General features: G+C 44.6%; 3 protein-coding genes across 3 annotated transcripts; 2 read left to right on the top strand and 1 right to left on the bottom strand.

Annotated features, from left to right (window-relative positions):
* The first annotated feature begins 20,985 nt into the window (after positions 1-20,985).
* On the top strand, positions 20,986-37,688 carry LOC123077750 (probable pre-mRNA-splicing factor ATP-dependent RNA helicase DEAH9). The gene is made up of 25 exons (XM_044500071.1): positions 20,986-21,170; positions 21,287-21,431; positions 22,966-23,040; positions 23,661-23,750; positions 23,868-23,947; positions 24,156-24,225; positions 24,323-24,408; positions 24,969-25,038; positions 25,121-25,216; positions 26,086-26,191; positions 26,330-26,376; positions 26,465-26,548; positions 26,613-26,666; positions 27,068-27,168; positions 27,782-27,872; positions 29,159-29,323; positions 33,564-33,653; positions 33,735-33,806; positions 34,815-34,913; positions 35,033-35,119; positions 36,239-36,292; positions 36,539-36,618; positions 36,753-36,910; positions 37,053-37,180; positions 37,284-37,688. Exons 1-23 carry the CDS (start codon positions 21,055-21,057, stop codon positions 36,898-36,900), a joined length of 2,106 nt encoding a protein of 701 aa, XP_044356006.1. The 5' UTR covers positions 20,986-21,054; the 3' UTR covers positions 36,901-36,910; positions 37,053-37,180; positions 37,284-37,688.
* Positions 37,689-52,145: 14,457 nt separating this feature from the next.
* LOC123077748 (sodium/calcium exchanger NCL1) lies at positions 52,146-56,686 on the top strand. The gene is made up of 7 exons (XM_044500068.1): positions 52,146-52,593; positions 54,462-54,650; positions 54,825-55,006; positions 55,101-55,246; positions 55,339-55,606; positions 55,774-56,076; positions 56,171-56,686. The coding sequence occupies exons 1-7, from the start codon at positions 52,188-52,190 to the stop codon at positions 56,417-56,419; spliced, it is 1,743 nt and encodes a 580-aa protein (XP_044356003.1). The 5' UTR covers positions 52,146-52,187; the 3' UTR covers positions 56,420-56,686.
* A 328-nt stretch (positions 56,687-57,014) lies between these two features.
* LOC123077749 (formin-like protein 20) lies at positions 57,015-59,415 on the bottom strand. The gene is made up of 5 exons (XM_044500070.1): positions 58,469-59,415; positions 58,238-58,369; positions 57,966-58,153; positions 57,401-57,599; positions 57,015-57,316 (listed from the first exon to the last, which is right to left on the bottom strand). Exons 1-5 carry the CDS (start codon positions 58,913-58,915, stop codon positions 57,161-57,163), a joined length of 1,122 nt encoding a protein of 373 aa, XP_044356005.1. The 5' UTR covers positions 58,916-59,415; the 3' UTR covers positions 57,015-57,160.
* Between the last annotated feature and the right edge of the window lie 12,372 nt (positions 59,416-71,787).

The raw sequence follows: 71,787 nt of genomic DNA, 5'->3' as shown, positions 1-71,787 counted from the left end.
TGGATGTGGTCCTGCAGCCCTCCCTCCACCCCTCTATTTATAGGGAGAAGGGGGAAGGGGGCGGCCCCTCTAGATGAGATCTAGAGGGGGGTGGCGGCCAAGGGGAGGGGGCTTGCCCCCCAAGCAAGGGGCGCCCCCTTTAGGGTTCCCCCCAACCCTAGGCGCATGGGCCCTAGGGGGGATGGCGCCCAACCCACTTAGGGGCTGGTTCCCTTCCACCTACAGCCCATAAGGCCCTCCGGGGCAGGTGGACCCTCCCGGTGGACCCCCGGAACCCCTCCGGTGGTCCCGGTACAATACCGGTATACCCCTGAATATTTCCGGTGACCGTATGATGACTTCCCATATATAAATCTTCACCTCCGGACCATTCCGGAACTCCTCGTGACATCCAGGATCTCATCCGGGACTCCGAACAACATTCGATAATCACATACAAATCTTCCTTATAACCCTAGCGTCATCGAACCTTAAGTGTGTAGACCCTACGGGTTCGGGAATCATGCAGACATGACCGAGACAGCTCTCTAGCCAATAACCAACAGCGGGATCTGGATACCCATGTTGGATCCCACATGTTCCACGATGATCTCATCGGATGAACCACGATGTCGAGGATTCAAGAAATCCCGTATACAAATCCCTTTGTCAATCGGTACGTTACTTGCCCGAGATTCGATCGTCGATATCCCAATACCTCGTTCAATCTCGTTACCGGCAAGTCACTTTACTCGTTCCGTAATGCATGATCCCGTGACTAACTACTTAGTCACATATTGAGCTCATTATGATGATGCATTACCGATTGGGCCCAGAGATACCTCTCCGTCATACGGAGTGACAAATCCCAGTCTCGATCCGTGCCAACTCAACAGACACTTTCGGAGATACCTGTAGTGCACCTTTATAGCCACCCAGTTACGTTGTGACGTTTGGTACACCCAAAGCATTCCTACGGTATCCGGGGGTTGCACGATCTCATGGTCTAAGGAAATGATACTTGACATTAGAAAAGCTTTAGCAAACGAACTACACGATCTAGTGCTATGCTTAGGATTGGGTCTTGTCCATCACATAATTCTCCTAATGATGTGATCCCGTTATTAATGACATCCAATGTCCATGGTCAGGAAAATGTAACCATCTATTGATCAACGAGCTAGTCAACTAGAGGCTCACTAGGGACATGTTATGGTCTATGTGTTCACACATGTATTACGATTTCCGGATAACACAATTATAGCATGAACAATAGACAATTATCATGAACAAGGAAATATAATAATAACCATTTTATTATTACCTCTAGGGCATATCTCCAACAGTCTCCCACTTGCACTAGAGTCAATAATCTAGTTACATTGTGATGAATCGTACACCCATAGAGTTCTGGGGTTGATCATGTTTCGCCCGTGGAAGAGGTTTAGTCAACGGATCTGCGACATTCAAATCCGTGTGCACTTTACAAATATCTATGTCTCCATTTTGAACATTTTCACGAATGGAGTTGAAGCGACGCTTGATGTGCCTGGTCTTCTTGTGAAACCTGGGCTCCTTGGCAAGGGCAATAGCTCCAGTGTTGTCACAGAAGAGAGTCATCGGCCCCGATGCATTGGGAATAACTCCTAGGTCGGCAATGAACTCCTTCATCTAGATTGCTTCATGTGCTGCCTCCGAGGCTGCCATGTACTCCGCTTCACATGTAGATCCCGCCATGACGCTTTGCTTGCAACTGCACCAGCTGACTGCCCCACCATTCAAAATATACACGTATCCGGTTTGTGACTTAGAGTCATCTAGATCTGTGTCGAAGCTAGCATCGACGTAACCCTTTACGACGAGCTCTTCGTCACCTCCATAAACGAGAAACATATCCTTAGTCCTTTTCAGGTACTTCAGGATGTTCTTGACCGCTGTCCAGTGTTCCATGCCGGGATTACTTTGGTACCTTCCTACCAAACTTACGGCAAGGTTTACATCAGGTCTGGTACACAGCATGGCATACATAATAGACCCTATGGCCGAGGCATAGGGGATGACACTCATCTTTTCTCTATCTTCTGCCGTGGTCGGGCATTGAGCCGTGCTCAATCTCACACCTTGCAATACAGGCAAGAACCCCTTCTTGGACTGATCCATATTAAACTTCTTCAATATCTTGTCAAGGTATGTGCTTTGTGAAAGACCTATGAGGCGTCTCGATCTATCTCTATAGATCTTGATGCCTAATATGTAAGCAGCTTCTCCAAGGTCCTTCATTGAAAAACACTTATTCAAGTAGGCCTTTATGCTTTCCAAGAATTCTATATCATTTCCCATCAATAGTATGTCATCAACATATAATATGAGAAATGCTACGGAGCTCCCACTCACTTTCTTGTAAACACAGGCTTCTCCATAAGTCTGTGTAAACCCAAACGCTTTGATCATCTCATCAAAGCGAATGTTCCAACTCCGAGATGCCTGCACCAGCCCATAGATTGAGCGCTGGAGCTTGCATACCTTGTCAGCATTCTTAGGATCGACAAAACCTTTCGGCTGCATCATATACAATTCTTCCTTAAGGAAGCCATTAAGGAATGCTGTTTTGACGTCCATTTGCCAAATTTCATAATCGTAGAATGCGGCAATTGCTAACATGATTCGGACGGACTTCAGCTTTGCTACGGGTGAGAAGGTCTCATCGTAGTCAACTCCTTGAACTTGTCGATAACCCTTAGCGACAAGTCGAGCTTTATAGATGGTAACATTTCCATCCGCGTCCATCTTCTTCTTAAAGATCCATTTATTTTCTATCGCTCGCCGATCATCGGGCAAGTCTGTCAAAGTCCATACTTTGTTTTCATACATGGATCCTATCTCGGATTGCATGAAGCCATTTGTTGGAATCTGGGCCCACCATTGCTTCTTCATAGTTCGAAGGTTCACCGTTGTCCAACAACATGATTTCCAGGACAGGGTTATCATACCACTCTGGTGCGGAACGTGTCCTCGTGGACCTACGAAGTTCAGTGGTAACTTGATCATGATTGTCATCATTAACTTCCTCTCTAGTCGGTGCAGGCACCACAGAAACATTTTCTTGTGCTGCGCTATTTTCTGGTTCGAGAGGGGTCATCTCATCAAGTTCCACTTTCCTCCCACTTACTTCTTTCGAGAGAAACTCTTTCTCCAGAAAGGACCCATTCTTGGCAACGAAGATCTTGCCTTCGGATCTGAGGTAGAAGGTATACCCAATGGTTTCCTTAGGGTATCCTATGAAGACACATTTTTCCGACTTGGGTTCGAGCTTTTCAGGTTGAAGTTTCTTGACATAAGCATCGCATCCCCAAACTTTAAGAAACGACAGCTTAGGATTCTTTCCAAACCATAATTCATACGGTGTCGTCTCAACGGATTTTGACGGAGCCCTATTTAAAGTGAATGCGGCAGTCTCTAAAGCATAACCCCAAAACGATAGCGGTAGATCGGTAAGAGACATCATAGATCGCACCATATCCAATAGAGTGCGATTACGATGTTCGGACACACCATTACGCTGAGGTGTTCCAGGCGGCATGAGTTGTGAAACAATTCCACATTTCCTTAAGTGTGTGCCAAATTCGTGACTCAAATATTCCCCTCCACGATCTGATCGTAAGAACTTTATTTTCCTGTCACGTTGATTCTCAACCTCACTCTGAAATTCCTTGAACTTTTCAAAGGTCTCAGACTTGTGTTTCATTAAGTAGACATACCCATATCTACTCAAGTCATCAGTGAGGGTGAGAACATAACGATAGCCACCGCGAGCCTCAACGCTCATTGGACCGCACACATCAGTATGTATGATTTCCAATAAGTTGGTTGCTCGCTCCATTGTTCCGGAGAACGGAGTCTTGGTCATTTTGCCGATGAGGCATGGTTCACACGTGTCAAATGATTCATAATCAAGAGACTCCAAAAGTCCATCTACATGGAGTTTCTTCATGCGTTTGACACCAATCTGACCAAGGCGGCAGTGCCACAAGTATGTGGGACTATCATTATCAACCTTACATTTCTTGGCATTCACACTATGAATATGTGTAACATCACGTTCGAGATTCATTAAGAATAAACCATTGACCAGCGGGGCATGGCCATAAAACATATCTCTGATATAAATAGAACAACCATTATTCTCGGATTTAAATGAGTAGCCATCTCGCATCAAACGAGATCCAGATACAATGTTCATGCTCAAAGCTGGCACTAATTAATAATTATTGAGGTTTAAAACTAATCCCGTAGGTAAATGTAGAGGTAGCGTGCCGACGGCGATCACATCGACCTTGGAACCATTCCCGACGCACATCGTCACCTCGTCCTTCGCCAGTCTCCGCTTATTCCGCAGCTCCTGCTTTGAGTTACAAATATGAGCAACCTCACCGGTATCAAATACCCAAGAGCTACTACGAGCGCTGGATAGGTACACATCAATAACATGTATATCACATATACCTTTGGTATTGCCGGCCTTCTTATCCGCTAAGTACTTGGGGCAGTTCCGCTTCCAGTGACCGTTTCCCTTGCAATAAAAGCACTCAGTCTCAGGCTTGGGTCCATTCTTTGTCTTCTTCCCGGCAGCTTGCTTACCGGGCGCGGCAACTCCCTTGCCGTCTTCCTTGAAGTTCTTCTTACCCTTGCCTTTCTTGAACTTAGTGGTTTTATTCACCATCAACACTTTGATGTTCCTTTTTGATCTCCACCTCCGCTGATTTCAGCATTGAATATACCTCAGGAATGGTCTTTTCCATCCCCTGCATATTGAAGTTCATCACAAAGCTCTTGTAGCTAGGTGGGAGCGACTGAAGGATTCTGTCAACGACCGCATCATCCGGGAGATTAACTCCCAGCTGAGATAAGCGGTTGTGCAACCCAGACATTTTGAGTATGTGCTCGCTAACAGAACTATTCTCCTCCATCTTACAACTGTAGAACTTGTCGGAGACTTCATATCTCTCGACCTGGGCATGAGCTTGGAAAACCATTTTCAGCTCTTGGAACATTTCGTATGCTCCATGCTGCTCGAAACGCTTTTGGAGCCCTGGTTCTAAGCTGTAAAGCATGCCGCACTGAACCAGGGAGTAATCATCAACATGTGTTTGCCAAGCGTTCATAACGTCTTGGTTTGCTGGGATGGGTGCTTCACCTAGCGGTGCTTCAAGGACATATGCTTTCTTGGCAGCTATGAGGATGATCCTCAAGTTCCGGACCCAGTCTGTATAGTTGCTACCATCGTTTTTCAGCTTGCTCTAGGAACGCGTTGAAGTTGAGTGTGACGCCCCCGATTCAATCGTACACTAATCATGCACGCAAACGTGTATGATCAAGATCAGGGACTCACGGGAAGATATCACAACACAACTCTAAAACATAAATAAGTCATACAAGCATCATAATACAAGCCAGGGGCCTCGAGGGCTCGAATACAAGTGCTCGATCATAGACGAGTCAGCGGAAGCAATAATATCTGAGTACAGACATAAGTTAAACATGTTTGCCATAAGATGGCTAGCACAAACTGGGATACAGATCGAAAGAGGCGCAGGCCTCCTGCCTGGGATCCTCCTAAACTACTCCTGGTCGTCGTCAGCGGCCTGCACGTAGTAGTAGGCACCTCTGGTGTAGTAGGAGTCATCGTCGACGGTGGCGTCTGGCTCCTGGGCTCCAGCATCTGGTTGCGACAACCAGGTAGAATGGAAAGGGGGAAAAGAGGGAGAAAAGCAACCGTGAGTACTCATCCAAAGTACTCGCAAGCAAGGATCTACACTACATATGCATGGGTATCTGTGTAAAGGGGCAATATCGATGGACTGAACTGCAGAATGCCAGAATAAGAGGGGGATAGCTAATCCTGTCGAAGACTACGCTTCTGGCAGCCTCCATCTTGCAGCATGTAGAAGAGAGTAGATGGTAAATTCACCAAGTAGCATCGCATAGCATAATCCTACCCGGCGATCCTCTCCTCGTTGCCCTGTTAGAGAGCGACCACCGGGTTATATCTGGCACTTGGAAGGGTGTGTTTTATTAAGTATCCAATTCTATTTGTCATAAGGTCAAGGTACAACTCCGGGTCATCCTTTTACCGAGGGACACGGCTATTCGAATAGATACACTTCCCTGCAGGGGTGCACCACATAACCCAACACACGATCCCATTTGGCCGGACACACTTTTCTGGGTCATGCCCGGCCGCGGAAGATCAACACGTCGCAGCCCTACCTAGGCACAACAGAGAGGTCAGCACGCCGGTCTAAATCCTATGCGCGCAGGGGTCTGGGCCCATCGCCCATTGCACACCTGCACGTTGCGTACGTGGCCGGAGAGCAGACCTAGCAACCTCCATTTCAAAGGAAGTCACGTTACGCGGTCCAACCCGACGCGCGCCGCTCAGTCACTGACGTCACGAAGGCTTCGGCTGATACCACGACGTCGAGTGCCCATAACTGTTCCCGCGTAGTTGGTTAGTGCGTATAGACCAAATGGCCAAACTCAGATCAAATACCAAGATCTTCTTAAGCGTGTTAATTGATGTAACCACGGACACCGACCAGGGCCAGGCCCACCTCTCACCTAGGTAGTCTCAACCTGCCCTGTCGCTCCGCCACAAAGATCCACCAAGAGGGCTGTCGGGACAAAGGTCCTTTCAGCCCCCAATCCGTGAATCACTCGCGGGTACTCCTCGAGCCGACCCGACTTTAGTCACCACATGTATCATGTATAAAGTATATAGCATATACCCGTGATCACCTCCCGAGTGATCACGGCCCGATAGTATAGCACAGCAGACGGACAAGAATGTAGGGCCACTGATGGAAAACTAGCATCCTATACTAAGCATGTAGGATTGCAGGTAAAGGTAACAACAGTAGTGGCAAAGACAGGCTATGCAGCAGAATAGGATTAACGGAAAGCAGTAACATGCTACACTACTCTAATGCAAGAGTATAGAGAAGAACAGGCGATATCTGGTGATCAAGGGGGGGGGGCTTGCCTGGTTGCTCTGGCAAGAAAGAGGGGTCGTCAACTCCGTAGTCGAACTGGGCAGCAGCAGCGTCGGTCTCGTAGTCTACCGGAGAGAAGAGGGGGAAGAAACAGTAAATACAATGCAAACATAAGCATGACGATGCATGACATGACAATGCGCGGTGTCAGGTGTGCCCTAACGCGGTAGTAGGTGATACCGGCGAAAGGGGGAAACATCCGGGAAAGTATCCTCGGTGTTTCTCGTTTTCCGACAAATGTACCGGAGGGGGAAAGTTGCGAGTTCGATAGCTTAGGGATGTGTGGCGGACGAACGGGCTGCGTATCCGGATTCGTCTCGTCGTTCTGAGCAACTTTCATGTAGAAAGTATTTTCATGTGAGCTACGGTTTATTTTATATGATTTTCTAAAGTTTTAAATCATTTTTAGAATTTATTTAATTAATTTAATTCAACATTATCCAGAACAGTGCATGCTGACGTCAGCATGACGTCAGTAGTCAACAGGGGTGTTGACTGGTCAAACTGGCGTGTGGGTGTAACACCCCGCATGTAACTTGCCATATTTGTAACTCCGACTCTTGCCATTTCCGGCTATGTGTTATGTTTTTCCCTCCGTTGTCGGGTTTTTGTCTTTCGTTTTGTATTTTGTCATGTCATGCATTTTCATATCATGTCATCATGTGCATTGCATTCGCATACGTGTTCGTCTCATACATCCGAGCATTTTCCCCGTTGTCCGTTTTCCAATCCGGCGCTCCTATCTCATCCGGTGCACCCCTCTAGTTTTCTTTCGTGTGCGTGTGTCAAACTTTCTCGGAAGGGACCGAGGCTTGTCAAGTGGTCTTAATATACCACCCGGAGACTACCGGTCAAGTTTCGTTCCATTCGGAGGTCGTTTGGTACTCCAACGGTTAACCGGGCATCCGCAAAGTCCATTTGTTTGTCCAGCAAAACCCCCCTCTAAAACCAGCCCAAAACCCACCAAACTCTCTTCCATGCTCTAGGTCATTCGATCACGATCGTGTGGGCGAAAACCGCACCTCATTTGGAGTCTCCTAACTCCCTCTACCTATTTATAAGTGGGCATCCCGAAAAACGAAATCTCATACGAACCCTAGCTCCTCCCTCCGCGCCGCGCCGGACGCGTCCGCCCGCGCCGGACAACGTCCGCCGCCGCGCCCCGACCAATCGGAGCGCGACACGTGTCCCGCCGGCCTCTCCACCGCGCCGCCGGCCCGCAGGCCCATCGCCGGCCCTCCGGCCCGTCTCCTCCGCCGCCGCCGGGCGCCGCTGCCGCCATCACCGCCGGCCGCCGCCGCCGACACCGGCCCCGCGCCGCCCGCCGAATCCCGGCCCCGCCGCCGCGCCTACGCCGGTCCCCGCCGCCCCGCCGGCGACCGCCGCCCCCGCCGGCGACCGCCGCCTCCGGCGCCCTTCCTCCCCATGGCCGCCGCCCGCCTCCTTCCCTCCTCCCGCCGGCAAGCGCCCGAGCGCCTCGAGCTCGCCCGACCTCGATCGGATCTGGTAGCCACTGTAGCTCCCGTTGACTTTCGTCCTTCCTTTTTTTTTGCTAAGTCCTGTTACTTTTCTCAGCATGTGCCTCTGTTCCCGATGCGATAACTTCGTGCATGTAGCTCTGATTCGCGCGTACAATATGTCAAATTGTTCGTCTCGTGATGCTCTTCGTTTTGTTAAATTGCACCATTTTCATTAGAGGTCATCTTGATGCCCAAATCTTTGTTGGAAGAGGGCTAGTTGCTGTTAATCTCTGGTTCTTATCAGAACTTGGAGATTTGTCATTTTTGTATCATTTATTCTGTGCATCTTTTGAGCATAAGCTCTACATGTGTTTTGAAGTATGCCATGCCATCTTTCCAGTGGTGCAGTCCATGTATTTTTGTGATCTCTGTGGTGACTAGCACAAGCATGCAAAGTAGGCCCCGTAATAATTCTGATTTCAGGGACTTAGTGATTTCTCTAAGTCCTTGTCTGCTGTAATTTTGTTGCCATGTAAACTTGATGCTACAGAGAGATCCATGCATATTTTGAAGATGTTAAGTAAGGATGTTTTGTAGCTATAGTTGTAATTGATCCATTACTGCAATTGTTTTCAATTTTAGAGTACCATAGCATGCCTCAATCTTGCTCTACTTTTGCTATAAAATATTTCTAGCAGATTCTTAACATGACATGCATTTTTGCCAAGCTTATTGTAGTTGATCCATACATGCTATGCAATTGTTCTTGCCATGTATAACTTCATAAACATTCCATATTGCTGTAGGTATAATTGGTTTATCATGCATTTCTCTGTAGTGAGTGCATCAAGCTCACAAAGAGGCCTACATATTAATATTTCTGCCATGCTCTGTTTTCTGCTAAGTCTGAAACCTGATAACGAAACTTGCTATGTTTACATGCTTGCCATCATATCTTCTGGTCCTTTTTGGCTTATGGTCAGTAAGGGACTTTTGTCACGTGCATTTAGTAGAACACTACTATGCCTTGTTTTGCTATGTTAAGTTCCTGTAGCATGTTGATTCCGTGCTCTGAACATTGCTACCTGATGCTAATTTCTGCCATGTCCAGTTTTTCACTAAGTCTGTGAACCTGTAATCTTTTGCACTTTTGCCATGCTTGTTTGAGCTTGATATGTTGTGAACTAGCCGTAGCTCAGTGTTCATCTTTTGTCAAGCATCTCCTGTAAATTACTGTCATATGCTTTGTTGCTATGTTGGGGTGCTGTAGCATTGTTACTTGTTGCATTTTAAGTGCTATCTTGCTGTTTATCACAGATTAGTGTCATTCTTGTTTTGCTTGCCATTTGCAAACCGTGCATCCGATTCCGGTGATCTTTATATCGATTTCGACCAAAATCATCTCATCTTTCCAGTGGCATGCTTGGTTTGCCAAGTTACTGCCATGTTCATTTATGGGACCCCATTGACAGTTCGCCTTGAATAAAACTCCTCCAGCAAGGCCCAACCTTGGTTTTACCATTTGCGACCTATACCTTTTTTCCCCGGGTTTTCTAGAGCCCGAGGGTCATCTTTATTTTAAACCCCCGGGCCAGTGTTCCTCTGAGTGCTGGTCCAAACTAGAGCCACTTGCAGCGCCACCTTGGGGAAACTCGAGGATTGGTTTTAGCTGTACGTAGTGTTCATCCGGTGTGCCCTGAGAACGAGATATGTGCAGCTCCTATCGGGATTTGTTGGCACATTCGGGCGGCTTTGCTGGTCTTGTTTTACCATTGTCGAGATGTCTTGTAAACCGGGATTCCGAGACTGATCGTGTCTTTCCGGGAGAAGGTTTATCCTTCATTGACCGTGAGAGCTTATGATGGGCTAAGTTGGGACACCCCTGCAGGGTATTATCTTTCGAAAGCCGTGCCCGCGGTTATGAGGCAGATGGGAATTTGTTAATGTCCGGTTGTAGATAACTTGTCACTTGACCCAATTAAAATACACCAAGTGCGTGTGTAACCGTGATGGTCTCTTCTCGGCGGAGTCCGGGAAGTGAACACGGTCTGTGTTATGTATGACGTAAGTAGGTGTTCAGGATCACTTCTTGATCATTGCTAGATGACGTCCGTTCCATTGCTTCTCTTCTCGCTCTCATTTGCGCAAGTTAGCCACCATATATGCTTTGCCGCTGCAGCTCCACCCCCTTGCACCTCCTTGTCCTATAAGCTTAAATAGTCTTGATCTCGCGGGTGTGAGATTGCTGAGTCCCCGTGACTCACAGATACTTCCAAAACAGTTGCAGGTGCCGACGATGCTAGTGCAGACGATGGCGTCGATCTCAAGTGGGAGTTCGACGAGGAACGTGGTCGTTACTACGTGTCTTTTCCTGATGATCAATAGTGGAGCCCAGTTGGGACGATCGGGGATCTAGCATTTGGGGTTGTCTTATTTTCATCTGGATTTTGACCGTAGTCGGTCTATATGATTGTATTTTGGATGATGTATGATGATATTTATGTATTGTGTGAAGTGGCGATTGTAAGCCAACTCTTTATCCCATTCTTGTTCATTACATGGGATTGTGTGAAGATGACCCTTCTTGCGACAAAACCACTATGCGGTTATGCCTCTAAGTCGTGCCTCGACACGTGGGAGATATAGCCGCATCGTGGGCGTTACAGTGGGTCCCGTTCGTATTTGACTAGACTAACTAATCATGATTGATTAGTTTAATTAGTTGTTTAGTTTAATTAATCAAAATTAATTAAGTTAATTAATTAATTAATATTTTAATCATTATATTTTTAATTCCTTTTCTTTCTCTTTTTTTAACGTCTGGGGGCTAGGCCCCACGCGTCATTCGACCAGGGGGCCGATGCGGGTTACGGGCGCTAGGTGCTAACGGGCACAGCCGAACGGGCGCTGGCCCGCAGGGGCGCACCCGACTGGGCGCCGTGGGGCGACTGGTGGGCGCGGGCGCCAGCACACCAGCGTGGAGCTCCGGTGGCTGCGACCGAGCTGAGCATGGGGAGGGCCGCGACTGCCGACACACAGCAGGGCGACCGGAGGCGGACGACGGGCACGCGAGGCCGCGGCGAGAGGGGCGGAGGCTCCTCGGCGTGAGACAGGGCGAGCGGGAAGGAGCAGCGCGTGCGGGTGCGGCGAGCGGGCGGTAGAGGCGACGGGACCGTCGAGCTGCAGCAGCGCCGGTGAGGCGGGGCAGCGAGGGGCGCGGGCTCGGGGCGCGAGCGCACCGCGAGCAGGGGCGCAGCACGGGCGGGCGGCTGGATGGCGCGAGGACGCGGTCGCGCGAGCGGGGGCCGATGGCCAGAGCGGAAGGGAATGGCCCGGGGCGGGCCTCGGCCCCGAACGGCATGCAGAGAGCGAGCGGGAGGCACTGGAGGTGCGGGTGCGGTGAGCTCTACGGGGTAAACGAGAGGGGGAAGACGAAGGATGGGAGGCCTCACCGGGCCCTGTAGGCGTGCAACAGCGAGCTCGGGGAGGGCTCGATGGCGGCATGCTCCGGCGATGGGGACGGCGTCCTCGGGCGCGAGCAGATCCGTCGAGGGAGATGGAGATGGGAGCGCGAGGTGGCGAGCGACGGAGCCGGCGAGGACGAGGGCGGCGACGTGCACATCGGGCGCGACGAGTTCATGCCCCGATCCAGAACGAGCGGAGAGGGAGAGGGGATCGGGGCGAGGGGATCGTGGGGAGGGAAAGTGGGGACGAGTGGGGAGGGAACCGCTAGGGTTCCGGTCGCCCAGGGGGATAAGGGAGCGATGGGGGCGGCTGGGCCTGTGGGCTGGTGGGTTGGATGCCCAGTTGGGCTAAACGGCAGAAGGGGAGGGGGGAAGGCCCGGGGTTTTCTTTCTTTCCTTTTTCTTTGTTTCCTTTTTATTTCAACTTCTGTTTCTATTTAGTTTCTAAGCCATTTTAGTCTTAGTAAGAACAAAAGTTGCTCCACAATTAGTATAGTAATATAGGCTATTGTCACAAAAAGGTTCGGGGCAAATAAAATAGTTTGGAGATTTCTACCATTTTGAAAATGCATTTTAATAAATAATTGACCCATGTTTTAATTATTTTAGGCCACTTAATTACTTTACAAAAAGTTGATTTCACCCCCATAATTGCCTATAGATTATTTACCACCTTTTGAACATTTTAGTTTGACATTTGAAAACTTTTTATAGCTTGACTTTATTTTAAATTTGAATCCGAAGCAATTTTGAATCTAAGCGAGATTATCAACAGTAATCATGGTGACTTGGCATCATTAGCAGGGGGTTACTGTAGCTTGATTCCGGGTGTCACAATTCTCCTCCACTACAAGAAATTTTGTCCCGAGATTTAAGAGGTAGTGAAAGGGGGGAAGGTTTGGTCACGAATCTAGCGGGTCTTCTCATCCCGGCTTGCTCTTCTCGAAGAGGCCGGTCCAATACATTGATGCCTTCATTTCTCTGCTTCAGGTCATCATGATGAAGTCGGCGTCCTTTCTTCAGAAACTCCATCGTACTTACGAAAGAATAAAGGGTGGGCATTCCGGGAGAATAGACCTCTGCAAGGTCGACTATCTGGGCGATAACATCGAGGAAGGTGGCGAAAGTAACTCTCGAATTGAAACTTACGAAAATATCGAGAGCAAGGTAAGGAGGTATCATGGGAAGTTTCAAGCGGGCAGGCAATCGTTCGATGCCTGAAACAGGGCGTGAAAAGGGATTCAAAGCAATGGGAATAAGTATTGTGTCTGATACCAGAATTGATGATCTCCCGGGAGGTGGCTCGTGAATCACATACGAGGCCAAGTGCGAGGAATTAACTTTGGAAACCGGGGGTGTATAGGAGAGTCAGGTTTCGATCCTGTGGAACTGTGGGTTATGGGCCCACCATGTGGGTTAAAAATAAGTAGGGTGTTGTCATCTTGCATGGTCATGATAGCAAGGCATGTCAGAAAATAGTCTGTCAGTTATGTCGCCAACAACGTTGGTACCAAGGGCGAGGGATGAAGAGAACCATATTCCTGCTCGTTGAACGAGGCGGACCAATAGGAAATGTTCTCGTCCATTGGTGGTTACCGGAATGTTATCAACATAGTAACAGGGTCTTGCTGACAAAATTGTACACCGAGATGTTTGTACAAGCAGGGAATTATTACTGCTTATAACATATAGATCATAGAAAGGGTTTAAACAAACCAATGGAAAGGGGAAAATGTCTATCAGATTTAATCAGAACAATGGAAAGAATAATGTGTTTTAACACATATTTCAGGGGTATATCCTTCCCAAGGGCAAGCAGAGCATGATATCCATGACAGGATATAATGTAGAAAACCCTTTAGGAAAGGGGAGAGAAACTTCATGACATTGCCCATACAACGGTGTTTGGATAATTGATAAAGAAAATTTAGCATTGTGCTTCAAATGTTCTTATTGAAATTCGGAGTACCATAACATGCTTCGAGATAGCATTGACATGGTCTTCAGGCAAAGGTCAGACTTTGGATACACAAAGGCTCCATCGGGAACAACTCATAGAATAAGTCCTACAATTTTCTCATGGAAGAATGATTAACCTTGCTGAAAAAGAAACTATAATAATAGTCCTCCAATAAGGTGTGCTAGGCATGACATCACCTTACCGGGTCATATAAGACCAACGTTATAACTCTTGGAAATATGTTCCAACCATCATATCTGACCGAGATTCAGATCTGATTGGTGTCAGGATACCTCAGACTCAGGATGCCCGAGAAGAAAAGGTGCGACACAACTTGACGAGATGACATTGTCAGATTATCAGGATATGAACTATGGAAGCGAGTTCCGAAACAAGAGTTCATCATTAAACCAAGGAGAGGATGAGGGGGTGGCTGATGGACTCGGTGATAATTCATCGAGATTTCCATAAAAATAGATTTCCACAGGTAGGTGAACAAGGAGATAACATTTGTCAGATCAAATGATATAATGATTGAAAGATCGTGGATGTCGCCTAGAGGGGGGTGAATAGGCGCTTTAAAATAATTACGGTTGAGGCTTGAACAAATGCGGAATAAACCTAGCGGTTAATTTGTCAAGCACAAAACCTACAACAACTAGGTTCACCTATGTGCACCAACAACTTATGCTAAGCAAGAAAAACTACTTAGGTGATAGCAAGATATATGACAAGAAACAATATGGCTATCACAAAGTAAAGTGCATAAGTAAAGGGCTCGGGTAAGAGATAACTGAGGCACGCGGAGACGACGATGTATCCCGAAGTTCACACCCTTGCGGATGCTAATCTCCGTTTGGAGCAGTGTGGAGGCACAATGCTCCCCAAGAAGCCACTAGGGCCACCGTAATCTCCTCTCGCCCTCGCACAATGCAAGATGCCGTGATTCCACTAAGGGACCCTTGAGGGCGGTCACCGAACCCGTACAAATGGCAACCCTTGGGGGCGGTCACGGAACCCGTACACTTTGGCAACCCTTGGGGGCGGTCACCGGAACCCGTCAAATTGCTCGGGGCGATCTCCACAACCTAATTGGAGACCCCGACGCTTGCCCGGAGCTTTACACCAAAATGATTGAGCTCCGAACACCACCAACCGTCTAGGGCGCCCAAGCACCCAAGAGGAACAAGCTCAAGGGTACCAAGCACCCAAGAGTAATAAGCTTCTCAACTTGTAACTTCCAGGAATCACCGTGGAGAACTCAAACCGATGCACCAAATGCAATGGCAAGGGCACACGGAGTGCCCAAGTCCTTCTCTCTCAAATCCCACCGAAGCAACTAATGCTAGGGAGGAAAATGAGAGGAAGAACAAGAAGGAGAACACCAAGAACTCCAAGATCTAGATCCAAGGGGTTCCCCTCACATAGCGGAGAAAGTGATTGGTGGAAATGTGGATCTAGATCTCCTCTATCTTTTCCCTCAAAAACTAGCAAGAATCCATGGAGGGATTGAGAGTTAGTAAGCTCGAAGAAGGTCAACAATGGGGGAAGAACACGAGCTCAAAGGATAAGGTTGAATGGGGAAGAAGACCCCCTTATATAGGGGCTCCCGAATCCAACCGTTAAGTGCTCAGTCCGCGCACGAGCGGTACTACCGCTCAGGGGATGGGGAAGAAGACCCCCTTATATAGGGGCTCCCGAATCCAACCGTTAAGTGCTCAGTCCGCGCACGAGGGGTACTACCGCTTAGGGGAGCGGTACTACCGTCCGGGCGGTAGAACACAGAGAGCGGAGCAAAACAGAGGGCGAGGCAGAGCCGTATGAGCGGCACTACAGCTGGAACCAGCGGTACTGCCGCTTGGCCCAGCGGTACTACCGCTGGGACCGCGCACAACGCCTACCACGAGCACAGGGAGAAGGAACAGGGAGGAGGGCCATTGAGCGGCATTAGGGCGGTGGTAGCCGCGGTACTACCGCACACGAGCAGTACTACCGCTCCTACTACCGCTACTACTGCCGCTGAACCCGACACGAGAAAACCACGTCTCGAGTCGAGGCGGTACCAGCGCGGAACCGGAGCCGTACTACCGCTTATGGCCATGGGCGGTACTACCGTTGTGGGGCAGCGGTACTACCGCTTGTGGCGATACGCGGTACTGCCGCTCCGGCCCAGCGGTACTACCGCTGGCACCATCCTTATGCCACTTCCACGAAAACAAGTATACTCCAAGGAAAACCAGAACTGCCAAAACTTCTGCAAATGAGCTCTGAATTGAGCAAACTCAAGCTTGGTGGATACAAGACAACGAATAGCATCAAAACAACGCCTTGAAACCAACACATGGACTTCAAGAAATGCCTATGGACAAATCCTTCAAATATAACTCAAGGCAACCATTAATCCATAGAGATTGTCATCAATTACCAAAACCAAACATGGGGCACCGCATGTTCTTTCAACAGTGGTAGGGAATTTGCAAAGGCGATGGGCACAAAGTCTCGAAAGAGTAGCAGAGAGTAACTTCGAAATCTTCTGGTGCAGCCGGTGATCATCTGGACTGAAGGGGCTCTTCGGGTGGATGTGATCACGAGACCCTAAAGTTAGATTTTAGCGCGAGGTGGCGGGCGACGGAGCCGGCGAGGACGACGACGGAGCCGACGAGGGCGGCGACGTGCACGTCGGGCGCGGCGAGTTCGTGCCCCGATCCAGAATGAGCGGAGAGGGAGAGGGGATCGGGGCGAGGGGATCGTGGGGAGGGAAAGTGGGGACGAGTGGGGAGGGAACCGCTAGGGTTCCGGTCGCCCAGGGGGATAAGGGAGCGATGGGGGCGGCTGGGCCTGTGGGCTGGTGGGTTGGATGCCCGGTTGGGCCAAACGGCAGAAGGGGAGGGGGGAAGGCCCGGGGTTTTCTTTCTTTCCTTTTTCTTTGTTTCCTTTTTATTTCAACTTCTGTTTCTATTTAGTTTCTAAGCCATTTTAGTCTTAATAAGAACAAAAGTTGCTCCACAATTAGTATAGTAATATAGGCTACTGTCACAAAAAGGTTCGGGGCAAATAAAATAGTTTGGAGATTTCTACCATTTTGAAAATGCATTTTAATAAAGAATTGACCCATGTTTTAATTATTTTAGGCCACTTAGTTACTTTACAAAAAGTTGATTTCACCACCATAATTGCCTACGGATTATTTACCACCTTTTGAACATTTTAGTTTGACATTTGAAAACTTTTTATAGCTTGACTTTATTTAAATTTGAATCCGAAGCAATTTTGAATCTAAGCGAGATTATCAACAGTAATCGTGGTGACTTGGCATCATTAGTAAGGGGTTACTGTAGCTTGATTATCCGGGCGTCACATTGAGGTTGACATTAGCGTGGGCCATTTGATCTACAAGACATATTGTAAAGATTTTAGACTACATGATAATTAAGTTCATCTAATCAAATTATTAATGAACTCCCACTCAGACAGACATCCCTCTAGTCATTTAAGTGATACATGATCCGAGTCAACTAGGCCGTATCCGATCATCACGTGAGACGGACTAATCATCATCGGTGAACATCTTCATGTTGATCGTATCTGCTATACGACTCATGTTCGACCTTTCGGTCTCTTGTGTTCCGAGGCCATGTTTGTACATGCTAGGCTCGTCAAGTCAACCTAAGTGTATTGCGTGTGTAAATCTGGCTTACACCCGTTGTATGCGAACGTTAGAACCTATCACACCCGATCATCACGTGGTGCTTCGGAACAACGAACCTTCGCAACGGTGCACAGTTAGGGGAAACACTTTCTTGAAATTTTAGCGAGGGATCATCTTATTTATGCTACCGTCGTTCTAAGCAAATAAGATGTAAAACATGATAAACATCACATGCAATCAAACAGTGACATGATATGGCCAATATCATTTTGCTCCTTTTGATCTCCATCTTCGGGGCGCCATGATCATCATCGTCACCGGCATGACACCATGATCTCCATCATCGTGTCTTCATGAAGTTGTCTCGCCAACTATTACTTCTACTACTGTGGCTAACGGTTAGCAATAAAGTAAAGTAATTACATGACGTTTCAGTTGACACGCAGGTCATAAATAAATTAAGACAACTCCTATGGCTCCTGCCGGTTGTCATACTCATCGGCATGCAAGTCGTGATTCCTATTACAAGAACATGATCAATCTCATACATCACATATATCATTCATCACATTCTTCTGGCCATATCACATCACATGACACATGCTGAAAAAACAAGTTAGATGTCCTCTAATTGTTGTTGCAATTTTTTTTACGTGGCTGCTATAGGTTTCTAGCAAGAACGTTTCTTACCTACGCCAAAACCACAACATGATATGCCAATTTCTATTTACCCTTCATAAGGACCCTTTTCATCAAATCCGATCCGACTAAAGTGGGAAAGACAGACACCCGCTAGCCACCTTATGCAACTAGTGCATGTCAGTCGGTGGAACCTGTCTCACGTAAGCATACGTGTAAGGTCGGTCCGGGCCGCTTCATCCCACAATGCCGCCGAATCAAGATAAGACTAGTAACGGCAAGTAAATTGACAAAATCAACGCCCACAACAACTTGTGTTCTACTCGTGCATAGAAACTACGCATAGACCTAGCTCATGATGCCACTGTTGGGGATCGTTGCAGAAATTAAAAAATTTCTACGCATCACCAAGATCAATCTATGGAGTTTACTAGCAACGAGAGGGGAGTGCGTCTTCATACCTTTGAAGATCGCGAGCCGGAAGCGTTGCAAGAACGCGGATGAGGGAGTCGTACTCGTAGCGATTCAAATCGCGGTGGATTCCGATCCTAGCGCTGAACAACGGCACCTCCACGTTCAACACACGTGCAGCCCGGTGACGTATCCCGCACCTTGATCCAGCAAGGAGGAGGGAGAGGTTGAGGAAGAGGGCTCCAACAGCAGCACGACGGCGTGGTGGTGATGGAGTGGCAGTTCTCCGGCAGGGCTTCGCCAAGCTCACGCGGAGGAGGAGATGTGTTGGGGAGGGGAGGGGCTGCGCCTTGGATGTGGTCCTGCAGCCCTCCCTCCACCCCTCTATTTATAGGGAGAAGTGGGAAGGGGCCGGACCCTCTAGATGAGATCTAGATGGGGGGCGGCGGCCAAGGGGGAGGGGGCTTGCCCCCCAAGCAAGGGGGCGCCCCCTTTAGGGTTCCCCCCCCCAACCCTAGGCGCATGGGCCCTAGGGGGATGGCGCCCAGCCCACTTAGGGGCCGGTTCCCTTCCACCTACAGCCCATAAGGCCCTCCGGGGCAGGTGGACCCTCTCGATGGACCCCCGGAACCCCTCCGGTGGTCCCGGTACAATACCGGTATACCCCCGAATATTTCCGGTGACCGTATGATGACTTCCCATATATAAATCTTCACCTCCGGACCATTCCAGAACTCCTCGTGACGTCCGGGATCTCATCCAGGACTCCGAACAACATTTGGTAATCACATACAAATCTTCCTTATAACCCTAGCGTCATCAAACCTTAAGTGTGTAGACCCTACGGGTTCGGGAATCATGCAGACATGACCGAGACAGCTCTCTAGCCAATAACCAACAGCGGGATCTGGATACCCATGTTGGCTCCCACATGTTCCACGATGATCTCATCGGATGAACCACGATGTCGAGGATTCAAGAAATCCCGTATACAAATCCCTTTGTCAATCGGTACGTTACTTGCCCGAGATTCGATCGTCGATATCCCAATACCTCGTTCAATCTCGTTACCGGCAAGTCACTTTACTCGTTCCGTAATGCATGATCCCGTGACTAACTACTTAGTCACATATTGAGCTCATTATGATGATGCATTACCGATTGGGCCCAGAGATACCTCTCCGTCATACGGAGTGACAAATCCCAGTCTCGATCCGTGCCAACTCAACAGACACTTTCGGAGATACCTGTAGTGCACCTTTATAGCCACCCAGTTACGTTGTGACGTTTGGTACACCCAAAGCATTCCTACGGTATCCGGGGGTTGCACGATCTCATGGTCTAAGGAAATGATACTTGACATTAGAAAAGCTTTAGCAAACGAACTACACGATCTAGTGCTATGCTTAGGATTGGGTCTTGTCCATCACATCATTCTCCTAATGATGTGATCCCGTTATTAATGACATCCAATGTCCATGGTCAGGAAAAGGTAACAATCTATTGATCAACGAGCTAGTCAACTAGAGGCTCCCTAGGGACATGTTATGGTCTATGTGTTCACACATGTATTACGATTTCCGGATAACACAATTATAGCATGAACAATAGACAATTATCATGAACAAGGAAATATAATAATAACCATTTTATTATTGCCTTTAGGGCATATTTCCAACAACAGCTGCAGGCCATGCACGCCCGCACCTCACGCGGAGTCCACGGCTCTTCCAACTGCTTGGCTGCTTCACTCGCCACGCTCTGCCTCACGACCCGGCCACGAGCAGACGGCTTGCTGCTTTAATTGCCGGCTCAACGCGACGACTCGCCTGATTCTTGACGCTCGCCGGCACGAACCGCCGCCGCCATCAAGATTATGGCTGACATTCCTGCAGATATAATGGGGGATATGCGGTGGTCGAGTGACTCGAGGGTGGTATATTTTGGTTTGTACTCCCTCCATTTACAAATATATATGACTTTTTTCTGAATCAAATGTATATAGACACTATTAGTGTGTGTTTATTCATTTCAGTCCGTATGTAGTCTATATTAAAATGACCAAAACATCTTATATTTGTGAACTGAGGGAGCATTTATGTTGTCTGTCTTGTCCTTGTACTTACGCGAAACTTTTGAAATTTGAAAATAAACAATGGCCAATTTTTTACATAGGGAGAAAAAGGGCTGTGTTTTTTAGGGGTAATTGTTTTTATAGTCCAAGAAAAGAAAAGGTTGTTGCAAATGAGCAAATCAAAATTCGTACAAAAAAAAGAGGAAATCAAAGTGTCCAGCAACGGCTCTCCAGCCCATCAGCGACGGCCTCTAAAGCCCACTAGAGCAACCACCAGTTAATGGACCCAGAGAGCTTTCTCTCTGTCCCGCTTCCTCTCCAATCCCACCGGCCACCCCCGCCATCTCCAAGCCACCCGAACCGGCGGCCATGTCGAGGTTCTGGAGACCTGGGTCGGAGAAGCCGAGCGCCTCGCTCGTCGACGACGAGGAGGGCGGCGTACTCTTCCTCCCGACCAACACCAGCGCTTCCTCCTCCTCCTCCGGGTGCGCCCCCCAAACCCTAAACCCTCTGTCTCCTTCCCCTTCTCCTTCGTGCTCCCCTACCTGAGGTTCCTAAACTTGTCTCCGGGTGCTGCTTCCTCCGTTTTGCTCGGTGGTAGGTTTGGGTACGCGTCCTTGGAGAGGCTGAGGCAGCGGCTGCCGGTGTACAAGTACCGCAAGGCCATCCTCTACCTGGTGGAGCGGCATGCCACGACCATCATCGTCGGCGAGACCGGTAGCGGCAAGTCGACCCAGATCCCGCAGGTACGTTCCTCAATGCAATTTCCTCTCGTGTGGCCAGTGGGGGTCCCTAGATCATTTGAAAATTGTTTCTGTGCTGCGCTCTGTCGGGGGGACATTCGACCGAACAACTGGTGCGCGTGTACGCGTGAAGTGCTTAAGCGATAGTGTGTATCATTGGTGTTGTATTTGGTGGCTGTTCTGCTTTGATTCGAACAAGGACCTCTTGTTTACTATGCTCTATGCTCTGGATTATTGATTGACTGGGGGAGATCAGGGGCTTTGGCTTATATTTGTACTCCCTCCGTTCCTAAATATAAGTCTTTGTAGAGGTTCCACCATGAACCACATATGGATGTACATAGATGAATTTTAGAGTGTAGATTCACTCATTTTGCTCCGTATGTAGTCCATAGTGGAATCTCTACAAAGACTTATATTTAGGAACGGAGGGAGTAGTAGTCATGGTTCCTCCTTTCTGCATTTGATTGAGGCCTCTGGTTGGTATGTATCGTGTGACCATCTTGTGTGCCCACATCCTAGCAATATATATCAACATAAAGACTAATTCTCGCAGTAGGATAGTAAGCATGAATGATGGCTTAGGGATGATACCTACCGGCATTATCAGAGAAGAGGGCCGAGGGGACAGAATAAAAGTAATGAGAGATGAAACACTGTTTATAACTTCACCAAATAATTTTTTTGGATTTCTAGATCACAACTACCTGCATACCTATCAGCAGTTCTTACATGAAGTTTACACTTACCTCCTGCTCATATTTCGTTCGCCAATAATTTGCATTATTTTTTACTCATAACTTGTACAAAATTTGGCTCTTCGCTTGAAGTATTACTCTCCAGCTAAAGTTCTGCTTCTTCTCAAGCTACTATCTGGCAAATGATTTATATGACTGCTGTGTTGGCACATTTATGGCCTATTTGCCAACTGTCACGGTAATTTGTGTTTATTTATAGGGAAAATGGCCAACTTTCACGTTGCAAATTCAATGGTGGGCACAATCATGCAATCATTTTTTTCTAGTGCTTAAATCAATACAAAAATTATTTAAAAAGTTATCCAGAGTCTTGGTCTCTTAGTGTGCTGTAGCACCTGGTCACTTTTCATGACTTCAATATTTCAAGAGGAAAAAAAAGATCTACGCTGAGAGCAGTAACGCACGCTTCCTATCTCATAAGAATTTGTATCGTAACAAACATTCAATTTGGTCTGAAAGGTTCGATAAAGGTAGGCTGAACTGAGACCTATCTTTGTAATTTATTCTGGATATTGTTTGACATTAAAATTTGACTCCATGCTGAAACCAAAGTAGTTTGCTTGGTTGCACATATATTTCAATTTACTCCGGATCTGCTCCAGTTTTTGAATTTCAACATACATACTTGAAGGTTGAATGGAAAATTTAGTTTGGTTGGTGAAAAATGCCAATTTTATATTATTTGAAAAGAATGTAAGCCACACACGTCAATACTCTTCTGTCTATTGCCTATCTCACCATCTTACTTGAATTTCTAACTTCATTGTATTTTGAACCAGTATCTCAAGGAGGCTGGTTGGGCTGAGGGCGGTCGACTTATAGGTTGCACCCAGCCAAGAAGATTGGCTGTGCAGGTATCAAATGTTCAAATGTTCATCCATCTGTGTATCCTTCTCTAAATGCTATGCAATACTAGGTCTCTCTTTTTACCGTCTGATGAGTGATGATGAGAACATGCACTAGATTATTTTTTTGGGTACGTCCGTAGCATGGCGAGTAAGGCTCTTAGCTAATTATCTAGAGCAAGTTTCTGTATACTTCTGGATGTTCTCCTATCACATTCTACCTCTCTTTAGATATAGCTCCAAGTCCATGCTAAATTCGTAGCAAATCAAATCCTAACAATATGGATCTAAGAAATTTTCTTTATTACGGAGAGATAACTCCTAAAAGATAAGCTTGGACTTTCTCAGCCATGGAGGTTTATCCAGCTGGCCCTTTTGAGACCTAGCCGTTGGTGAGCTGAAAACTTATTTATGTGGTCCGACAGTGATTTCTGGCATCCTATTACAGAGAAGTCAGCTGATAGAATCATATCTGTACTGCTTAGAGGATGGTAGCTGAATGAAAATTTTACTGCTTTGGTCTACTAATTTTCTTATGTTCCAATTTTTTCTTTTCTGTTCTTAGACTACATTTGTAGATTCCTATCTTTTTTTACCACTTCCCTTTTCAACCCAAATAATTTGAACAGACGGTTGCGTCAAGAGTAGCTGAAGAAGTTGGTGTGAAACTTGGAGAAGAAGTGGGATATACAATAAGATTTGAGGATGAAACAAACCCGGTATGATCTAGGTTTCTCTCCTTGCACTGATTTTCTTTATCTGACTTCTATAGCATCATTTTCGGTTTATGGTTTCATGCCCTATATACTCTGCTTATGCCATACACGGTTTGACAGGGCATGACTATGATCAAATTTCTCACAGATGGGGTACTGATTAGAGAAATGATGGAAGATCCTCTTCTGAGCAAATATAGGTACCATGTTATGACCCTCAATATTAGTATGACCTTAAGCTGACAGTCCAAATTGTGACTTGTCATGTTTGATCCAATTTATGTCGTTATTGTGATTACACATTTGTGGTGATAATCGTAGTGGAGTAAAAACAACTTTTTCAGTTGGATGGTTCCATACTGGTTTTACATTATTCACATACTAATCCATGTTTTTCTGTTTTATTAGTGTCATTATGATAGATGAAGCTCATGAAAGATCCATTTCAACCGACATATTGCTGGGACTCCTGAAAAAGGTTTGCAATTTCGAATCCGCAAGTCTGGTTTCTCTTCAATTCATCTGTGAATAATGTTTAGTTTCCCACTGCATGTTTCTTTACATGAATCGACCAGATTCAACGCCGTCGGCCAGAGTTGCGCCTAATCATTTCCTCTGCAACAATTGAAGCAAGATCAATGTCAACCTTTTTCAGCAATAGGTCGGTCCCTGTCTAGTAAGAACTTGTTTCACATCCTTTCATTTTTGCAATTCGCTGCCATGTGTAACTTCCGCAAGGAAAAGAAGTGCAGTTCGACTACCAGGAAATCCTCAAGAAAGTGATGTAGTCAGAAAGATGGTCTATGTAAAGAAGCACAATTGCCTTTCAACTATATTGTAAACCTACAAGACATCTTCTTCAGCCAGTAAAGAAGCAACAATTGCTTTTCAACTATAGTAAAACCTAATCTAAAAAAAAAACTATAGTAAAACCTATAAGACATCTTCAGCCAAGCCATCGACCATGGTACCGAATTATTCCCAATTCTTGGTAACATTATGGCTTACATTGTTCACGAAGTTGCTATGTGGTACTCTCTCCTTCCCATCATATAAGGCATATAAATTTTCTAAGTCAAACTTTGTTAAGCTTGACCAAGTTTATAGAATAATAGAATAATATATAACATCTATAATATCAAATTGTTAAGATACAGTTGTTAACTCAATATGCACTCGAAGTTAGTTAGGGCCTGATCTTGAATCTTCTTTCATGTGCAGGCGGAAGAATTCATTGCTCAAGCCTGCTGATGGTTTGCCAAATCCAGAACCTGCTATACTTTCTGTTGAAGTATGTTTCCCTTGTGGCTGAAATATATAGATGGTGAATGGGTCTCCTCATTGATGAGAGTAATTTGGTTCCACTTCTACAGGGTAGAGGATACACAGTAGAAACTCATTATCTGGAAGAGCCTGTCTCAGACTACTTACAGGCCGCTGTGAATACTGTTCTTATTATTCACGAAAAGGTTAGTTGTTTTGTCCTGTGTATCAAACAATAGAATCCATATAGGTTATTATGCTTCTTGGAGTGCATTTGATCATTTGGGAACTTTTCGTTTTCTGTATATCCGAGATTACACTTGATTTTTCTGGTCCATTGATTCGTTGCATCATGTCACTCGACAGTTATTATTTAGGTCTCATATGCTATGCTTCTTAATGAAACAAATAGTAAGTGTATTCAGATTTAGATGCTGCACTGCAGCCCCTGTTCAAGAATTTGTCTGATTAACCAGTTAACTTGCCGGTTAATCCTTACTCGTAGGGTCACCAAGTAACCGATAAACTGATAAATCGACCGATTAATTGATTAATTGGGAGATTAACTGTCCGATTAGCCTATTAATCCCCTACTGCCAGCCAACCGAGCAGCTACCAGTTTGCAATTTCCTGAACATTGACTGCAGCTAATTTAAACTTTTCCACCACTGACTTATGGGTGGATGCCAATTATTGTCACTACTCTGTGAGTTCAGCAGAAGTTCATGGGCAATTGCATGCTCAATCTTGTAAGCATTGAAGCTCAAATAGTACATATCAGCTGCCTCACTTCTCAACATTAGTTTATAATTTCAGACAAATTTGTTAATGGAAGACAAAGCTGATATGATCAATGTCCATCAGATAAATGTACATATTCTGCTTCTGTTGATAATGTTGTAGTCTTTGAGGTGAATTTGGAGCTATCAGCATTCATCTGTGTAGCATAGTGGTAGTGTCTATTTCCGTATTTTCTTTTTATATTCTATTTCCATTTGGAAGGAAAAATTACTCTTCCAATCATCCAATACTGGATACCTTTCTTTTATCTTCACTCATTAACCAATATCTGCAGGAACCACCAGGGGATATTTTGGTGTTTTTAACTGGCCAGGATGACATAGATGCTGCTCTTAAGTTGCTAAATGATGAAATTCAACATCTGGGAAAACACTATTTCGGTAATTCTTTTTTTCCGAATGTTATTAACAATGAAATATGTCGTTCTTGGAATGGATGTCTGGTCCTTGCCAATTTTGTTATCAGCTTGTGATAGTAAATTGTGTTTTCTAATGCATTCAGATTGCTTTGATTCTCAGATTTGGTGATTTTGCCCTTGTACTCTGGCCTTCCACGGGGAGACCAAGTAAGTGGTCCTCACTCCTCAGTAGTGCTATAAGAAAATATACTTGGCACTCCATGTTGACACTATTTAGTGTTCGTTGGCTTTCTAGGATCTCATCTTTGCTCCTACTTCGAAAGGGAAAAGAAAAGTTGTGATATCAACAAACATTGCCGAGACATCATTGACTCTGGAGGTACTGCATGTCTTCTCTAATAAATGTGATGTTGACCTTGACTGATTTTCTCTAAATTGTGCAGGGCGTGGTGTATGTTGTTGATAGTGGATTTTCCAAGCAGAAGTGTTATAACCCGGTACATTCTACTGTTCCATCGCAGTACTTCAATCTGGCTGACCTGGACATGCAGCTTTACTTTTTTTCTTCATCATAGTGTTTCTTTGTGAATCTTGAAACTTGAATGGCTGCAATGGTCTTTGAATAGTGCCTTGTACGTCCATCAGAAAATCGTTGATTTGGTAATCCAGTACAGACCTATATCTGTAAAATTAATCCAGATGAGTTAATCAAGTATACATCTCTGTATTTATGACATACTTAGATGTTAACACATTCAGGCATTGTGTCATTTTTACCCCAAGTCTCCCACTCATAAGCTAAGGGAGGTTAAATCTGAGATCATTTTTTTTGGTGCAGTTCTTTTTTCCAAGTTTAGTCTTATTTGTTGTAGCTTAACTCCTATGCCTTGTTGTGCAGATTTCTGACCTGGAGAGTCTAGTTGTCGCACCAATATCGAAAGCTTCTGCAAGGCAACGAGCAGGCAGAGCTGGAAGGGTACGACCTGGGAAATGCTTTAGGTATGTTGTGCAGTTTTGTTATTGAAGTGTTGGATTTGTTAATCTATGTCTCCTCTTTCATGGCAGTCCTTGATTTATTATGCTGTTCCATTTTCACAATTCCTAGTTCTCAACTCAAATAGTTTCTTTGCTGAATGCTTTTTTTCTTTACTACAGTGTTTCTTTTTAACATACTTAGTTTTGAATATTTTGGAAGCCAAACTTTCATGTAGGGGGTGTTTGCTTGGGCTGTTACTTGGCCTTTTCACTTTGGCTTATAAGCCAAAAAAGCACCTAAATATGTGTTTTTTTGGCTTATAAGGTGCTTTAAATACTCCCTCCGTCCGAAAATACTTGTCGGAGAAATTGATAAAAATGGATGTATCTAGAACTAAAATACGTCTAGATACATCCATTTCTCCAACGAGTATTTCCGGACGGAGGGAGTACAATATACGCCAAAAAAGCACCGTGCTTTTTTGGCTTATAAGCCAAAGTGAAAAAGCCAAATAAAAGCCCAACCAAACACCCTCGTATTAAATTCTGAAGATCCAGTACTCTGCATACTGTAATATTATTCTCCTTGGTGAGATATTTTACCACTTTGTGCATCTTATATGCTAATCTCCTGCAGGCTTTACACAGAGGAATATTACCTAAATGAAATGCAGTCAGATGGCATTCCAGAAATGCAAAGGTCTAACCTTGTTTCCTGCATAATACAGGTATCTTGGCTCATCCATTTCATGATTCTTTTAGTTACATTGCAAATAAATAAGTAGATGTCATATATTTACCATAGCTTGCAGTTATTAACATATTAGTACACCAGTATTTCAAACTGGACGGTTTTTGCTGAATGTTATAATCATCCATTCATCCTACCTTTTGGTGCTTATGTCATACAAGGGAACTTATGTCAGTTTGTGGAGTGAGGCGTTTTGGATCCCTAGTTCCAGTGAGCATTTTTTCTTGAAAAACTCAAAATTCATATTTAAAAGTGTCAAAAATTCTGAAAACCATTAGAAAATTCCATTAGAAAATACTTTACCATGTGAGCTGCACAAAAAAGACAAATTCGTGGATTTATAGTAACAAACAATGCATGTACTGTTTGCTATTTTCACATCCACGCATATGTTTTACTTGTGCACACATGCATAAAAACACGTATTATATGAAAAATTATAGGTACATAGATCATATCTATATGTACATGACATATATTTTTACACTTGGATATTTTCTTTTCAACTTTTTTGTTGAAAAATATGGCTCACTAGAGCGCTGGAATCGAAAAACAATTTATGCAGTTTGTGGCCTTATATGCTGATCAACTATTTTATATCAGAGGACACATATGCATGACATATTGTTTCATACCGAGTATATGAATTGTTTTTACTCATGTATTAAAATTTGGATATGCCAATTGGCAGTTTCCAAAGTAAGATACAGTCATTGTGAAGACTTAATTATTACTACTAGAAAATTAGCACATTGAATACTCTAAAGCAATATAACTATAAACTAATTAATATATACAGTAGTCAGTAGTACCTCTCATGTTCATCAGCATATTAATGTTAGAGCTTGTCTTCACATCTCTAAATCAATGGTGTTTAAAATCGTGCATAGATATATATTATGCATTTCTTGGTAACTTTGACAATTCTTGAGCGTTTGTCTTATAAATACTGTGTCGGTTCCCTGCATCATGTATAATTGCCATAGTTTGACAATGCAGCATGATTCACTTTCACACTTGACTTGCTGAGTCATGAAACCTGGCCCCCAGCTGCCCACAGAAACGTACTAATTCATAGGAGGTACTCTCAACATTTCTTTGAAAAAAGTATGCACTGAAACATGTTCTCTAAATTGAATATGATTGATCTAATTTCCTGACATATATGATGTGAAATCTTCTTGAGGTTTTTGCACATAATACAATATTTATGAGTATTACGTAACACGTCATTTATTATGTATTTATGTTCTGGGATGGCAGTTGAAAGCGCTAGGCATAGACAACATCTTGGGGTTTGATTGGCCAGCTTCTCCATCACCAGAGGCAATGATCCGGGCTCTCGAAATTCTATTTTCACTAGGAATTCTTGATGAAGATGCCAAACTAACAGTTCCCATTGGTTTCCAAGTTGCTGAGATGCCTCTGGTATGTGTCTCTACTACTTTTTTTTTCTGATAGTGTACCTATTCTTGTTTCTTCAAGAACATTTTACAGTTGGCTACTTGAACTAGTTCTAGGGGTAAATCTTGCTGTAGTATTGACTAATGAGGCAGTCCTGTCATGACAGCCGAGTCAAATCAATTTGTTCCTGAGTTTGGGACGTGCGAGTTGCGAAATTTTGCTAGCCAGCCTTATTTTGGCAGTTTATCTCTAAAATACCAGAATTTAATGTTATACTTCTCGCAAAGAATTGCACAAGCATACAAAATCTTGCGTGAAAAGTACAATTTCCGACCAGTGACATGCCAGTTCTCCGAGAAAATTTGTTACAACCCATTTGACGGTAACTGCAGTGGCTAAGAATATGGACTTGGTTTACCAAAATCATGTAGCGAGTAGCGACTATCTAGAATGGTGCTAGATCTCAGTCTACAAACATGGCACGATAAAGTAATCATGGTTGAATGAATTTTTTATGCCATATACTCGTATGATGAAAGATACTCAAATTTAGATACGACTAACATAATTAAGGCGGTGTGACCTGAGTGAAACAGTAATTCGAATAGAAAAAAAGGTATGCATGATATATATATATATATATATATATATATATATATATATATATATATATATATATATGAATGTTGCTGATATATTTTTGCCTTGCCATTTATGTTCAAATTGTAATTTAAGCGTCTTTGCTATTAAAGAGTGGTCGTTCATCCACACCCTCTCCCCTCACAAACCAGACATGTGGACTTTCAATAATCCCACGTTTTTTCCATCCCACAATATTTGTCAAACCTCATCCCGCAACAACAAATTTTCTTGATTTTCTCTAGGCGCCGCTGTCGAGATCATTTTTCCCGTTGAATAATTATTTTTTCTGTGGTTCCCCTCCTTCCGTTACTTTGATTTTAGGCCTGTAGAATCATCGTATAAAAGCAATTCCATGTCCATCTCAGCTATGAAACAAACTTCAAAGCAGCTTAAGTCTTTCTGTGGTCCCTTGCTTCCCCATCGTCCTCCAAGCAGCCCCAACCCCATGATTCCATCTGACCATCTGCTCTGTCGCCGCGTCCTTAAGGCGATCAATGCTGATACCAGCCACCTCTGTCCTTTTCAAGCAATCAGGTCCAAACCTTATCAGCCACCGCCTCCTATCGTCACTGCCAGCCAACTCAGCATCTGGCAAGCGGATTCTTGACGCAATGGCAATCGGTATGGATGTTTGCGTCAACATATATGGGCTCTAGGATCTGAGCTCACGTCGTTGCCCAAGATGCAAGATGTAGGAGACCATCCCAGGCTCAGGTTGCCCCACCTGGGGTGTGTGGGTGGGTTTGGGTGGGGGTGGGGGATCATCCGCACCTGAATGCATTACTGAAAAGAGTCACTGGTAACCAAGTTTACAGTGGTGCGTGAGGAGAGGTATAGACGCCATGGCATGGTAGCATCCTTCTGTTGGCGCAATCTAAATCTACTACTCAACCAAAGAGTGAAATCCGAAATATTTTTGTAAGAATAGCAAACATGCCCGTGGAGAAAACCTAAACTATGTGTCTATGGCTTCAGACTTTTAATATCACTCGACATCAAAGATGGCTATGATCAGAAGGATAGATGGAAAGGCATACTTAGTTTTTAATTCGCCTTCGGTTTGTGGTAACTGAAAGGTTAACCAAGCACAATGTGCACATGAAAAGCACTACTAATTCAGTTAAAATAAAACAACATGATTTTTCAGCAAAAAGAATGTTATGGGATCCAAATGAAACAGTTTGTTTAGATATATCTGGTGTCGTTCGAATCTAGTGTGGCCTTGACAGAAGCAGTAGACATCCAGCCATAAAAATATCACTGCCTATAGGTATTTTTAATTATTATTTTTGACATGCACTGGCTATAGGTATATAACATAAGAGCCGGGATCCAATAGTTACCCTGAACAAATTAAGACGCCAAATCAAAATATGCTCATTTGCACACGTGTACATAGTTTGAACACGCCATACCTCATAGTAGAAAGTAAATGCTCATAGTACTAAGTAGTAGGTTATATTGTCCTGAAGTGATCTTGCTTCAGAGGATTATCAAGAAAAATGTCAAAAGGAGAAGCATAACTAACCTGATCAGTTTGCAGCGTGGCCCCTAAGGCAACCTGGGCGATTCACATATCCACATTTTACACAATCTATAGAGCCAGCGGCACCTTGTCCTACCTAGCCACTCATAACACCTTCATCGTCCATTGTTCTGACCTGCTGCATTCCTCGATTGCACTACATCTAACTGTTGCATGTGAAATCACATGAATTCGTAACCTGGGCACTACCGAGAAAGCTTCGCTGGACGCAAAAAATTGTTGCTTTTCTTTGGCCGCTGTAATGGGAAGTACCAATCTCCCCTGATCCTCTCTCTAATATCAAGAAAAGCAGGCAACAAAGCCTGAATACCTCACCCTTGAGCGTGGAGTGGCTCTGAAGCTTAGCACATGATTTGACTGATCCGTACGCAACTTGCATATATCCTGCATACCAAATTCGTCAGGCATCCGTCTGCAATTTGCGTATGAACGATCTGGCACATGTACCCGGCTCCAAGTCCACGGCCTGTCACCCACAAACCAAAGACCATCCAGAAGGTCATTTCGTCAGTGATGCAAATGGAGGAGCTGCGACAGCAAATACGGGAGATGTGGATGTGGCGCAGAGCCGGGCAGCCGGTTCGACGACGATGTTGAGTACGACTGAGCCGCCGCCACTGCCCACTGCCACCTCTCCAAGGTTCTTCTGTTCTGCCGCAGCCACCATCTCACGTGCTCCCATGACCATCATCCGTGGGGTATTTGTCCGCAGCAGCGCTACCCCTGTGGGGATGCTGCTCAAGGTTAGGGATGTAGGGGCTGCTGGAGGCGGGAGTGGTGGTGCCGCGGCGGCCGGCGATGGAGGACGGATCCAACGGATCCAGTTCAAGGAAAGAAGAAGGGGGAGCAGAAGGGAGGGGGGATGTTGCGGAGGCCCGCACGCCGTCCCCATGCGTCTCCTAGACTTGGGACGGGAGGAAGGCTGCCGGGGAGGTCGAGGCTCGAGGGAGAGGGAGGAGTTGGAGAGATGGAGACCGCTGCTCCCGGCGTGGAATCCGGCCGAGGACTCCACGAGGAAGGCGGCGGGGTTGCGCCCGCTCGTGCGTGGGGAGGGATGAAGGGGATCACCCGTGATGCGTTTTTTAAAGGACCGCAGGTTGAATATACCAAACTACGAGGACTTTTATGCGAACGAAACGTCTTCTCAGATCCACTTAAAAAGGGACTGTGGGTTCAATTACCAAAAAGTACAGGGACTTTTTTGCAAAAATGCCATGACGGTGAGCGAGCAGAAGCGATCGGTGCTTTATTATTGGGTAAAGATTACATTGATGCAGGCGGTCTCATTGCTACCCCACCGCTGTGAGCATCCCCAGAGCTTCCAAAGAATGAAGAGAGCGACTGTGGGCCAAATGTTGAGGCAGGGGGTGACCACGTCCCAAATCATGTCGATGGAGGGGGCGGGGAGGGGGTGGGTGGAGTGCCGTCCAAACCTGGGCACAGTAGGAAGATGTGCATGGCGTCCTCGATAGCAGAGGTCGCATCTCGGCTGCAGCTTCTCCAGAGCTGCCCCACAAAAACTACAGTGGGAAAAGGTTCCAGAGAAACTGTAGTCGAGTTCTTTTCAGCTCCTAACCCCCACTCCCTATTTGCTCACTTTCTTACTGATCCACATCTCACATTCAACAATTGATTACAACATGTGATGATATTCACATCTGAAGAAAAAAAAACTTTTTAACAAGATTCAACAAGCATGTGCACACTAAACTGGAAATTATAGCTCTCAGACAAAAGAATTGCATATTATTTTGACATATGCACACATCATATAGTATCTTATCATAAAGTTCTTATGATAACAACTTAATCACGAGTTACTCTGCTGAACGTGCTCAATGATTCTGATAACATGTGAAATTATGGTGCTATGTTGACCATTTATTTTTTCGCAAAAAAAATTGTTGACCATTTACTTGCAGGATTTCACGTCTTTCCGTACTTGTGCAAGCTTACTCTATTATACATTTGTACTTGTACTGTTTTTTATGTACATCTGGTTTACTTGCATTTTGGTGAATACTGTTCTCTTCTCAAGTCAAGAGGTTGTTAATAACACTGTTTGATTTTCTGCAGGACCCCATGATCTCAAAAATGATCTTGTCAGCAAATGATTTTGGATGCTCTGATGAGATATTGACGATAGCAGCATTTCTATCTGTTCAGGTTAAGATTTGTGTCTGATATGCCCTTCACTTTCTTGTGCTATTTTAATCTTTGAATTGTTCTGACAACCCCAATTTACAGTCTGTGTGGGTTTCTATGCGGGGAGTGAAGAAGGAATTTGATGAGGCCAAACTTCGGTTTGCTGCTGCTGAGGTTTGCAGGATTAACTTGCTGCCTAATATCTTCCGTTACACAGGAACCCTGATGTTACTTTGCTGCTTTTTTTACAGAATACTTTACTTTGCTGTTAATATTTGAAAACTAGACCAACAGGGAGTAGCCATTGTGTTTTTTGTTAATCAAGTAGAGACAACCGTGAGGCACCCCCTACAGAGCAGAGGGCTTGAACGTTGGGCTGTGAGCTGGGCGCGCAGCCGCGCGCACTCCTCCAGCAAACTGGTCGACGCCCAGTTGTCTACTGACACTCATTTTGGTGCTTAGCGTAGACAGCTGCAATGTGATACCCATATACCACAGAAGAGGAATATCATGTTACCAAGTATAATCCTTGTTTCATTTCAGTTAAGTCATGATCAAGTTCCTAAAGTAGACAAAACTAAACAATTTCTCTCGTTTTCAGATTTCAGCAAAATCCTTAATGGTTATTCTGCTTAAACGCTTTCATCATTGATTATTATGGGCTTACAACCAGTAAGAGTGCTGGTGATAGACTGGCTAGTTCTAGAACAAATGATTTTGGGTAACTCAAGATTAGTGTTATGGAGCAAAACTTAAGAACTTGGATCATGAAAATGCATACGACCAGCAGTCCAGCACCATTCCTATTTAAGAGCCTCCTTCCCTGTGTTCTGCACATGCATGTGCAAACTGTCAGAACTCAGAAGTATGCATATTAAGAGCATCTCCAATAGCTTGAGTTATCAGAAACTATTTGAATAGTCTAAATTGTTCAATAGAAATGAGATAATAAATAAGTTTGATCTCTATTTACACCTTGGAGCTTGTGCAAGGATTGTTGGTTCAAGTTCATACAACTTGTCTCTTTCTCATTTATTCTATGGCACATCATCACATATCCTATGTGGCAAAAATTACTAACAACTATCATACAACTATTGGAGATGCCCTAATTATATTTGCTTGGTTTCTCTTTCATCTTTGCCAATGGTCTTGACTCTTGTATTTTATGTTGTGCCGTAGGGTGATCATGTAACATTCCTGAATATCTACAAAGGATTTCACCAGTCTGGAAAATCTAGTCAGTGGTGTTACAAGAACTTTTTGAATCACCAAGCACTGGTCTGTTTTTGTCACAAGACGCCATTCTTTTTAATTAAGAATATGCACATATTCAAAGATATGTATTTTCCTTGTTGCACACTTACATTTTGAACAACATTTTGTTGTCTTTGCTGCAGAAGAAGGTCATTGAAATCAGGGCACAGCTTGTCAGGGTTATGAAGAGGTTTGGCATACAGCTGAAATCCTGCGACAGAGATATGCAGGTAGGATTTTCCAGCTTTTTTTCTCGAACACACATCAAACATTTTTTATTTGGAGAAGCACGCCGAGAAGGCACAAAAACTTACAGGGCAAAATGGAAAACAAAATTACCGGAACAAAAGCCTGGGCTATTAAAAGTTAAAACAAAAGCTATGCTAAGATATGAAAACAGGAAGGCAAAAGGAGCAGCAGGCCTATAATGCGGCAGTGGCCTTCTCAAGGACTTGGCGCTGGCGAGCTTACATTGTTTCGTGCACCAACCAGTAGAATCCAAGCAATTCCTCTATTGAAATTGCGAAAGCCGAGACCTCCTGACTCTGGTACTATTAAGTTTCATGCACCAATCATTAGAACCAAAAATCCGAACTGATGGAGAAGGTTGTGCAATCAACATATACTTGAACACGAGTAAGATGTCCTCTGCAAGTGCATGGCAATTTGGGTTCGCCCCATCGAAGACACACGGATCTTTTCAGTTTCAATGATTTTGGCTTTGATACCTATACGGCTATACCCAAGCTCTGTGCATACCAGGGAAATTTCAAGTGTTCTCTGTAGCCATTCTGCAAAATAATAATTAATAATAATCTTAAATAGTAGCAACTCTTATCCCCATGATCCGTATATCCTTTATAAAAACATCACTTTGGCCGCTGCCTGTTAATTAAGTTGGTCATTTCAGTGATATTCTTAACTGAATGAGAATGCATTTACTTTTCAGATTGTTTTATTTTTCTAATGCATTTTTGGAAATTATATGCTATTATGAAATGGGTTGACTATATCCAGCTTGATTCGCATAGAACTTGATGACATTCCAATCCGGCATTGTTGTTTGTCCTCATTTGAGGAGAATATGCATACAATGTACAATTTAGACTGTTAGGTACTATCAACATTTACCGAGAGTTCAACAACTATTATTTACCAATTGTTTGCTCTAGCGGTTTTCAGTATCTTGCTCTTGTAGAATTATTTTTGAACTCATTCTATGTACTGGTGAAAATGCTTAAAACTTCCTTTCTTGGTCAATTCTTTACGAGCTGCTGTTATAATGCCCACAGGTTGTTGAACCTTTCACACACTTATGCTAACTGCAATGTTATCTCAATATTCTGCAGGCAGTTAGAAAGGCCATTATTGCTGGTTCGTTTGCTAATTCATGTCATCTGGAGGTATTTACTCACATCCTACATTATTGAGCAGATTTCATGTTATCATACATCCCTAGGATGTAGCACGTGTAACCAGAGCTTCGTTTCATGTTACCATACATCTCTAAATTTATCTTTTTTTTGTGGCTGATGTGATGTGCCCTTGCACAATTTTCTTAATTTATCCTCAATAAGTGCAGCTATCAGCTGCATATGCAACTTGCATGTAAGTTGCCGGTGTCCCTACTGACATTCTCTGCCACACAGGAATATGGCCAGAATGGAATGTATAAAACAATTAGGACGTCACAAGAAGTTTACATTCATCCATCTTCCGTACTCTTCAGGTAAGTTTAGCAGGAGTATTTTTTTTTTTACTATATTCGACATTTATTTGGGTGACTTTGTGGCGTAGCTCCTTGTGCACTTCTTTGGGAACAATGCTCCTCATGCACTTCATGACATTTCCCTGACGTTTTAGGGTTAATCCGAAGTGGGTCGTCTACCAGTCTCTTGTTTCAACTGACAAGCACTATATGCGTAATGTTATTGCCATTGAACCATCATGGCTTACTGAAGCTGCACCACATTTCTACCAGTTCCGAACACCCAATCCAGCTCCGCACTAACTTAACTGTGGTAATTTCCTACTCAATTGTGTTTTTCTTTCATTTATCCATTCCAACAATGTTGTTACTTTCATATGTTATGTTGATTGCAGACGGTGCACTGTTGTATTAATGGTAAGAGTACTCATTTTGCCTTTTGCTCTTTTGGCTAGTGTACTAAGGTCGGCTGGGCTCTCATCATTTCCGTCAGTCCATTTGGGCCAGCCAGTATACAGATCAGCATGGCTTGTTCTTATCAAATATTAACTACTTTGAAGAAAATCAATTGGAGGCAAAGAAAGTAAGTCTTATTTGAATATTATCTTGCTTCTGTCCTTGGCAGCTGACATATTTTTGATGTAATAAGACGTTACTTTGGTTTTATTTTATTTGATGTTTTGTAGGAATCTTCCATCTTGTAGAGGAACAGGTTTTTCCAAACTAACGGAAGCCACCATGTTTGTATATAATTTGGACTTCTGGTGCTATCCTGTTGTTTAGCGCTAGGAGTATATTTTGTGTCCCCGTTATCTATGCTGCATTCCCCATACTAGTATCAAGTGCCCTTAGCTATATGGGGTTTGCGAAGACTTGTTCCAGAAAAATTGTTTGAAGACTTGACGAGTAGTAGCTGAGTTACATTCTGGATTTTATTGTGAAGTTAATTAAACTACAACAGTATTTTGATCTGAGCTGCAGGATGTACCGTAGGCAAATGAAATGCTCTTGTATTGCACATAGCTTCAGTTTATGTTCATTTGAGACATCGATTCATCGAATAGCAGCAGCAGTAGTATTTACTTCTTTCAGTGTTTGTGTAATCCCAGTGTGAATGCTGTCTTAAATACTTGTGCACATGGATCCAGCTTTTTTGGTCTTTTGGGACGTGCATTAAAATGAATCAACGGGCTTGTAGCCCCAAGGCCCATAAGTTTTCAGGACTGAGCTCCATGTATCTTCTTTTTTTCGGAAAAAAGGATACGGTTGCAACGGCTAATTTAGTCACCTGCAGTGGTCATAGCCGCTTCGGCCAGTTCATGGTTATTGGCTTTTCCTAACTGTTGAATGCTTTATCAGCCAATATAGATTCCAGTTTGCATTATACTCCTACACACTTCAGGGATCCTTGTTATATTCCAAATTTCAATTCGTCCATCTTGATCATAAACAACTACTCCCTCCGTCCCATAATATAAGAGCGTTTTTGACACTAGTAGTGTCAAAAACGCTCTTATATTATGGGACGGAGGGAGTAGATTCTTTATCACTGGGGCATAAGCAAAGCAACAAGCAAGTCAAGAAGCGAAGAAAAGAAGCTCCAAGGTGCTGGTGTTTCCCAAAGCTGTGGTTTGTTGCTTTCTGCTTCCACTTTTTGATTTTAACAAGTGGACTGTATCCGGCAGATAGTTTGAACTTTGAGTACTCCTATATCTTCAACATGAAGCAAAGAACAGCTAGACTGGTAGGTCCTGATATCTAAGGAGTCGTCAGTCAGCATCGTATCTAGTAACGCATTAGTATCTAAAAGGTCATGCCCAAAAGGGAAAGTGTGCAAAGGCTTGCTTCGAATCCGAAACCATATATTGGTGCTCCATGTAGCCGCTTGGCCGGTTTTCCCTTGTGTCACGCGGCAACTTAGTTGCAGAGTGCCAAATGCAACGATATCGTAAGTTAAACCAGCGGTGTAAAAAGGCTTGTCCGTCTAGAAGGATGACGGTTAAGGTTAACAGGATAGAACGGGGCAAACTTTGGATGAACTTAGAGCATAATTGGTTTGCTACCAACATTTGGCATTGCCAATATTTGGTAAGCCAACATTTGGCAAAAACAAAAGTTGCCAACTTTTGGCAACTTTTTGTGAGATTGGCAACAAGAATTGGCAAGCAACCAATCTCTAGCCAATATTTGGCAGTTGCCAAAATTTGGCATGCCAACTTTTGGCATCAAACCAATTATGCTCTTATAGCTTTTGCTGCGCTTTTGCGACTGCAAACTGATGGAAGTGCTTTAGCCAGGTCAGTTTTTGACCAGTGTCGCAACCGCAGACAGATGGAGAGCCCCTTTCTTCAGCCGAAGGCAACGAACAGTTGGATTTGGTAGGTCCTCAAACCTACAGGAGTCAGCAGTCCGCATTGTATCTAGTGCTCCTTATACTGTATTTTAGTTACGCACCCGTCTATTGTACTCCCACTTTGTCCCGCCGGCAAGTCATCTTACTTGTGCTGGTTATGTTTTGATCTCTACTTTGTTTCTTCTTGGATCCCAACGTACTATGAACGAGGAGAGTATCAAGCAATGCATATATAGCCAAAAAGGAAACGGCGTCTTAAACTTTTGCCGACTCCATGACAAGTGTAGTGCAGCTAGAGGAGTACTCTACGTGGCAGTTTGACAAAGAAGCTGTGAGCTGTTGCCTAAATTTCAACTATATCTGACTAATAATTGTTTCGCCACCGTCGGGATTGAATGATTATTATTCTCCGCCTGCTGGCTAAACTTCAACACCATAAATCTGTGGAAAGCTGAACCGTTGTCTACGTGTACAGGATCAGCGCTCGGTCCGGTCAGGATTGCATCTCCGTGCGAGCACGTACGATCGGGCTTTGCCCTCGGTGACGTTAACGCTTTGCCACGTCTCCCCTCGTCGCGTACATCCCGCGGGCGGCTCGCCGGCCAGGCACCAGGAGACGCGGTGTCCGGTCCGATCCGCGCGGCTGGCACGCGTCGAGGAAACACAGCTGAGTTTGATATATCCTCCCTGTCGATCGAAAGCGAGACGGCGCGATGGAGACGCAATTCCAGGGAAGTAGTCCTTGCCGACAAGACTACATATCTTTCTTTTAAGGTGTCAGGGTGGAATGGTAGATCTTGCGTTCCTGCAGCAATGGGTGGTTGATAATCCATGGGAGGGAGCTCACCGTTTTATGTTCTTTTCACATCGCGGTGATCGTGATCGTGATCGACCACTTGCGCTGTCGTATTCGAAAGTTTGGATGGTGCGGTACACTGGCAGATATTTTGTTTGGAGCAATTCAAAGAGCTCTACTCAAACAAAAGCATTCCTACAACAGTCAGCCAAAACTGGTCAGTAGAAGAAAGCAAGGAGTCTCGTCGCGAAAATGTAAAACTCCATTCCTTCTCACCATAGCCCACATATGACGCTCCCTAAATATGATCTCAACTGTGCTTTGCTCATTACATACGTCGTTTCTACCGAAAACTCCTCCGTTCCTTTGCTTCAACAAGCACCAACAGATAAGCAAGACGAATGAGTCATCCACCATTCTTCCACTCTTGCTTGTCCTGTTGGCATCAACTCCAGCGGGAGCCCAACCCTAGTGAGGCATTGGAACCAGACCTGCCTAGCGAACACACATTGCAGCATATTGTGGTCCACCGTGTCCTCCTCCTGCTCACACAAGTAGCATGGTGATATCGAGTCATGGAGGCCGTGCCGAGCTCGCCTATCTGACATCCATAGTCGGTACTGAACAGCCAACCACATGAAGATTTTGCAGGAGAGAGGTGCCCCACACTTCCAGATCGCCGCCGCTAGCTGGAACCTGACCCCCCCCCCCTTCACACATCATCGCATAGGCCGATGATGCCGTGTACTTGCTTGTGGAGTTCCAAGCCTAGATCGGTTTGTCCTCCTCTCCCAGACACAACTCGAAGTCCATGAGAGCCTCACAAAGCCTAATGAATTGGGCCAGCCCATCCGTGTCTGGTACTCCCACGATATCATTCATCCAAGCATGTAGATTCAGCCCATCCTTGACAGATCGTCTGTTGATTACTTGAGTCTTGACCTTGGCCACCAGCAGAGACGCCAGCTCTTAATCACACTCAATGCGCAAGCCCGCTTACCACATAGGCGTGCTGTGATATTTGCTGGCCGGTTTACATGTTGAATATATAAAAAAAGAAATCACTAACTAGCTCTCCAATTTCAATTGACAAAGGAGCCACAATTGAATGAGAATTGTGTTGAGTGTTCTAGAGTTGTACCATCTACATGCGTGAAGTCTCATTGTTTAGCAAAGACGGCACCATCCCGCATCCATAAAGCTTCAGCTATAAGTGGATCAGCGATACCCAAATGAGGCTTGCACCAACTCCCAAGAACTTTGCATCAAAACGAGCAACACCACCAGCGCCGCTGCAATTTTCGCGAAGTTTATGGCACCATCTGTATTAAGTTTGATGGCGTCCGCCTCCGGCGGCCTCCAACCATGTCCCGGTAGAACATGAGCAGTATTCCTCGACAACTCGAGCAGTGTTAGAGCTTCCTTTGTCACCTAGATGGAATTCGCCGGATCAAGTCCTTCTATATCATGTTGCAGGCGATTATGCGAGTGCCATATGGACCACATAATGGTAATGGCCTTTAATCTATCCATATCTGAAAACCCTGGATCACATAAATACCCCTCGTCCACGAGCTAGGGTGTAGTCGGGGTAACCAAAGATCCAACCACGCATATGCTTCCTCCCAAAAAAAAACGCTTTGCATTCGAGCATGTTATAAGTGTGTGTTGAAGATCTTTGTCCATCGCTAGGCAGATGTTGCATCTGCTGATTTCAGATATGTGGCGTCTTTTCAGAGTACTCTCATCAGGGAGAATCCCGTGAAGAACTCTCCACCAAAAAACTCTTACTTGAGGCACCACATTGAGCTTCCAAATAGTCTTCCACATCTGCTGGTTGTTCGCTAAGGTCCCGATAGTCATCCCTTCCTCTAGAGTTGATCGCTCTTTTTGAGTCACGAGAGCACGGTGTGCCATCTTTAAATGCCCAACGTAGAAATTATCCCCACCACCTTGACGTAGTGCGATATTGAGAACTACATCAGTATTTGGTGCTATGAAAGTATCATGAATTACATGATGCCGCCAAGTCCAATTTTCTGCATCGATCAAGTCCGAGACCAGATCAATAGCAATATGTGTTGGCTTCAATAGTAGAGTCATCAAAATAGTTCCTGGAATCCATTTGTCTGTCCACATCGATATTGATGTTTCATCCCCAACCTGTTCAAGCCGACCTTTAGTGCCCCTCTCCCAGCTATAAATGGCGTGCCAAGTGGCCGAAGCAGTCTTCGGTACAAAGGCTTGCATAAAGTCACACTCAGGAAGTAGCGCCCTTTGAGGGCATGGGCACACAAAGAGTTCCGCTTGGTCATCAATCTCCAACCATGTTTACCGAAAAGAGCAAAGGTTGAAGTGTTGCATATCGCGAAAGCCCATGCCTCCATTGCACTTGGGCGTGGTAAGCTCTTTGCACAACACCCAATGCATAGATCTTTTGTCAAGAGAACTACTCCATAAATACTTTGCCATGGGGGATGTAATACTCTTATAAACTTTCTTTTGTCAACAAAAAGGTGCTCATGCTATAGGTTGGGATAGCTTATACCACTAACTTTAACAAGACTTCACGCCCAACATGTGCAAGCATCTTTTCTGACCATCCTTATATTTTACTTCTTGCTCTCTCTCCAATGTGATCAAAAGTACCACCAGTGATCCTGCCCACTGCAGTAGGGAGGCCAAGGTATCTCTTAGTAAATGCTTCAATATGAATATCCAAGCACTGCTTCAAGGCTAGTCTGAATGGCTAAGGTGTGTTAGAACTGAAATAGATTGCGCTTTTATCACGGTTGACACATTGTCCGGACGCAAAAACATACTTCTTTAGAATTTCGTTCACTCTGGTCGCACTTTGGTTCTTTGCACCGTTGAAGATCAAACTATCATAGGCAAACAAAAGATGACTGTCCCAAGGTGATCTATAGCTAACTCTGTTTGCTCGATCAACATAGCCCCCCCCCCCCCAAAGAAAAATATATATTCAACAAGGATAAGAACCCCTCTGCACAAAGAAGAAGCAAATATGGTGATATGGGCTCTCCTTGTCTCAAGCCTCTTGATGCTGTAAAATAAGGCAATAACTCACCATTGACCCTGGTTGAGAATCTGATCGATGAGACACACTTCATGATCAATCTCACAAAACTAATGCTAAAGCCTAACTTCTTCAAGATTGCCTCTAGATAGAGCCATTGAACTCTGTCGTAGGCTTTCATGTATCTAATTTAACAACACAAGAATAATTTTCCCTTTCTTCCTTCTTCTCATAGCGTGCACCCTTTTGTATGCCACGAGTACACTATCCGTGATAAGGCGCCCACGAACAAACACACATTGTTCTTCACTGATGTCTCTTCCATTTGCACTCTCATGCGGTTTGTGACGGCTTTGGCGGCAATCTTATATAGAACTGGACAAAGAGCAATAGGTCAATACTAAAAGATGGATTGGGGATGTCGTACCTTGGGAATGAGTGTTATAGAAGTATCATTCAGACCCACTGGTAGTTCCCTGCCATTCAAAAAATCCAACACCGCTTCTATGATATCACTTTGTAAAACATGCCAGTGGCGTTGGTAAAAACAGACCGTAAACCTGTCGACACCTAGAGCTTTGGATGGCATCATTCAGAACAGCGCCGTCCGCACCTTGGCTGGGAAATTTTTCTTTGGCAAATTTGTAAGGAATGATATTACGAAGAAGCTCCAACATTCTTCTCACCCTGCTAATGTATTATTTCAATAAAGGGCAATATTTCTTTTTTTTTGGAAAAAGACAAAAACAAATCATCCAATTACACTTGGCCCACAATGGCAAGATCTAGTCAAGACATCGAGAATGCACACAACCAAAAATGGCAAAATAATAATAATACTAATAATAATAAATCCTACTATTCGATAGGACCGGTTGACAATTGAATCTAATTTTTCCTATTATTTGACTATCCATAATAGTGCGGAAAGAAAGCCCGGAGGAAAGAAAATGATACAATTTGAGTCAAGTGAAAAATATGTATCTCTCTTATCCATTTAAAGCCAAAATTTGTGCATCCTTCCCCCACAAGACAAGAACCTTTATTTTGAAATAATTTTTTTTATTCACATCAGAATAAGAGATATTTTGTTTCCCCATACAGCGACCTGTACTAGAAATGAGAGATTGACTCCCTGCTCGAAACATACCACCAAGCCAAATACACAGTGGAGACAACGAGTTTACTCCGTTGAGATGAAGGCCCTAGAGGTGACAACGAGTTTTGCTCACGGTGCGTCACCCGTAGATACAATAGGAATTTTGGCCTTTTGGCAAAAAAAAAAAACATAGATTTTTGATCTTTAAAAAGATTATGTCCGAGTTTACTGAATACTAAAGTGCCCCAACATATGGCAATATATAAGGCAATACAAATTCATGGGAAACGCGGGCATTCCGCGGAGCCAACGCTTCTGTGCCGCTTTCTTCTTGTAAAGCTGCGGGTGACTTGGTTAGTTTATTCCAAAGCCTGCGAGCCTTTTTCCTCATGCTCATCTGTTCAAGCTATGCCAGCAATTTATGTTTGTTAGTCAAAAACGGATTAGCATCGCTGCGATCTCGTTATGATGTAGAAAGGCGACAAAGACATCTTCTTTCTTTGATAAAGGTGAGGAAGACTCGGTGATGATGGAAAGCCACCGGGTGTCCCCAACTTGCTTTGTCATGGTAGTGTGTGGAGGTAGCAAAAATGGGGAGCGTTATACGTGCTCATTTAAACTGAGCTTATCCAGGTCTGACCGGTCAGTGAACTCGGGTGACTAGGACGTGATTTTGAGCTTTAGTTTAACCATAACAAAGCTTTCCTCCCAGCATGGCGTGGATTGGGGAAATGCATGAATTGGTAAACATCAAAACATGGTTATATTGCGAACCAACATGTGGTTGTAAACAGCCTACCAGGGTTTTTTTGGTGCTTGCATTCATTCCTGGATTTATTTCGGAATTTTCGGTGATGCACGTTCAGTGGGAGGAGACGCTGCCGTCAACTACGAGGCGCTTTTGTTGACTTTGTCAACACCAAGATGATATGCCATCTCAATCTCTCGAAGGTGCGTGTGTGTGTGTTTTCATAGCGATGATTGTGCGCGTATATATAAGCGCTTGCGTTTGTACCAAGTTAAAAAAAACATGGTTATATTTGTTAAACACTTAAAGTAACTCTAGCGGAGTCACCATATCGAAAGCCTCCATATCACTATGGATATAAAGTTGTCAAGCCAAAGCACATCACAAAATTGCTATAACTTGAACTCCATATTTGTCATGCAAGTAGGACCCATCACACATATTTGTAGCTCCAATGCCAAAACTCATCTTCTGCTCCCGAGCTCATTTGAGCTCAGGATGAATAACAAAATAAGAAAAAAAAATGAAAAAACATTCAGAAAATTCTGAATTTATTTTGGGTGCAAACATTAACAAAAGTTTTATCTTGAAAAGACATTCGTGGAAGTCGTGAAAAAAAATCAGCACTTCAAAATGCTTTCAAAAATAACACTTTTAGAACATCAATTTGTTTTGCCACAACCACCAAGGATGTGATTTCAAGATGAAATTTTGCAAGCACGTAAAACTTTTGTCAATGTTTTCACCAAAAAATTCAGATTTTTTTGGTTTTTTCTTTTGATTTTACTGTTCACCGAGCTAAAAAACTCCACTTCCCTCCTATGCGTCTTACCTTCATAACACCTAATAATAGTTAGTTAAAATATACTAATTAGTTAAACTAGCTGACACATTACCCAGGTGTGTAAGTACCGTTATCAGTGCTTTAACAGACGAGGAAAACTAACTCTTTGTTAAGCAATGAAATTAAGAAAAGAGTGTGTCCAAACTATGCGAAACCTGAAGCAGACATGCTCAATACTGGTTTTCAAATAGTCCGAGAAGAAACATAATCCATGTTATTCCCAAGTGTGTCGTCATAACCTCTCACTCTGGTCAGCAATTTCAACTTCACCGCAGACGACCATCAAATAGTTCACCATGAGACGCCCGTTTCGGCCGTGCCAAACCGTTTCTTGCTCTTGTTTATGAAAAAAGGAGCAATTATGGTCTGTTTTTCTTCCAAATGGATGCAATAGTTGCCTCGCTATGGCATGTGCAGTTGGGGACAGCCAAAGCACAGTAGGAGGTCGGTCCGCTTCACGCATCCCCTCAATGTGTGGGGACATGTGACATGCATGATTCAAGGTTTTGACATAGAAATACACATTTGTAGTTTGTAGTCACAAGATAGGCAGATCATGCCATGCACATGGCTCTCCATAACCGCCCATGTTGCATGGCACAAGTTAAGGCCTCTGGTTACGTCGTATGGATGCAAAACCTCAGTCATCGATGGAGGTGGCAACTGGCAGGTCTCCGACGCTGTTATGTTGGCCGGTAGATCTACGTATAAGGATCGGATCACCCACAGCCAAGCAGATCGACCCGGGCTCTTTTTTAATACTATAAATAAACTTGTGATCTCACATCCAGGCAACGTTGAGCCAATCAGCTGCGAGACGTTTGATCGGGCAATTGCTCAGTCTGGACCAAACCTGCATTGCCACTTTGTGGTGCGACCTGTGTTTTTCACTTTGCGACCAAAATGCTTTATTTTCTGTTTTTTAATTTTTAGGGGAACTTTATTTTCTGTTTTGGACGCGTGTCTACCGAGTTGGTGATGTGCACGACCATTACTGATTACTACTAGTAGCATTTTCTTAATCAGAATTGTGGTTTACATGACCTTCTCCAGCTGTCTATCAATCGGTTGATGAGATACATAACCAGATAATAATCCCCTCGAGGCCTCATTTTGTCAAAATTTATACCGAGTCAGGCGTGGCGTGTCATTTTCAAGTTAAAAATGTGCTTAAGAGCCTAAGAGTTGGAGAATGAGGGCACCTCGAACGTTATCCTCTAAAACGGACATAATATTTGTTTGTGTACTGGTCCATGGACATGGATATGAAAGCTGGCCATCCAACCAAGTCCCCTAAATGGTTTTTTTTCTTTATCCGCGAGATAATCAGATGTTTAATAAGTTTTTTGAATTGATCGATTTACTCAAGTCAGAATCGACACAGTTCCTCCCACGCAGTGGTGCCTTTGAGCTTCGTTCAACAATGTATGAATGTAATTGCCCTGCCCTCAGTCAGTAGTACATCAGGCATCGCGTCCAGACTATACCGTGATGATTATCAAGTTGAAACATTGGGTGAATCAATGAATTGCCCAATATGTAAAGCAACCAGAAACAAAACTTACAATCTCCATGGTTGAATAGCTCGATGGACACATTGTACCCACTCATGCAACCGCACCGTAAAACTTCATGACGACGTTGGAGATGATGTACCACATATAGGCTAGCGACTACACATTGCAATCATGGATCACATGTGCGTCATAAGGCGCGAAGTGCTTTTGCTCAGGCAATGAAGCACACCCGTTTTGCCAAAACAACGAGCCCCTTTTGCCTCGGACGCGGCTCCCCTGACGTGCTGTTGGCACACTGACAGGTGGAGCCAGGCCCACACGTCAGTGGCCCCACGTCAGGGGTGCAGTACGTCAGACGATCCCACTCCTTTTGCCTCATGCCTACAAAGTCCGCAGATACGACCTTCCACGCATTGCACAATAACTCATCTTCCATCGGTCCGTAGATAGTCCGGTTGTCTAAACTCTTGCAAACCGGACGCAAACTCAGGGCGGGCTTTCTGGGAGTCCGGATGGCCGCCACGCAGGACTCTGTCACCACCGGCCCACTCAAATCTTCCTCCTGGTGCACTTTTCTTCCACTTCGCCCCCCCTCTGCTGTCCATCTGCAATCTCCTCGTCTGACGTCGCGGCTGTACCTCTCCGGCCGCCGCCCAGGCATCCTCGAATGTCCGCAACCCCCATCCACGCGCCTGCCCACCTTGTACAACGCATCGGTGGTACACCATCTTCAACTCTGACATGAAGTTTTGCGGTGTGATTGCACGAGTGGAGACAACGTGGCCATCATGCTCATCAACCATGGAGATCGTACTTTTTGCTTGTTGCTCTAGACGTTGGTCAATTCATTGGTTTACTCGATGCTGCAACTTGATAATCATCATGTTGTATAACTTGGACGTGTTCCGTGTTGTACCACAGGACCAAGGGCAGGCCATTTACAGAGTGAATTGCAAAAAACTTCGACATTGAAGGCTAGGGTTGCAGGAACCACAGTTCTACAGTTTTGTGCCAAAAATCACTAATTTCGAGTCTAATTTTTTGCAAAAAAACACTAGTCACCTGATTCGCTCGTTTTAATCACGATTATGACTGATGGGTCCCGCCGAAAAGGGTGATGTGGCGTGACATAACGGTTTGCAATTAGACAGAATATAAAGGACTACATTGCAAAAGGGCATAAGAGGATAAGGTCATTTATTCATTATAAAAAAGTAGAGGATAAGGTTCCAGCGTTGCTCGCTCGTGCCTAGCCGCCTGGACACCGGCGCTGCTGCTCGCTCATGCGCGGCCGGCGCGTCTGCTGCTCACTCCGGTGCCGCCGCCGCCGCTCTCTCCCTCCCGCACCACAGCTGCTGCTCTCTCGCGCCCGCGCCTAGCCGCCTGCGCCACTTCTGCTGCTCACTCCGACGTGCTGCTACTCGGCGGCCGGCACCGCCGTTGTTGCTCGCTCCCGACCCCGCCCCTCCCCCCTGCTCTACCTCCCTCGCGCCCCTCCCCATCTTTCCCTCGCGCCTCCACAGCCATGGCTCCGACCAATAGCCCGGCCGAGCTTCGCAGCCGCCCTTGTCGCCGGCGGTCCCAACCCCTCTGCTCCAGCCGACCGGCGACGCCGCCCCGACCCTTGCCTACGGCGAGGACCCCAGCCACCCAGCAAGCTAGCAGTGCAGCCGCCCGCTTGATCCTCAACCCAGACGCCACCTCCTCCATTCGTGGCCGTCCCACCGCCGCCCGATGCGGACGCGGCACCGCCGACCGAAGGCCAGACGCGACCTTCTTCCCCCTCCGGGCGACGCTCTGGTGTCCGTACCTCGCCGGCGCGAGACCCCATGAATGCCGTGTCCTGCTGCAGTTTTTGATTTGGCAGGACCCGATTGCGTTTTTATTTTGCCCCAAGGGTGTCTATGTAAATGTAGATAAACCTGTCTAACGCCGTTTGTGCAGAACTGTTATGCCACATCAGCTTTTGCGGGTTCCACTTGTCATAATTGTCATCAAATGGGTCAAAACCGACAACTAGTGTTTTTTGCAAAAAAAAGCCTTCGAATTAGTGGTTTTTGGCACAAAACTGTAGAACCGTGGTTCCTGCAACCCTAGCCTTCAATGTCAATGTTTTTTGCAATTCACTTGCCATTTACGCTCATAAATTATTGTATAAAGCTCAAGGGGAAATATGCGTGGGACACTATATATATCTCGATTCTAACTCGAGTATCATTGAAATTTGAATCGATGAATTCAAAAAACTTGTTGAACATCCAATTATCTCGGATGTGATATTACAAATAGTGTGTTCGTATTAGGGGACGGTGTTGGCGATGCCCTAACATATCATGGCAAGAGTAAGGACATATGTCGTAGCTTTAAATATAGGTTAAATGCAATACATTGTAGGCCGAGGAGAAGGAGCGGTGTGGCAGCGTGGAGAGAGAGAGAGAGAGAGAGAGAGAAAGAGTTTTACTGGATGGGGCGATTAAATCCAGGTGCTTGCTAAAATCTCCAAGCATGGCACTTCAAGATTTTCTGGTTACCATGGGCGAACAATCCTCCTCATAGGAAAAATGCAATTACATTTAGGACAAAATAAAAGTTCAAGAAGACTCCTTTCAAGCTTGAAAGTAATTGTTCCACACAAAATCTTAAAGTGAATATTAGCAAACATGAGAGCTAACTAAAACAACAAGGATTTCATGTTCGTGATATAGTCCTGATAGAGTGAAGTGCATCATCGGTCCCTAAGATGTTTCAAGTGTCCGACGTAAGTTCCGATACTTCAAAAATTACTATCCAGGCCCCGAGAATGCATTTAGCGAGTTATCCAGGTCCAAAATTTCCCCTATGCCATTTGATTGTTCCATCTGGCGTGTTGACATGTGACACATCGTACAAGGAGGCTTGGTGGCATAATTCCTGCAATCCGACATATTTTTTTTCAATAATGCTCTAAACTATATGTTTATCCTCAAAAGCCCCAACAACCATTTTGCCTATGTTTCTTCTTTCTGTTCCCCTATGCGTTCTTCCTCCTCGAGAAATAGAGCTAGTGATTGGGTCTGCCTTGTTAGTTTATAGTTTTAAGAGGAGGTTGGTGGTAAGCAGGAGTACACCCTTATCCTAAGTTTAGTTCCAGAGCCACGCTGTGGAGACACCATTGAACATGTTGCTCAAGAGCGCAATAAGCCTCGTCAACGGGGGAGCTTTCGCGTGGTTTGCTTGAGCTCGATCAACGTCCAAGTCGGTATGTCACTATGGTGGAGGTGAACCGACAGAGATTACGGATGAGCATGGCGACTCAAAACTAGAAATGATGAGGCAACAAAGGAGCAGTGAAACAACTAACAAGGAGGTTCCCATAGTGGTTGAAGCCTAGGAGTACGAGGAGGCCACCACATAGGAACTATCCACACAGCTAAGGGTGCAAGCAAGCATGTGTTGTCTTATGGGACGAGATCCCAATATCAAGTGGTAGAGGTTTGAGTTGTGTGACTTGGCGTTGGCCACCCCAAACGATGGTACGCCAACATGCTACTCTAACCCCCAAATTTCAATGTCTTTGTCGCCACCATCGATCTAAAGAAGGAGCCACCTTTTGTCACCGTCACCACCATCATCTCCATCTTGGTTGCCAACTAACCGTTGAGAAGCTCGTATGTTACCTCTCTAGTCACCGTTTCCCCTGTCTGACATGTCTCCGGTCAACACGCCTGCTTGGGATGATTGAATGGCACCATGACAGTTTTGGACCTACACGACTCACTAATGCACTTTCAAGTTTCGAGGACCTACGTCACTGTCACCTCCATCATCTCCATCTTGATGATGATTTTCATGTTCCGAGGACCTATGTGAGACACTACTCATAAACATATAACCAAACAATGATTTTAAGTATTTTTTGAGTAACCTACTCTAATAATTGAGAATGTATGGTGTCTCAATTGAAAGGCTGCACTCCTGCCGGTTATATATACCCTCTTCATTTATATGTACAAAGTGGCATGTTTAGGGGACATGCCAGTAACCTATGCTGGGAACCCCAAACTCACACCGCATGCGAATTACTCATACCAATGGATAACTCTTGGTCCAAAAGCTAAATCTCGCCGCGCAATGCCCTCCATGGTTAGATGGGCCACCTCAATATACGTCATGCCATTGAAAATGCGCCGGTTCCGTTCTTTTCAAACATTCACATGATGTAAATGATAAGGCGGCTGTGGCGCCTCTTGTTGTCATTGCTGGAGTGCCTTAGGAGAACTTCCCGCCAGGCATCAATGGGGGTGGAAGAAGCGGCAGGATTCTGGCTCGAATTGACTCCCTACCAGGAGAGCATCATGGAATGAACCGCCGTGGTGAAGGGGCAGTCATTACACAAGTGGGTGACCGTCTCCATGGAGCTCAGGCAGAGCTGGCACATGGAGTCATGGGGCCAGCCTCGCAGGGCCAGGCAGTCGGCGGCGAGGATCCGCTTATGGAGCACCGGCCAAGAGAGCCTACATTTTGGTTCCATGTGGGCGCACCATATCTTGTTCATCTCGAATTTGCCATGGTATCCGATGAACTAAGCCGAGTAGGCAGAGCTTGCCGTATAGTTCCGCCGGGGGTCCAAATCCAAGAGATGGAGTCTAGGCATAGGGTGTTTAGAGCATCTGTGCAGTTTGCTCTTGTGTTCATGAATCATATTTTTTTCCAGGGTAAATCATTATTATTTTTGACATGATTGTGTTCAGTGAATCGACTTGTAGTTGAATGGTTAGGAACGCGTGCGTCCGTATTGTGTTCTTAAAAAAGACATGATTGTGTTCATAGTTTTGGTGTTCCAAAACCAGCTAGTAGGTTGCAATTTTGTGAGTTGAGCGTGGAAAGGAAAGTAACAATAGCTCAACGGCGAAGGAAAGAATATTTACAGCTCCAAAAATACTGTATAATCAAGGAATACTTACTTTTAGCTTGTTTAACTTGCCATATCATCATGGCGTTGGATTCTTCCAAAGGATCCGCCTCTTCCCGGCCCGAGCAGCCCCCCTTCTATTCCCGCCACATGGATCCCAAAAAGAAAGAAAAGAAGAAAGAATAGAAACTTCGTAAAAGGCAGGAAAATAAATTTTTTATCTCTCGGATCGCACCATATAAGGCTACGCGCACCCACCCCCACTCCCCAGCAATACCGCGCTCCGCCCCCCCGCCTCCGTCGCAATGGCGATTCGCCGGCAGCGCCGTGCCTTCCCGCTCGTCCCCTTCCTCGTCTCCCTCCTCGCCGTCGCCGCCTATGGCCGCCTCATCTCCGACGGCATGCCGGCCACCCCGTCCTCCTCCGTCCTCGCGTCCCCGCTGTCCTCCGCCGCCATCCGCCTCAACTCCTCCTCGCCGGCCACCGCCGCCGCGCCCGAGGAGTGCGAGCAGACGTACGGCTTCCTCCCGTGCACCACCACCGTGTTCGGGAACATGTTCCTGGTGCTCACCTACGGGTTCCTCATGTTCAAGGCGGCCACGTTCCTGTCGGCCGGCAGTGAGCTGCTGCTGGAGATCATGGGGCCCGGCCTCGTCGGCGGTCTCCTCCTCCCCATCCTCGGCGCCCTCCCCGACGCGCTCCTCGTGCTCGGTATGCTCGCCCTTGCTTCCTTGCTTAAATTCTACCTATGGCCCCTCGTTCAAGGCCCAAAAAAGCTACTAGTTCGGTTCTCTCTGAAGGAGAGAATGATTTGCTCTTGAAGCAACTCCCGAGCTACTCTTTAGAAATAAAAGTAGTATCTTACCAAAGAGTAAATGCTTGTTGACAACAAATTGAAGAGTAAAAAGCAATTCCTCCCGTTTATGTTTGCGCTCTTCGGTTCTTGATTTGTTTCAGATCTGAACCCTCTCTGGTTTGATCTGATTGGATCAGAGCATAATAAGCTGTATGACCCCCATTGGTAGACCTTGGGCTTGTGCAGTAGCCCGGTTTCTTTGTCTGATCTCATCAGCTTGCTCGTTTCGTTGGCACATGCATGGCTTAACCCAAAATAGCCTAGTTGGAGACCTTTGGATTGGCAATTTATAACCAAACTTAAGACCCAACCAGCCACCCACCCCCACGGACAAACAGTGTTTGCAAATTATGCCCTGCTTTCTCTGGAATCGGTCGGTTTATTAGCTTCTATTTAAGTTTCACCAGCACCTGTGGTCACTGGCCTTTTGACTTTCCCCACTTTTTTCTAGATCTTTTCTTGTTATCTTCTTTGCCTAATTTACCTTTCTTTGTCCACTGCACATAAAGGATTGGCTGATGGCTTCGAGCTGTTTTTCTCTCTAATTTTGTGGGGTTTTCTTGCCTTTGATCGGTCTTTTTGTATGGCAATAACAGTGATTCCTTGAGAATAGCTTTTGAAATATTGTGGGAAAAAGGAACCATATCGTCAATTAATTCGCTGATCAATCACCGGTGTCTTGGTGTCGGGTAGGTATCATCACTAGTGTATGCGAAAGGTGTTCTATCACTCGGTTAGTCAGCTAACATCTTACAGTTAATTGTTTTGTGATATTGTGGGACGGTACATCATATGTATCATCTAGATGAATTATTGATGCATTTTTGAAGTAACGATAAACAAATTATTATTTTTACCAGATAATTAATATAAATGAGCTTATTATTAACACTATCCATCTTCCTGATGAGTGCATACCGTTTTTCACAACATGAACATTTGTCTGTAGGTTCTGAGTTGCAATGCATTTTTGGCACCTTCTGGATTTCTTGTGCACCCCTCTTATTTTTCCTTGGAATTGTACATCCCGACGAGTTTTTAATTTGCAGTTGGAATTTATTGGAAATAGCCTTTTGGTACACTGTTTCTGAAATTAGCATCAGACAAACCACTTATAAAATTTTACAACCGGGTTCATGATGCATTACCTTAATCCTCACGGAATATCTTGGTTACCGACAATGACACATTGATTACTTGCATGTATCAGAAAGGACCTAATTTCTCCAAAGATCAAAGGCAAGGTTCCCTGGTGAAATAAGTTAACTCTATGTCGTAATTACTCAAAAATAAGAATAGTAAGTTGTTATATACATTAGTAAAGGCTAGTACAAAGACATGAATGCAAATTTTAATAGTGTACAAGCACGGAACATGATTTCTAACACAACACGGCTGCTAGTATATTTGATCACTTCTAACTTAATTTAAGCCTCACTCTGTTTCTTTTTCTTCTGGTTTCTCTTAATAAATGGTTTACTTCTCCTGTGTTCACTTCAAAGACTAGCTTACTACAGTAACTTGTTTGCACATTCTTACTTTGTATGTGATGGAAACATCTTTTGTTGTCTCTGATGCTCTACTCACAACAGGGTTATGATGGCCCATATGCTAGAATCATAGCGCAATTTAATTTTACTGCTCTGTGGATATTCAGCTCTATGCAATGTGCTTGATGCGCACGTTTACACATAATTCTGATCTGTTTGTTGTGTTATAACAGTATCTGGTCTCTCTGGGACTAAAGAAACTGCACAAAGTCAGGTCCTCATCGGGATGGGGCTGCTTGCTGGTTCGACTGTCTTTCTTCTCACCCTGCTTTGGGGAACTTGTGTTGTTGTTGGCAAATGTGATGTTACGGAAAACGGTGTTGCTATTGATTCAACTGACACTAAGGGCTTCAGCTTGACTGGTAAGTTGTCACCCTGTATGTATGCTGTTGTTACTGCAGTCTGGAAGATTTTTGGTACTTGGTTGTTTTGTAAATTATGCAGCAGAATGTTGTCAATTTTTATCTCGAAAGGAATGCAATGGTGAAGTTATTGAATTATTTAACAATGTTTGATATGATTGTACCCTGTTACAGGCTCTGGCATTACAACTGATGTGCAAACCAGCTATGCAGCACGAATCATGGCCATATCTGTTGTTCCCTTTGTCATTGCTCAGTTCCCGAAAATGTTGAAGACTCACCATGGGGAGCGCTTAGCCATATTGCTGGCTCTAATTGCTTCATTTTCACTTGTACTCGCCTACTGCCTGTATCAGGTAAAAATTCAGACAGTTTTATTTGTTGGAGGCTGCAAATGATGAAAAGACTGGAATAAATTTTGACAGTGTTAGATTCAACATTTTGCATCAGGTTTTCCAGCCTTGGGTTCAGAAGAGGAAGCTCGCATACGCAAAGCACAAGCATGTGATCTCTGGGATCCTACAGCATGCCCAAAAGCAAGCACTGGGCCGGCTACTTAATGATGACGGCTCACCTAATGAAAACGTCATAAGAAAGTGAGGTTCCTCAAGTATATTATTAGTTCGATATTCAAATAGCACAGCATTCATGAGCATTGATATGAAACCTTGTCTATGCTCACCTGCAGGTTGTTCCACAAGATCGACAATGATGACAGCCGTAACCTGTCACGAGCAGAGCTACATGCGCTTATTATCGGGATCAACTTTGAGGAGATTGACTTTGACAAGAATGATGCTGTCGATAAGATCATGGACGACTTTGATACTTCAGGCAATGACACTGTGGAGGAGGATGAGTTTGTCGCGGGAATGAAAATATGGCTTCATGAGGCGAAGCAAAAAGTGGAGGCTAGTGGTGCCTACTCTAATAAGTTTGTCAACGACTACCATGCTGTAAGTTTATTTACTTCCGATCCCTGTAAACAGAAATAGACACAGAGCACACCTCTTCAGATAAGAATTATAATAACTTTCACTAGGGAAACACAAAAAAACAAGTTTAGATAGTAGTGTAACTTGGACATGAAAGAGGCACTTACCGAGTTGTCTGAATTCTGCAGAGAACTAGGGAGGATCATGACCAGTTGGTCGACAGATCTGACGAGGCAGTGGAGAGCGTCGAGAACCCTGGTTGGTGCATTGCCAAGGCTGTGGGGTACCTGCTTCTCGGTGCTACCATTTGTGCCGCATTTGCAGACCCGCTCGTTGATGCTGTCCACAACTTCTCTAACGCCACACACATCCCGTCCTTCTTTGTCTCGTTCATCGGCCTCCCGCTGGCAACCAATTCCAGCGAGGCCGTCTCGGCCATCATCTTCGCCAGCAGGAAGAAGCAGAGGACTTGCTCCCTCACTTTCTCAGAGGTACAGTGAAACTCCTTAGCTTGTAAAACCGTCCGCCTCTCTACTCTGGACTAAGAACATCCTTCGGTAAACTTAACGACAAATTCGCTTGCAGGTATACGGTGGTGTGACCATGAACAACACGCTGTGTCTGGGCGTGTTCTTGGCGCTCATCTACTTCAGGGAGCTGACGTGGGACTTCTCTTCGGAGGTGCTCGTCATCCTGCTCGTCTGTGTCATCATGGGCCTCTTCACAAGCTTCCGGACCAGCTTCCCGCTCTGGACCTGCCTGGTAGCGTACCTGCTGTACCCTCTGACCCTCGCCGTCGTCTACGTCCTCGACTTCGTCTTCGGCTGGTCATAGGCTCATGCTTCTAGTCTGGACACACGCTTGAGTTTGACCCTGTCGTGATTTTTGACTCATTGTAATTTATCTGTCTAGACTTGGAGGTGTTTATTGTGTTCATATCCACGGTGTGCATTGTGTATCCATGAATCTATCTTAAGGTCTCGTCTGGGCGTAGCGTTTTTGTGTGTTCTCTTCTCTTCGGTAATGGTGTATTAAACATATCCGGAGGATACTGGGAGCTACATGCTAGAAATAAGCTTGAGATTATTAACCTATTTTATCTGGATTTTGCCCTTCGTATGAAGATTATGGAGTGGCATTTTCTAGGTTGTCATGTGTGTGTGTGAGAGAGAAAATTGCATTGTGGCACTGCTAGATGTGCACAGGAGAGACCCCACAAGCTAGCTGTGAAGCCATGCCCATCCTTGCACGATGCACATGCTCTCCTTTCCGCTGCCGGCATCATCTACCCATCTCACACTTTTCTGTTGAGTTTCTACTACATTTGGCACCAGCTTGCCTGGACCATACATAAAAGCCCCCTGCTTCCGTCATGCACACTGCTCTACTTCACTTCGCCAGCCAGAAATGAACATGGTGGCTCAGTAAATTGAACCATATCACAAGAAGGTTTATTGGCAGTGAAAAACATGTCCTACTAGAAAACATCTCTTGATACATCTGATGTTACTACTTGAACACATCTGTCTCTACGTACCCTTCTCCACAACTTCCTAATGTTCATTGCAGATTTGGTCAGCCCTTCCATAGCTTGAGCTCCAAGTCGATTTCCCCATCCGACACGTCGGCCTTCCGCTCGCTCGGGGCTCTCTCATGGTCGACCGGGCCGATCGGGAGGAAGTTGTAGAATGGCAGGGACGACGATGACGGCGAAGCTGAAACGCTCCCGAGCTGATCAAGAAGCTTTCATCAGTTACAGTCAGAGCAAGCTCACGCATTTTTACAGGGTTCAGAAGAGCGTGGCGTTTCACTTGCCTGGGATGGCACGGCGCTGGCACTGGCACTGAAGCCGCCGTACTCCGGGATGTGCATTGATGGCACCACATGAGGCTGCCTCATGAGTTGTGGAGGCCGCGAGCTCAGGGTGAGCAAGCCAGCGTCTCTGCTACGGCCGGTATCCTTGCAGTGACCGAACTCTGGCGTCCAGTCTGAACAACTTGGGTACGCACTTGCACTGCAAGGCACAGATGAAAGGTGAAAAAAACCCAGAGAATTTCTGCCAAAATGTAATATATACTTTCTTCATGGCAAATATATATGGTAAAAAGGCTATGTGTTTCTCAGCTTTTCATCAGGTAAATTCAACGGGGTGAAGCTGTAAATTTCAGTGATATTGGCATGGATAGGAGTAAATGTGACATGTTCTCCAATATAATTTCCTGCTACCTAAATGAACCAGTAACTGCTGGATAAAATAACAGTTATTACCATTCTGTAAATAACAATGCAGTGAAATTACTTGCCCGGAATATGAGGAGCAAACAGAGGCAAGAATTTAAACTTTGCTAAACTGAAGCGGTGAGCTAAAACTGCAATCTACCTGAAATAATTGGTTGCTCTGAACTCGTATCTGCTCAGGTCAGGAGTAACATCGGCCAGCCCGGAATCGCTCGCCGTCCTGACGGCGAACGGCGGCAACGGAGGAGGGGGGAAGGCTTTGCTCGTCGTCGTGAATGGGGTCATCCCCTCGAACATGAAGGGCCAGGACCTATCCACGCCGGCCGGTTCCTACACTCTACCCAAATCCACATTTAGCGACCATCCATCACAGGCAAGTTCATCACGGGGGCGGCGTGAGACATATATACGTACCCTCTCGTCCTCCGTCGGCGCCGGCGCCGCCGCGCTGCTCCTCCTGCTGCTGCTGCTGCTGCTGTACATTTGGTTTGAAGGGGGCTCCGGTGGGTGGCTCGACGGCGCCGTCAGGGACAGGCCCGTGCTCACCTGGTCAAGGAAAGATTTGCACAAAGTTTGAGACCTCGTCCCGTCGTCCGTGTATACATGCAGACGCCGTGCGGTGACGTGGGGAGGGCAGGCACGTACCATTGGGAGTGGAGGTTGGGGGCAGAGGCTTCTCTTGTACGGGTGCTTCGCCGGATCCGCCGGGCTCCAGAGCGCCGGCGGGAAGCCGCAGTGGTCCGCGGCGGCCGGCCTCGAGAGGGCGCTCAGCGGGGGCGGCGGCGGCAGGTGATGGTGCAGCGTGGGCGCGGGGAGGTGGCAGAGGGCCCCGCCGTTGAGCGCGTGCGACGACGGCGTGGCCGCGGACGGCCCTCCCCCCATCTTCTTCTGCTCCTCGATGCGGAGCTTCTCGAGCTGCGCCACGCCGAGGCCGCGCTGCGGGATCTTCTTGGGCTTGTTCTTCCTCGACGCCCGCGCCACGCCGGTGGCCGCGCCGTTGCCGTTGCCGTTGCCGTTGCCGGTCCCGCCGCCGTACTTGGCCAGCTGCTGCTGCAGGTGGTGGTTGCTGCTGTTGCTCGGCTCCTGCACCATCTCGTCGCGCCGAACCAACCGAACGCGCGTCTCCTCCCGTCCCCGCGAGCGCCTCACGGAACGCGAGAAGTCACCACACCACCAAATGTATGGGATCGCATCACGGACCCATGGTCGGGGCGGGAGAGAGCGCGGCCAACAGAGGCGCAACGGAACGACCGGCGAGGGGAGATCAGGCCGGCCGGGGACGCGCGCGTGGCGGGCGGTGTCGCAACTCAGGGGGGTAGGGGACTAGCGCTAGCGCGGCGCGGGGGGCGCAGCACGGTCCGTGCAGCCTACCGGATCAAGAAACCTGCGGCTGTGTGTGGGGCGGAGGCGCAATGCGCGGGGTATATATAGGTGCGCGGGAGCCGAGAAGAGTGTGCGAGCGAGTGGCGAGTGGTGCCAGGCGCGGGGGACTCGGGAGCGGGAGATCTAGACTCACTAGACACGGAGAGAGGGAGGAGGGAGATGAGATGATGGGATCGTATCTTGTTTCTTTTTGTTCGCCTAATTTGCCGCCCTAATCCTCGCTCCGCTTTGACATGACACACAAGCTCGCTCCATCTCTCTCTCTCTCTCTCTCTCCTTCTCCGAGGTTGCAGGAGAAAAGGGGCCACGATACTAGGAGCAACAACCGCTGGCCTGGCCAAATTGAACGGCTGCGGCCACATAAGCATGCGAGATCATCGGGCTCAGTTTTCGTCAGCAACTGCTTGCCGCCAATCTTAGAGCATCTCCGACGGCTCCGCTTAACTCTCCACAACATTCGTACTATGCAAGTTTGCCTTAGATTTATATTAGAATAGGATATTAATCGCCCGTTGATATTACGTAGGATATTAATTACATGTTAATTATATGATCAACACCGACGTCTATATCAATATCAGGTATGATTTTAGTTACTCCCTCCGTAAACTAATATAAAAGTGTTTAGATTACTATTTCAGTGATCTAAACATTTTTATATTAATTTATAGAGGGAGTACATGCTAAGCATATTGGCCGCTGGCCATGCTTGACCCTCAATATCGGGTAATGCAAGTCATTGCATTGATATGGTTTAATGATCGAGATTATTTGAATATGTCCATTTAAGTCTTTTATATTGGTATGTACATTCTTTTGCAGGTGTTTGTATTGATATATAGATATAGACAATATAGATTAGGCATGTTACAATGCAATATGCTTAGAGAAGACGCTTAGAGAAATAAATTAGTTTTTTAAGCACAACTGCATATTTGTAAAAAGTAGACGCTTAATTAGACACCTCTCATGTAGAGATAAGCACCGATTTTTCAAGAGAACTTAATTTATTTTACTAAACACCTCCTTAAGCACCTTGCATTGTACATTACCTTAGAGGAGTTGACCCCAGAAATCTACTCCAAAAGGTCCCCAATCTTGTCACCACTTATTGAACACCACCACTAATACCGGAACTTAGCACACACTTATGGTCTAAAACTGCACTGCAACAATGGAAAAACAACAAAATCTTAGCACCATTTCATGTACTAATTCAAGGATCGTTCCTTAACATAGAAGAAAACACATGCAACAATATATACGAAGGAAGTAACTTCCACAACACCCCGGACACTCCTCAGACGATGTCTATCGTCGGGAGAAACTCTCTGATCGAGCAAAACATCAACACATGTAGACACCAGATTTTTATGTGGAAAACCCTCAAGTTGGTGTAAAAACCACGGGCCGAAGCCACTTAAATATTCTTTCACTATTATCAAGTGTGGGATGCAACAAGTTCTTTTTTATATAGCACTAGAGGCTCTCATACATCAAGATTTCTTCATCTTCGATAGCATCAACAAGATTTTGGGTCTGCGAGAGCTAGTGATTGGAACATTCTCACCGAAGGTGGTGGAATCACAACTCGAAGGAGACAAGATAGCGGATCTAGACTTCACAACCTTGGAGAGGAGCTCCCTTTGCTTGATGGTAAGCTTCTTCCATCAATCTTCCTCTTTCTTCCCAGTTTCTCTTGGTTTTTTGTTTTCTTCTTCAATGGAGGCTCAACTCAGATTCGTCACTCTTATGTTGGTGGCTGCTGGATGGAGGCTAAACAATCCCCTTCGGTTATGTGCAAAGTTCAAAATTACCCTAGGTCATAACCCTAATGGATAGTGGGCTCTTGCACATCTTTGAGCAACCAAAAAGGCTTCAAATGGTCATCTCCTCCGACTCATGAAGGGGATACCGCCATGCCCGCTACCTTGCAACATGCTTATAGCTTCTCATTTGGTAATATATTGGTCATCTAGATCTTCTCAAGTTGTAGCAACTTGGAATTAACAACATCTAGAATCCAATGATATCTCACATCATTGTGCTTATTCGTGAGTGATAGCTTGAATTCTTAGCAAGGGGAATATGGATCATCGCAAAACAAAACATACTTCTCTTGATTCATGTCAAGTTATTATCATAAGTTCTTCACCACATCACTTCTTTGCAACCATCAACTACAACTATATACTTAGCTTTTATACTTGATGTAGAAACACATTTATGCAATCTTAATTGTCATGACACTGCTCCCTCTGCATAAGTCATCAGGTATCCAGATGTGAACTTCATGCGATCCTTTTCACCAACATAATTTGAATCTGTATAGCCCTACAATACAAGATCACCGCTTCCAAAGCATTAACCGGGTGTAGAAGTTCCTTTGGGATACCTTAGTATCCACTTCACAATCTCAGTGAGCTTTACCTAGATTTTTCATGAACCAACTAACAATTCCTACTGCGTAGGCAATGCCAAGCCTAGTGCACACTGATACATATCCAACGTATCTATAATTTTTTATGACTCATGATACATTTGTACCAATTCTATACATTATGGGCATACCTTTTATTATTTTTATTGGACTGACATAGTAATCCAGTGCCCAGTGTCAGTTGCTGGTTTTGGTATTTCAAGAAGACAAGGTTTGCAACCTTCATGTCAAAGAGGACCAGGGAGCCAAGACTAGCCCTTGGCAGGGCCCACGGGGCCTAGGCATCCCTAGGAGGCGTCCAACTTAGATGGGAGCCTATGACTTGTGGACACCCCGAGGGTTGCTTCGGTGCCCAATGTTCTATATATTCTTCGAAACCCTCACCCTAATTATCGGGCATTTTTTCGCCATTGCCAGTTCAAGTTTTCGAGGCGATCTTTATTTTCAACCATGATATGAAACTCTGCCGAAGTGGGAAGTCATCGTCATCATCACCACAACCTCGATCCTTGCATTCCAAGATGAGTTGTGAGTAGTCCACCCCCTAGATTACGGGTTCATGACAGTATCCAATGTGCAATCTCTCCATCTTGATGTATTTAGATGATCAATACAATATCCATATGAGCTACCCTTCATAATTATGGTTAACCTGATGTATCTGCACGTAGCAATGATGTTGATCATGTGATGAATTATTCATTTATGTACAAATTTGTGAAAGCCATCTTGTTTGATCTATATATGTATATTTTTCTCCAGTTACTTGTTTACTCTTGGCAAGTGTAGATCGGTAATCAGTAGTGGGAGAGGTGTGATTAGTTGGGTTCAATTTTGCAAGTAATCTACCACAGTGAGAGGAAGCAAAAAATATTGTATTGAATTGAGAAAGTGTAAAAGCATGTATTAAATTGTCGCACTAAGGGTTAAGGTTTATTAGAGAATACATTAGGATCCCATAAACAAAATGGTATGTCATATTGCTCAAAGCAATTACCCATGTTCACATTTAGTCTAGATGGTGCAGAGGGATCTTGACCTATGGACGAGCTTGCTACTTGTGAGCTGTGTTGGGATTCCCCCCCAAGAATAAGGATGAAGCAATATAGTAGCGGATAGTATTTCCCTCAGTGGGAACCAGGGTTATTGAACCAATAGGAAAAGCAAGCAAATGCCTAGTAAGCAGTATCTACACACACAAGAGCAAATACTTGCACCCAACGCAAGCAAGAGGGTGTCAATCCCCTTGAACTCGTCACTTGCAAGGATTAAATCTAATAATGATAGATAAATGAGTTGAAAAGTAAAATAAAAGATTAAAATTTCAGCAAGGTATTTTTGGTTTTAGCAATGATAAAAGTAGACCCCGGGGCCATAGTTTTCATGAGAGGCTTCTCTCTCGAAGAATAGCATACTGTGGGTAAACAAATTACTGTTGGGCAATTGATAGAAAGTCGCATAGTTATGATGATATTCATGGCAATGATCATGTATATAGGCATTACGTCCGTGACAAGTAGACATAAACGATTCTGAATCTACTACTATTACTCCACCAATCGACCGCTATCCAGCATGCATCTATGGTATTAAGTTCATAACAAACAGAGTAACACTTTAAGCAAGATGACATAATGGAGACAGAATAAACCCAAGCAATATGACAGAATAAGTGTGGATCCCATTTGTCAATATCGGAAAAAGGCTTCCAGATGGGACCGCTTTCAAGAACAGAAGCTTACGGCGGCAAAAAAATTATTTCAGGTGGCTCTCTGTTGGTTTTGCGATTTATGGGAATTTATAGAAGTGGAATTAGGTCAAACAAAGCTATACATAGGCCCCACAAGCTCAGGTGGCGCCCCCCCTAGGGGCATTCCGTGTGAGCTTGTGGGTCTCCCATTGATCGTCTGGTCTCCTCCCAAAGCTTCAGGGCCCCTTCTAGTCTAGAAAAAATCACAGTAAATTTTTATCGTGTTTGGACTTCGTTTGGTATTGATTTTCTGAAATACAAAACACGTGCAGAACACAGGAACTCGCACTGGGCATTGAGTTAATAGGTTAGTTCCCAAAAATGACATAAAATTGTACAAAAAGCGTCGAAGATTGACAATATAATAACATGAAACAATAAAAAAAATTATAGATACGTTGGAGACGTACCAGCATCCCCAAGCTTAATTCTTGCTCGTCCTCGAGTAGGTAAATAATAAAAACAGATTTTTTTGATGTTGAATGTTACCTAGCATGTTTATCATGTAATCTCTTTTATCGTATAAAATCTGAGAAAAGATGAAGTAATTGATATCAACATAATAATATCCATGAATACAAGAACATAATCATTACTTTTTCAAAATATACGATGCTCAACAAATGTTATCCCTACTCATTGAATTATGTAAGCATGTCATGACTCCGCCTTCACCGCATTAAGATAAATCATGAGCACCCCGGTGTTAAACCAAGTAATTGGATCATACTTTTTAACGCACTTCAATATTTTCAACTCCACTCAATACATGAGAGTGACCATAGATATAGCACTGTGGGTGGAATAGAATGCGGTGGTAGAGATATATAAGGGAAGTCAAAAAGGAAGAAAGTCTTGCATCAACTTGGTAGATCAATAGGCAATGGAGAGGTCCATCAATCGATATCAAGGCGAGGAGTAGGTATTGCCATGCAACAGATGCACTAGAGCTATAAGTGTATGAAAGCTCAACTGAAACTAACTGGGTGTGCATCCAACTTGCTTGCTCATGAAGACCTCGGGCATTTGAGAAGACCACATCGGAATATACAAGCCAAGTTCTATAATGAAAAATTCCCACTACTATATGAAAGTGAAAACTCTGGAGACTCTCTATATGAAGAACATGGTGCTACTCTGAAGGACAAGAGTGGTAAAGGATAGTAGCATTGCCTGTCTCCCTTTTTCTCTCATTTTAGTTGTTGGGCTCTTTGTGGCCTCTTTTTTTAAGTCCGGAACCTCATCCTCATTCTTTGGAGTAATTATTAGTCTCCATCATCCTTTTTCCTCACCATCATCACAATTTTATTTACTTACAACTCGATAACCTAATAAAAGATGACTCTATATAAATGCCTCTGGTAGTGTGCTAGGACGTGCAATGATCTAGCGCGAAATGTATTGCAATGATGAACGGTCGCTTTGCCACGAATATCATGTCGGCTCTATATGATCATGCAAAGCAATATGATGATGAAAACACATTTCATAAGACGGAATGGTGGAAATTGCATGGCAATATATCTCAGAATGACTATGGAAATGCCATGATAGGTAGGTATGGTGGCTGTTTTGAGGAAGATATAAGGAGAGGCTTATGTGTGATAGAGTGTGTCATATCACGGGGTTTGGATGCACCGGTGAAGTTTGCACCAACTCTCGAGGCGAGAAAGGGCAGTGCATGGTACCAAAAAAGCTAGCAAATTATGAAAATATGAGAGTGTGTATAGTCCATTTACTCACATTAGTTATAAAGAACTAATATACTTATTGTGTAAGTTTATTAGCCCTCGAAGCAAAGTACTACTCGCATACCCTTAGAGAGGAGGTTGGTAGTAGTTAACCACCACACACCCCTGATTTAGACATCCCTCAAGGATTTCAATCATACATAAAAATGCTCAAACTTCCCCACCATGTGATGTCAGACACTTAAATGAGTAGTTAATAACAAGCTTTAATATCGATATTTCTACTAACCATGATCATGAACCAATACCCTTTAATATTACGACATCAATATAATTAACCATATGTTTCATATTTAGTGATCTACATGAAAGTTTTTATTATATCAATCTTAAATACCTATCCTTTTCCGACTAGTCTTATAACCCGTGTACATTACCACTTCCTGTTTAAAAGACTCTCAAAAAGATTTAAGTGAAGCTTGAGGGTGAAATCATTTCTATAAAATATAACGACCGCCGTGTTCTAACAAATACAAGTGAAGCACAAGAGCAACTGCATAGCTCAAAAGATATAAGTGAAGCTCATAGAGTATTCTAACAAATTATGATGAATGTGCGTCTGTCTCGAAAGGTGTGTCCAGCAAACAATAATTGTGGCAAACTAAAAAGCAAAAAAAAGCAAAAAACGATGGTACAAATCACTCCAAGCAAAACTCATATCATGTGATGAATAAAAATATAGCTCCAAGTAACATACGGATGAATTGTAGATGAAAGAGGGGATGCCATCTGGGGAATTCCCAAGCTTAGACGCTTGGGTCTTCCTTGAATATTACCTTGGGATGCCTTGGGAATCCCCAAGCTTAGGGTCTTGCCGCTCCTTATTCCTTCATCCATCGTGATCTCATGCAAAGCTTGAAAACTTCAACACACCAAACTCAATATAACTTCATGAGATTCGTTAGTATAGTAAACAAATCATAAACTTTAGGTATTGTTGTAAAATAATTAATATGATTCTTGCATAATGCCTATTGTATTCTAACTTATCCATGACTTATACCCCCGATATAATCCATAGCATCATCAAAATAAGCACACTATGTAATAAAAAACAGAATCTATCTAAAACAGAGCAACCTGTAATGATATCAACAAAAAGTATACTACTGTAACTCCAAAAATTCTGAAAAATTAGGACAACATGGGAAATTTGTAGGGATAATCGATTTTATGCCCCTAGTTGTGTCCCACTCGACAGTTTTGCCCTTAGTTCCAAAATCCTTGGTTTTGCCCAAGGCGGCTTGCTCCTCTTGTGGTTTTGCCCTTCCGTCACGTTTCCGTCCAGTTAGTGCCGTTTGGCCGTGTGTTGACCGTCTATGGATTTTTCGCTCGACCATTTTGCCCCTGCTACGTCACTCTTTGAATAGACACTTCCAAGTGGGACCCATCACTGAGAAAACCATCTGTCACTCTTCTCACTATCATGTGGGACACAACGGACCAAATATCTCTAATGGACACTGCCATGTTGTAAACATAACATCAATTTTGCAATCCTTTTTTATGCAATAATTAACACAACATAAACTAATCAAAACACCAGTAATTAACACAAATCAGTACTTAAGGTCGGTCTCATCTCGAATATAATTAATCATTAGTCTATAGTTGCTAATTACATTGCGTCAAGTGCTAATCATTAGTCTATAGTTGCTAATTACATTACTAGCTAACTACATTGCGTCAAGTGTTAAAAAAATGTCGGGCCAACGATTTAAAAAACCCCCTCTGTAGGAGGCGGATGAGCTCGCCAGAGCCAAACAAATCGGCGCCGGAGCTCGCCGGAGCCAACGGAATCGGCGCCGGAGCTCGCCAAATCCTCCTCGCCTGTGCGTCCTCACGATGAGCGCTTGGACTCCGCCGCTGCAGCGTGGAAGGAGGCCTGGGCGAGGCGCGTGCCACCCTCCTCCACCATCTATCCCCACCGTGCGTCCCCAGTCGCCGCGCGCCACCCTCCAAACCATCTCTCCCCACCGTGCGTCCCCGGCCGCCGCATACATTGGCCACCGACGAGATCTGTGCCTCCCTCGGGGCGCTGTGGATCTGGGCCAGAGGGAGGCGTTGGTGGAGGCTGGTCCGCGTTGGCGTGGACGAGTGTCAACGGGGACACAGGCGCTGCAGTTCATGCCTCACACATTCCAGCGCCAGATCGAACAGGGCTCGCGGCGGCGGTGAATGGATCGAGAGATGGACCTCCATGGGCAGTGACATGGTGGCTTTGGGGTTGCTCCCTGCTCCTATCGGGAAAGAGAAAAGAGGAGGGTGAGAGAGATAGAGAGAACCGATAGAGAAAGGGAGAAGGAAGGAGCACGGGCAGGGCGGCGCTCGCGCCCAACCCCGACGAACGGCTGTGGAGACGAGGCGTACCTCAGGCGCGGAAACGAGGCGGGTCGGGGCGGTTTTGCTCCTGCGGGCGGTCGAGCCCAACCCCGATGGGATCCGTGGCTCCACCACCGATGGGACCTCCGCTAGCCTTCCTTCGCTGGCCATGGACGGGATGTGTGGCTCCAGCGCCGACGGGATCTGAGAGAGGGGGAAGGGCATCCGGGACTAGGGTTTGACCAGCGGGAGAGAAATAAAAGGGAACATGGGATGGTGATGGGTCCCACTTGGCAGTGTCTCGCCATAGAGTGAAGAAGCAGGGGCAAAATGGTCCAACAAAAAGTCCACAAACGGTCAACACACGGTCAAATGGCGCTGACTGGACGGAACCGTGACGGAAGGGCAAAAACACAAAGCAAGCTAACCGAGTTGGGCAAGACCGCGTGTTTTACAAAACTAGGGGTATTCCTGTCGAGGGTGACACAACTAAGGGCTCAAATACTATTATCCCAAATTTGTATATAAATCATGTGTAAAAATTTCAGACCAAGATCATGTTCCAGTAAAAATAATAAAATTCCTACATATAATCAAATCAACTATCAACCAAATCATCCCAAAGGCTTTACTTTGCACAAACACTAATTAAAAGATAAAAACACAATCATTACAGTAGCAATAATCATGTCATCACACAGAAAAGAAATAAAAAGCAAAAATTTAATATAATTATTGGGTTGCCTCCCAACAAGCGCTATTATTTTTTGCCCCTAGCTAGGCATAATGCATTGTTTCAAGTATTGTCACCCTCCGTTTCTAAATCCTTTTGAATCAAATCTTCAACAACCTTTCTCATTAATTCTCTACTCTCATATTCTACTTTCTGGTAGGTGAACTTAAATAGTTGAATGGATTTTGTTTAGCAATTTTAACGTTCATTACTTCAGACTCTGAATCATAGAGATCCTTATATAAAACCTGGATTTCATCATCAATAGGAACTCTAGCAGTATTTTCAAACCATTCTTCACGAAACCCCTCATCAATTACCTTGGTGATCCATTCAAATTTATCACAAGTGTTGTGGTGCAAGATTTTTATTAATTCTGCATAAGAACCTTCCTCCTAATATTTTCACCATAAGCATAATAATCAGTATTTATCATGGATAATTTCTTCTATTGGAGGATGCTCAGAATGTATTTTATAAAAGGAGAAGATGTCCCTAGCTTCTCAGATTATATAGTAAAATTCATGCATAAGGATGATAGTGGCAATCTTTTTAGCCTTTGGATTATGGATATTAGGAAGTTCATAGAACATCTTTTGTAAGACATGATGAATGTGCCAAAAATTTCTTTCTAACTTAACCACAAGCATAGAAATAGCATCCACATAGCAATTTGTTTTATCAAGAATAGATCCTTTAACTAGTGGTATGACTCTGACTCCCATACAATTAAAGAATTATTCAATGCCATTCTTTCCAATAATATTCCTGCTACCCACATGATAAGTTTTAGTTTTAAAATTGTGGGAGCTTCATTATGGTGAACTTCATTCTCAGGAGGATCATGCTTAGGATCAAATAATTTAGGCTTTTCCTCAAGAGACTCACTAGCACTATCTTCACTAGCACTTTTAGTGATAACTTTCTCAAGCTCAGACATGATAGCAACTTCAAGCAAAACAAGAAAACAAACAAAGTAAATATTTTTGTTTTTTTTTGTTTTTTAGAGAGGTGGAGAGAGATGGAAAATAGAAGACAAAATAAAAAGTAGAAGACATAATTGATAATTTGTGTGAAGGAACCTGTAGGTATTTGATGATGTCTCCCCGGCAACAGCGCCAGATTTTTTTTGCTACTTGTGAGTTGCGTTGGGATTTTCTCCGAAGGGAAAGGGCGAAGCAATGTAGTAGCAAATAATATTTCCCTGAATAAGAACCAAGGTTATCGAACCAATAGGAGAACCAAGAAAATGCCTAGTAAGTTGTACCTACACACCAAAGAGAAAATACTTGCACCCAACGTGGGCAAGAGGGTTGTCAATCCCCTTGAACTCGTTACTTGCAAGGATTAAATCTGGTAATGATAGATAGATAAATTGAAAAGTAAAATAAAAAGAGTAAAATTGCAGCAAGGTATTTTTGTTTTAGTAATATGATAAAAGTAGGCCCGGGGGCCATAGTTTTCACTAGAAGCTTCTCTCTCGAAGAATAGCATACAGCGGGTAAACAAATTACTGTTGGGCAATTGATAGAAAAGTGCATAGTTATGACGATATTCATGGCAATGATCATGTATATAGGCATTACGTCCGTGACAAGTAGACCAAAATGATTCTGCGTCTACTACTATTACTCCACCAATCGACCACTATCCATCATGCATCTATGATATTAAGTTCATAACAAATAGAGTAACAGTTTAAGCAAGATGACACAATGGAGACAAAATAAAACCAAGCAATATGATTAAACCCCATCGTTTTACCCTTAGGGACAACAATACAAGTACATGCCTCGCTAACCCTGCCATCATTGGGTGAGGACACCGCAAGATTGAACCCACTACAAAGCACCTCGCCCACTGAAGATAAATCAATCTAGTTGGACAAACCAAACAGATAAATCAAAGAGAAATACAAAGCCATAATATTCATGCATAATAAAGTTCAGCAAAGACTCCATTACTTTCAATGAATATTCCAGATCTTAAACCAACAATTCATCGGATCCCAACAAAGACACCACAAAAGAAGAGTACATTGAATCGATCTCTGAAGAGAACATTGTATTGAAGAGCAAAGAGAGAGAAGAAGCCATCTAGCTAATCAGTATGGACCCGTAGGTCTGTGGTGAACTACTCACACATCATCGGCCAACAAGGTTGATGTAGAAGCCCTATAGATGGGATCACTTTCAAGAACAGAAGCTTGCGGCGATGGAAAAATTGTTTTGGGTGGCTCTCTGTTGGTTTTGGGATTTATGGAAATTTATAGAAGTGGAATTAGGTCAAATGGAGCTGCATGGGGCCCATAAGCTCTGGTGGCACGCTCCCTGGGGCCGCGCCGCGTGAGCTTGTGGCTCTCCCTTAGATCGTCTTGTCTCCTCCCGAAGCTTCCAGGGTCCCTTCTGGTCCATAAAAAATCACCATAAAGTTTCATCGTGTTTGGACTTCATTTGTTATTGATTTTCTGAGAAACAAAAAATGCAGAAAATAGGAACTGACACTGGGTTAATAGGTTAGTCCCAAAAATGATATAAAATTGTATAAAAAGCATCCGAGATTGATAATATAATAGCATGAAACAATAACAAATTACAACGTACCAGGGTTAATTAGCTATAAGACACGGATGCTATATTGGTCTAATAGTATTATGGACATATTGCCAATGCTAAGGAAATCATTAACTGGTAGTTGCTCGCTCGGCTTGGGAGTAGCGATTAATTGCTGAATCGACCTATTAACTGGATTAATCGGTCGACCATTAATCAGTGTAATTTTAAACTCACTGGAACCAAATTTTGGATGCGAAAAAATCTACATTACAAATATGAAGCAAATGGCACAATTTTCTTTTCTCTATAGATCATGTATACAATAAAAATCATCCATGTGGGTGTAAAATCATCAACAAACATGTATACAACAACACTTTTTTTGCTGATTTCGGCCTTGGGTGCAACTCTGAGAGATGGCGGCCATGTGACGGCGATAAACAAAGGGAACGTTACGACAACCACGAAGGGCGTCTGAACGGGTCGGTGGCCAAAGGTGTTAGGTAACGAAGGAGGAGGGGAAGTAGCGGCGTGCAGAGGGAGAAGAGAAAGTGGCGACGCAAGGGGAGGAGGGGAAGCGGCGACGCACTGACGAGGACCTGACCATCTGCCATCTAGTTCAGGAGGGGATGAGAAGAGCGGGAGGGGTGGGTGGAGGGCTAAACCCTAGCTCTTTAGGAGCAGGAGGGGCTGGGTGGGGTTATGGGCCAAATATTCGGGCTTTGTTCACCCATGAGTTAACGTTCCAACAACGATTAATCGGCCTGACAACCGATTAATCGGTCTAATAGACCATTTAATCGGTCTCAGATACCATTTAATCAGCCTAGCAAGTTAACGTGATGAATAGGTGTTATTCGATTTGGCCACCCATTGAGTAGCGATTAACTTGCCAATTACTGATTAAGTAGATGAATTCTTGAACAGTGAATATCGCCCGTGTAGAATCAACACATTTATATGTTTGGTATGAGCATGGAATACTTTATTATTTAGTTTTGCACATGGTTGTGTTACTTACCACACTTTT

The sequence above is a fragment of the Triticum aestivum genome, chromosome 3D (assembly GCF_018294505.1).
Source record: "Triticum aestivum cultivar Chinese Spring chromosome 3D, IWGSC CS RefSeq v2.1, whole genome shotgun sequence".
Taxonomy (NCBI): Eukaryota; Viridiplantae; Streptophyta; class Magnoliopsida; order Poales; family Poaceae; genus Triticum; species Triticum aestivum.
The sequence above is the reverse complement of the archived record's forward strand: the minus strand, read 5'-3'. Positions and strand labels throughout refer to the sequence as shown.

Excerpts from the sequence above, each read along its gene's own strand:
- LOC123077750 (XM_044500071.1), top strand. The coding sequence starts at position 21,055 with ATGTCGAGGTTCTGGAGACCTGGGTCGGAGAAGCCGAGCGCCTCGCTC. Across the intron at positions 23,041-23,660 it reads CAAGAAGATTGGCTGTGCAG|ACGGTTGCGTCAAGAGTAGC; the intron begins GTATCAAATGTT and ends TAATTTGAACAG. Across the intron at positions 34,914-35,032 it reads TTTTGAATCACCAAGCACTG|AAGAAGGTCATTGAAATCAG; the intron begins GTCTGTTTTTGT and ends TCTTTGCTGCAG.
- LOC123077748 (XM_044500068.1), top strand. The coding sequence starts at position 52,188 with ATGGCGATTCGCCGGCAGCGCCGTGCCTTCCCGCTCGTCCCCTTCCTC. Across the intron at positions 55,007-55,100 it reads TCGCCTACTGCCTGTATCAG|GTTTTCCAGCCTTGGGTTCA; the intron begins GTAAAAATTCAG and ends ATTTTGCATCAG. Across the intron at positions 55,247-55,338 it reads AATGAAAACGTCATAAGAAA|GTTGTTCCACAAGATCGACA; the intron begins GTGAGGTTCCTC and ends GCTCACCTGCAG.
- LOC123077749 (XM_044500070.1), bottom strand. The coding sequence starts at position 58,915 with ATGGTGCAGGAGCCGAGCAACAGCAGCAACCACCACCTGCAGCAGCAG. Across the intron at positions 58,154-58,237 it reads CGCCGACGGAGGACGAGAGG|GAACCGGCCGGCGTGGATAG; the intron begins GTACGTATATAT and ends GGTAGAGTGTAG. Across the intron at positions 57,600-57,965 it reads AGAGCAACCAATTATTTCAG|TGCAAGTGCGTACCCAAGTT; the intron begins GTAGATTGCAGT and ends TGTGCCTTGCAG.